The sequence below is a fragment of the Arachis hypogaea genome, chromosome 19 (genome assembly GCF_003086295.3).
Source record: "Arachis hypogaea cultivar Tifrunner chromosome 19, arahy.Tifrunner.gnm2.J5K5, whole genome shotgun sequence".
Taxonomy (NCBI): domain Eukaryota; kingdom Viridiplantae; phylum Streptophyta; class Magnoliopsida; order Fabales; family Fabaceae; genus Arachis; species Arachis hypogaea.
In genome coordinates, this window is record NC_092054.1 from 83,883,233 (window position 1) to 83,955,321 (window position 72,089).

At 36.6% G+C, this 72,089-nt stretch overlaps 3 protein-coding genes and 2 non-coding genes across 5 annotated transcripts; 3 read left to right on the top strand and 2 right to left on the bottom strand.

Annotated features, from left to right (window-relative positions):
* Positions 1-713: 713 nt before the first annotated feature.
* Positions 714-821, bottom strand: LOC112781713 (small nucleolar RNA R71). Its single transcript, XR_003192472.1, has one exon. It is a non-coding gene; the product is annotated as a small nucleolar RNA R71 (small nucleolar RNA).
* A 36,273-nt stretch (positions 822-37,094) lies between these two features.
* Positions 37,095-38,493, top strand: LOC112778493 (uncharacterized). Its single transcript, XM_025822805.2, has 4 exons — positions 37,095-37,110; positions 37,662-37,795; positions 37,986-38,198; positions 38,389-38,493. Exons 1-4 carry the CDS (start codon positions 37,095-37,097, stop codon positions 38,491-38,493), a joined length of 468 nt encoding a protein of 155 aa, XP_025678590.2.
* Positions 38,494-38,659: 166 nt separating this feature from the next.
* LOC140181940 (uncharacterized) lies at positions 38,660-40,068 on the top strand. The gene is made up of 3 exons (XM_072227718.1): positions 38,660-38,759; positions 38,852-39,199; positions 39,864-40,068. The coding sequence occupies exons 1-3, from the start codon at positions 38,667-38,669 to the stop codon at positions 39,942-39,944; spliced, it is 522 nt and encodes a 173-aa protein (XP_072083819.1). The 5' UTR covers positions 38,660-38,666; the 3' UTR covers positions 39,945-40,068.
* A 4,154-nt stretch (positions 40,069-44,222) lies between these two features.
* Positions 44,223-44,330, bottom strand: LOC112782101 (small nucleolar RNA R71). Its single transcript, XR_003192840.1, has one exon. It is a non-coding gene; the product is annotated as a small nucleolar RNA R71 (small nucleolar RNA).
* A 25,339-nt stretch (positions 44,331-69,669) lies between these two features.
* LOC112775106 (uncharacterized protein At2g34160) lies at positions 69,670-72,060 on the top strand. The gene is made up of 5 exons (XM_025818575.3): positions 69,670-70,024; positions 70,964-71,012; positions 71,255-71,317; positions 71,406-71,470; positions 71,652-72,060. Exons 1-5 carry the CDS (start codon positions 69,896-69,898, stop codon positions 71,751-71,753), a joined length of 408 nt encoding a protein of 135 aa, XP_025674360.1. The 5' UTR covers positions 69,670-69,895; the 3' UTR covers positions 71,754-72,060.
* The last annotated feature ends 29 nt before the right edge of the window (positions 72,061-72,089 follow it).

A 72,089-nucleotide genomic window follows, 5' to 3' on the forward strand; every position in this document is an offset into this window, starting at 1 on the left:
TTATGGACTAACACTCCTCCTCAATGTACAATTCGAACTCTATCCCTCTTGATAAGTTCGAATTCTTTCTTCTCTACCTTCTCCTTCTATTCTTCTTTACCTCTGACAACTCAAGGAATCTTTATACTGTGACATAGAGGATTCCGTATTTTCTTCTTCTCTCTTTTCATATGAGCAGGAGCAAGGACAAAGACATTCTTGTTGAGGCTGATCCTGAACCTGAAAGGACCTTGAAGAGAAAGCTAAGAGAAGCTAAAGTACAACTCTCTGTAGAGGACCTAACAAAGCTTTTCAAACAAGAAGAAGCCATGGCAGCCGAAAACAACAACAATGCCAACAATGCAAGGAAGGTGCTTGGTGACTTTACTGCACCTACTCCTGACTTCTATGGGAGAAGCATCTCAATCCCTGCCATTGGAGCAAACAACTTTGAGCTTAAGCCTCAATTAGTTTCTCTAATGCAACATAATTGCAAGTTTCATGGACTTCCATTGGAAGATCCTCATCAGTTCTTAGCTGAATTCTTGCAAATCTGTGACACTGTCAAGACCAATGGGGTTGATCCCGAGATCTACAAGCTTATGCTTTTTCCCTTTGCTGTAAGAGACAGAGCTAGAACATGGTTGGATTCACAATCTAAAGAAAGCCTGAACTCTTGGGAAAAGCTAGTCAATGCCTTCTTGGCAAAATTCTTTCCACCTCAAAAATTGAGCAAGCTTAGAGTGGAAGTCCAAACCTTCAGACAGAAGGAAGGTGAATTCCTCTATGAAGCCTGGGAAAGATACAAGCAATTGATTAGAAGGTGTCCTTCTGACATGCTTTCAGAATGGAGCATCATATGTATTTTCTATGATGGTCTATCTGAACTGTCCAAGATGTCATTGGACAGCTCTGCTGGAGGATCTCTTCATTGAAATGGTTGTAAATAACTAATTTATGTATACTTCTGAAAGGAATCCTGTGAATAATGGGACAAACCAGAAGAAAGGAGTTCTTGAGATTGCTACTCTGAAGGCCATATTGGCTCAGAACAAAATATTGACTCAACAAGTCAATATGATTTCTCAAAGTCTGTCTGGAATGCAAGCAGCAACAGGCAGTACCAAAGAAGCTTCATCTGAAGAAGAAGCTTATGATCCTGAGAACCCAGGAATGGAAGAAGTGAATTACATGGGGAATACTATGGAAACACCTATAATCCTTCATGGAGAAATCATCCAAACCTCTCATGGAAGGATCAACAGAGGCCTCAACAAGGCTTCAACAACAATAATGCTGGAAGAAATAGGTTTAGCAATGGCAAACCTTTTCCATCATCTTCTCGGTAACAAATAGAGAATTCTAAGCAGAACCACTCTGAATTAGCAACTGTAGTCTCTGATTTAATTAAAACCACTCAAAGTTTTATGACTGAAACAAGGCCATCCATTAGAGATTTAGAGGAACAAGTGGGTCAGCTAAGTAAGAAAGTTACTGAACTCCCTCCTAGTACTCTTCCAAGCAATACAGAAGAGAATCCAAAAGGAGAGTGCAAGGCTATCAACATAACCCACACGGCCAAACCTGGAGAGGAGGAAGAGGCAGTGATTTCCACTGAGGAAGACCTAAATGGACGTCCACTGGCCTCCAAGGAGTTCCCTAATGAGGAACCATGGGAATCTGAGGCTCACACTGAGACCATAGAGATTCCATTGAATTTACTTTTGCCATTCATGAGCTCTGATGAGTATTCTTCCTCTGAAGAGGATGAAGATGTTACTGAAGAGCAAGTTGCTAAGTACCTTGGTGCAATCATGAAGTTAAATGCCAAGTTATTTGGTAATGAGACTTGGGAGGATGGACCCCCTTTGCTCACCAAAGAACTGGATGACTTGACTAGGCAGAGATTACCTCAAAAGAGACAGGATCCTGGAAAGTTCTCAATACCTTGTACCATAGGCACCATGACCCTTGAGAAAGCTCTGTGTGACCTAGGGTCAAGCATAAACCTCATGCCTCTCTCTGTAATGGAGAAGCTAGGAATCCTTGAGGTACAAGCTGCAAGAATCTCACTAGAGATGGCAGACAATTCAAGAAAACAGGCTTTTAGACTTGTAGAGGATGTCTTGGTAAAGGTTGAAGGCCACTACATCCCTGCTGATTTCATAATCCTAGACACTGGGAAGTGTATGGATGAATCCATCATCCTTGGCAGACCTTTCCTAGCCAGAGCAAGAGCTGTGATTGATGTTGACAAAGGAGAATTGGTCCTTCAAGTGAATGAGGACTCCCTTGTGTTTAAAGCTCAAGGATCTCCCTCTGTAACTATGGAGAGGAACCATGAAAAGCTTCTCTCAATGCAGAGTCAAACAAAATCCCCATATTCAAACTCTAAGTTTGGTGTCGGGAGGCCACAACTAAACTCTAAGTTTGGTGTTGAGAGACCATCATCATGCTCTGAGTATCTGTGAGGCTCCATGAGAGCCCACTGTCAAGCTATTGACATTAAAGAAGCGCTTGTTAGGAGGCAACCCAATTTTACTTATCTATGTTAAATTTCTATTTTACATTATTATTATATGTTTTCTATAGGTTGATGATCATGTGAAGTCACAAAAACAATTGAAAAAGCAAAAACAAACTGAAAAACAGAATGAAAAATAGCACACCCTGGAGGAGAAGCCTACTGCCGTTTAAACGCCAGTAAGGGTAGCAGAATGGGCGTTAAACGCCCAGTCTGGCACCATTCTGGGCGTTTAACGCCAGAAATGGGCACCAGACTGGCGTTTAACGCCAGAAATGGGCACCAGACTGGCATTTAACGCCAGAAAAGGGCAAGAAGCTGGCGTTAAACGCCAGAAATGGGCAGCAACCTGGCGTTTAACGCCAGGATTGGCAGCAAAGGGCATTTTGCACGCCTAATTGGTGCAGGGATGAGAAATCCTTGACACCTCAAGATCTGTGGACCCCACAGGATCTCCACCAACCTCAACTCACTCTCTCTTTTCTTCACACCTTTTCATAATACTCTTCCCCAAATACCCTTCACCAATCAACTCAATACCTCTTCCCAAAAACCCCTCACCTATCAAATACTACCATCTTCTCCATAAACCCTTCACCAATCCACATTCATCCATAATAAACCCCTCCTACCTCACCATTCAAATTCAAACCACTTTCCCTCCCAAACCCACCCATACATGGCCGAACCTTACCCTCTCCCCACTCCTATATAAACCCACCTTCACCCCTTCATTTTCACACATCTTAAACACTACTTCTCCCCCTTGGCCGAAACACTAACCCCCCCTCCATCTCCTCTATTTCTTCTTCCTCTACTCTCTATATTCTTCTTTTGCTCGAGGACGAGCAAACCTTCTAAGTTTGGTGTGGTAAAAGTATTGCTTTTTGTTTTTCTATAACCATTTATGGCACCAAAGGCCGGAGAAACCTCTAAAAAGAGGAAAGGGAAGGCAAAAGCTTCCGCCTCTGAGTCATGGGAAATAGAGAGACTTATCTCAAGGGTGCATCAAGACCACTTCTATGAAGTTGTGGCCAAGAAGAAAGTGATTCCCGAGGTCCCTTTCAAGCTCAAAAAGGGTGAACATCCAGAGATCCGACATGAGATTCGAAGAAGAGGTTGGAAAGTTCTCACCAACCCCATTCAACAAGTCGGAATCTTAATGGTTCAAGAGTTCTATGCCAATGCATGGATCACCAAGAACCATGATCAAAGTGTGAACCCGGATCCAAAGAATTGGCTTACAATGGTTCGGGGGAAATACTTAGATTTCAGTCCGGAAAATGTAAGGTTGGCATTCAACTTGCCAACGATGCAAGGAGATGCACACCCCTACACTAGAAGGGTCAACTTTGATCAAAGGTTAGACCAAGTCCTCATAGACATTTGTGAAGAGGGTGCTCAATGGAACAGAGATTCAAAAGGGAAGCCGGTTCAACTAAGAAGGCATGACCTCAAGCCCGTGGCTAGGGGCTGGTTGGAGTTCATCCAACGCTCAATCATTCCCACTAGCAACCGGTCTGAAGTTACTATAGACCGGGCTATCATGATCCATAGCATCATGATTGGATAGGAAGTAGAAGTTCATGAGGTTATATCTCTAGAACTTTACAAGGTGGCAGACAAGTCTTCTACTTTGGCAAGGTCAGCCTTCCCTCATCTCATTTGTCACCTCTGCAATTCAGTTGGAATTGACATAGAGGAAGACATCCTCATTAATGAGGACAAGCCCATTACTAAGAAAAGGATGGAGCAAACAAGAGATCCCACTCATGGACAAGAGCATGAGGAAATTCCTCATCATGAAATTCTTGAGATACCTCAAGGGATGCATTTTCCTCCACAAAACTATTGGGAGCAAATTAACACCTCCCTAGGAGAATTAAGTTCCAATATGGGAAAACTAAGGGTGGAGCACCCAGAGCATTCCAACCTCCTCCATGAAATTAGAGAAGACCAAAGAGTCATGAGAGAGGAGCAACAAAGGCAAGGAAGAGACATTGAAGAGCTCAAGCACTCCATAAGATCTTCAAGAGGAAGAACTAGCCGCCATCACTAAGGTGGACCCGTTCTTTAATCTCCTTGTTCTTTATTTTCTGTTTTTCAAATTTTTATGCTTTATGTTTATCTATGTTTGTGTCTTTATTACATGATCACTAGTGTCTAAGTGTCTATGCCTTAAAGCTATGAATATGAATCCATCACCTTTCTTAAATGAAAAATGTTTTTAATTGCAAAAAGAAAAAGAAGTACATGAATTTTGAATTTTAAATAGTTTAATTATTTTGATGTGGTGGCAATACTTTTTGTTCTTCTAAATGAATGCTTGAACAGTGCATATTTTTGAATTTGTTGTTCATGAATGTTAAAACTGTTGGCTCTTGAAAGAATGATGGAAAAGGAGAAATGTTATTTGATAATCTGAAAAATCATAAAATTGATTCTTGAAGCAAGAAAAAGCAGTGAAAAGCTTGCAGAAAAAAATATATATGCGAAAAAAAAGAGAAAAAGAAAGAAAAAGAAAAAGCAAGCAGAAAAAGCCAATAGCCTTTTAAACCAAAAGGCAAGGGTGAAATAAAAAAAAAAAAGATCCAAGCCTTTGAGCATCAGTGGAAAGGAGGGCCCACAGGAATAAAATCCTGGCCTAAGCGGATAAACCAAGCTGTCCCTAACCATGTGCTTGTGGCGTGAAGGTGTTAAGTGAAAACTTGAGACTGAGCGGTTAAAGTCGTGGTCCAAAAGCAAAAAGAGTGTGCTTAAGAGTCTGTGGCATTTATGTATCCGGTGGTATTACTAGAAAACAAAATGTTTAGGGTCACGGCCAAGACTCATAAAGTAGCTGTGTTCAAGAATTAACATACTGAACTAGGAGAATCAATAACACCATCTGAATTCTGAGCTCCTATAGATGCCAATCATTCTGAACTTCAAAAGGATAAAGTGAGATGCCAAAACTGTTCAGAAGCAAAAAGCTAATAGCCCCGCTCATCTAATTAAAAATGATCTTCATAGATGTTTTTGGAATTCATTGTATATCCTATTCTTTCTATCCTATTTGATTTTCAGTTGCTTGGGGACAAGAAACAATTTAAGTTTGGTGTTGTGATGAGCGGATAATTTATACGCTTTTTGGCATTGTTTTTAGTATGCTTTTAGTATATTTTACCTACTTTTTATTATGTTTTTATTAGTTTTTAAATAAAAATCATATTTCTGGACTTTACTATGAGTTTCTGTATTTTTCTGTGATTTCAGGTATTTTCTGGCTGAAATTGAGAGACCTGAGCAAAAATTTGATTTAGAGGCTGAAAAAGGACTGCAGATGCTGTTGGATTCTGATCTCCCTGCACTCGAAGTAGATTTTCTGGAGCTACAAAAGCCTAATTGGCGCGCTCTCAATTGCGTTGGAAAGTAGACATCCTGGGCTTTCCAGCAATATATAATACTCTATACTTTGCCTGAGATTTGATGGCCCAAACCGGCGTTTCAAGTCAGCATAGAAATTCTGGCGTCAAAACGCCAGAACTGGCATAAAAGCTGGAGTTAAACGCCCAAACTGGCACAAAAGCTGGCGTTTAACTCCAAGAAAAGTCTCTACACGTGAAAGTTTCAATGCTCAGCCCAAGCACACACCAAGTGGGCCTGGAAGCGGATTCTGCATCATTTACTCATTTCTGTAAACCCTAGGTTACTAGTTTTCTACAAATAGGACCTTTTACTATTGTATTTTCATCTACCTTTGGACGTGTAGTCCTTAGACCTTTGAGGCTGGCCATTCGGCCATGCTTAGACTATTTTCACTTATGTATTTTCCATGGTGGAGTTTCTACACACCATAGATTAAGGTGTGGAGCTCTGCTATTCTTCATGAATTAATGCAATTACTACTGTTTTCTATTCAATTCACGCCTACTTCTTCTCCAAGATATACTCTCATACTTAATTCAGTTAAGTCAGAATGAACGGGTGACCCGTGACAATCACCCAATCTTTGTTACTCGCTTAGCCAAGGTCGCGTGCTTGACAACCACAAAGCGATCTACATGATGTTCGACGTAATCATTGGACGACAGCTGGAGTATAGTCTCTTGGGTTTCTAATCTAAGATTAGAACCTTCGTGGTATAGGCTAGAATAATTGGCGGTCATTCCTGAGATCCGAAAAGTCTAAACCTTGTCTGTCGTATTTCGAGTAGGATCTGGAAAGGGATGACTGTGAAGAGCTTCAAACTCGCGAGTGTTGGGCTAGTGACAGACGCAAAAGGATCAATGGATCCTATTCCAACATGATCAAGAACCGACAGATGATTAGCCGTGCAGTGACAGCGCATTTGGAACATTTTCACTGAGAGGACGGGAAGTAGCCATTGACAACGGTGATGCCCAACATAAAGCTTGCCATGGAAAGGAGTATGAATGATTGGAAGAAGGCAATAGGAAAGCAGAAGTTTAGGAGGAACAAAGCATCTTCATACGCTTATCTGAAATTCCTACCAATGAATTACATAACTATCTCTATCTTTATTTTATGTTTTATTCATCTTTTAATTATCAATTCTCCATAACCATTTGAATCTGCCTAACTGAGATTTACAAGGTGACCATAGTTTGCTTCAAGCCGAGAATCTCCGTGGGATCGACCCTTACTCACGTAAGGTTTATTACTTGGACGACCCAGTGCACTTGCTGGTTAGTTGTGCGGAGTTGTGATAAAGAGTTGAGATTACAATTGTGCGTACCAAGTTGTTGGTGCCATTGATGATCACAATTTCGTGCACCAGTGTCCAGACACAAATAATTTTCATCTTCCTTATGGGATGATGGGTCCGACCCTAATAAAAATCTCAGCTCTGACTGGTTTATCTCCCGACGGAGATGATGTCTACTGGACAACCCCATGTCTTGAAGATATCTATGACATTAATTTCGACTAGACTGCTGTGTTGGGCTTCATTCAAAATAACATGGGTTTTGAAAGTGACCTTGAGACAGATAGCAAACATGTAGCATTCCTCCTCTTGTGGCTTAATGCTTTTGCCTTTTGCCCAAAATCAATCCAAATCTAGAAAAGCAATTACCTTTCGTTAGCTATGATGCTTCATCATAGAAAATACATCAATCTTCTTTCTCTTATCTTGGGTCAATTGTATGAGACTCTTTCTTTGGTAGTTAGTAAAATTCAACGAGGGGACTCATCGATCAATCCATTTGGTCCCCTCTAGGTTGCCAATCTATGGATCAAGTCTGTGTTTGATCCTTAATTTACTGCCCCTTCTGAATCCCCAAAAAATCTACTTGAAGATATTCAACTTTCTTCTCTTACTTGGTCAAAAACTAAGGATATGTCCTCCATGGATGCTTTTTGCTACTTCATTAAACTCCTTTTTAATGTTAGAAACAATGATGGCTCAACCTATCATCCGAACCCTCTAGCCTGTCAAAAAAGTAAGATAGGCTACCTTAATTCTCTTACAAGTCTCTTGATGAACTGTGGGCGAAAACCCTTACTCCTTAAGTTCTTCCCGTAGGGCTTACTCGTGAGTCGACCATGGCTCTCAAAAAGAAACTCGTCACATATTTTCCACAGTATGTGTCGATGCAATTTGGCCTTGCACAATCACTACCTTCCCTACTTTCTCTTGACGCTGGAGCTCAGATGATTCATTAAGAAGTGTTAGATTTAGAAGAATTCGACCAAATTTTGGACATGAATCATTAAAGAGTAACTACCCAATACCAAAGATTTGATCTCAAATTATGCTTCTTCTTTACCCCTGATTTTCACAAATGGTGGTCGAACTATTATGCCTCTCATTTCCCTTCAGTCAAGCAAGCTCTTTCTAATTTGGTTTTTCCTCCTGCACAGACTGCTGCTGCATCAAAGAAAACCAAAGGTGAGCACATCAAAGAAATTTTTTCCTTTGACAAATATTATAAGGTAAAATAGCATTTTCGGAACGTAACGTATGTTTTCATCGAGGCCAAAAAGGTATGGGAAAAGAAAAAGGAAGCACACTTCTATAGATGTCTCGATCGTTATTTTAAAGCCTTAAGTCGAGACCTCTTTGTGCAAAAAAAAGAATTTTATGACAACATTTAAATTTTCTCCTTTCCCCAATGCCCTTTTGGCCTTGCTGATCAACTACCTGCCCTTTTAAAGCAGGCTTAGGAGTAGATTATTGAGGGTGCTTAAAGAATGGGGGAAGATGGTGAGAAATTTGGACATGAGAGAAACCGAGTATATAAGGCTGCTTCAAAGAAGTAAAGTTGGAGTTGATGATTTTGAGCAATTAATAGTAATTGGCAAAGGTGCTCTTGGTGAGGTACATAATAAATATTTTAGATCATGTTATATTAGATAGTGCTAAACTGAAGCATCTTTAAGGCATTCTAATTGGTAAAATTCATTTGCAGGTGATGAATTTGATAGGTGATGTAAAAGGAAAGGTAGTCGTCATGGTCGATGACATGATTGATATAGCTGGTGAGTTTGTGTCGAACTTGTTTGGCAACTGCAATAATTTTTTGTTGCATATTAAAGATAAAAATAGTTACTTGTCTAATTCTGTACCTAACCACTTAAATTATATTCCTTTATTATAATTATTTTCAAGAGCTTGATATGACACTACAACATTTTCAGGTTAAAGCAACATTTAAAAAGTGTTGCCTAAAGGTTGACAAAAGGTTGCTTTTGATATATGGCAACACTTTTGGACCTAAGGCAATATTTTTGGACGGCGTCGCAGATGCAGCCGTTGCCTTAGATCAAGGCAACACTTTTTTGCTTCAAAACCAATGCTTTTGAGAGTAACAATTGGTAAGTGTTGCCTTTGGTTGAAAAACAACAACACTTCAAAAGTATGTTTGAGACAACACTTTGCCTATTTTGGCCACTACTAAAAAATGTTGCCTATTTACAATAAAATGCAACCCTTTTATGTGTTGCTTATAAGTTTGAATTTGCAATACTTTAAAGCGGTTCCTATTAGTTTTGAATATGCAACCTTTTAAAGCATTGTCTTTTCTTTTGGATATGCAACCTAAACAAGTGTTGTCTTTTCTTTTGGATATGCAACATATACAAGTGTTGCTTTTTCTTTGGATATGTAACCATACAAGTGTTGTCTAATATTCAAAATATGCAACTAATAGAAGGGTTACTTTTTTGGTAAAAATAAAAATAAAAATTTACAATAAAATTTTTTGTTCATACATGTGTAATTATTTTAATTAATAAATAAATTTGTGCACAATAGAAAAAATTTATAAAAAAGACAAAATAACTAATAATAAAGTTCTAATTAAAATAGATATTAAAAAGTTCAATTAGTATTTCAAATGCATGTTCATCAATAATTCTAAACAAAATAATAAAATTCTTGTCTAACAATAATTGTCATAATAAAATAGTAATTAATATTTATAAAAAAGATGTCAATCTACTTGCATATTTTATATCCATGCTTGACTTGTCCCATATGCTAAATCTACAAATAATACACAACAAAAAATAAGCAACTTATCGTTAAAACTGAAAAATTATAATAAAAATTTCTTTATGATATTAAATACTATAGATATAAAAGCAATAAATAGGTCTAAAAAACTCCTTCTAATGTGGCCAAAGTATAGGACGTTGGGATTCCGTTGAAACAAAAAAGATATATTCAGAGACACAATCAATGCAAAAAATGAAAGCTTAGTTAATGTCATGAGGTCACAGTCCAAAATTTAATCAATTTAGCAACAAATTCCACATCTAGCTACATATATATGTTCATTAAGATCTAACAAACATATACTAAAAAGTCTTCTCATTAATGATTTTATTAAATTTAATTCATCTTAAGTAAAGTTAAACGCCTTGAATTTTAGCTCAAGCATTTTGGATCTACCTTCAAACAAAGGATTCTTTCTTCTGATGGACACACATAATGGCATTGAGACTCATATAGAGTAGTAGTAAAAATAGCACTAACCTGTTGCCAAAAAAAGCAAGCAACTTAGTGACGATGGCTTCCTCTTCAATAGAGATGTTTCCTCTTTTGAGATCAGCTCTCAAATAGTTGATCCATCTCAATCTGCAACTCTTGCCACATCTTAGTAACCATTCATGATGAAGAAGAAGAAGAAGAAGAAGAATAAGAGGCTGATAATGAAAGAAATGAAAAGAATAATAGAGATGGAAGCATGCATATATACCAGCATTCTTAGGCAAAGCCCTCCAAGAACCTTCTCCATTGGCTTGAATGTAGTTGATCAAGATTTGATCCTCCTCTTGTGTCCAGCGGCCTTTCTTGAGTCCCACCTTGTCACAACAGGGAGCCCTTCCTATCTTTCTAGCTATGCCTCCTGCAACTACAATAATAATATAATGAAATTGGAATTATACCAATTCAGGACAAGAAGGATTGCAAAGTGGGAAACAAGTAACAACAAATAGTGTGGTGGCTAAGGTCAAGAGCGTGAAAAAGTTGAAAATGTTGGGTTTGTCAGGTAGCCAAGTTAGAACCTTAAGTTATCTTCCTAAGATTTTGTTGCTTTTCCTGAATAGATCTTTCATTTTCAGCACTTGGTTCAAAATCGTCATCTTCCCTTTCTAAATAAATCCCATGTGTCTCCAAAAATCTATCCATACCCATGGTTGGACGCTTTTTAAGATTTTTTGGTTCATCTTCACTAGCTCCAATTTTCTGGTTCGGCTTACTTTTCATTCTTTTGGAAATTGTGACTTCTTTTTTAGCGCTTTGCTTAGAAGGCATATGAATTACTCTCTTTTGTCCATGACCACCAGCCACCATGGGAGAGATAAAATTCTTTTGAGATGTTGACAGTCTATGTAAAACTCTTATTCAACCTTTAAATATGTACAAGCCAAACAGTATTTGCTCTCTACTTTATAGTGACTCAACCTTTTCATATTTTTTCTACCTCCACCAAAGGTGGTTTTGTCCTCGTCCTCGCATAACCTTTTTTTACCTGCAAAATAAAATTTCACCAAAAACTATTTTATAAATCCGAGAAACTATGAGAAAGAATCCTTCTCTCAAATTAATTAAATATTATTTCAAATAATTATAACTCTACTGCTAGCTCTGTTCCTCACTTGCCATTATTCTAAAGCTCCTCTTTTTTATGTCTCAATCTTATATTATTAAATTATTGATTTGGCATAGTAAAAACTTAATCCTCCTTAATTTGAGAATGACATTAATGTTTTTGATAGATTCAATAATTGCAAGATTTTGTCGCATGACATTGTTCAATTATTGCAAGATTTTATAGCTAGTGAAAGACTTCAATTATCATCATCATAAGTTGATGTCTTGATGAAGGTTATTAGAAATGGAACCCTCAAAAAAACTAAAGAATATAATAGAGGATTAAACAGCTTCATCCACTAATTATTTAAATGGTTGAAGGTCAATACTGATGATTCTTGCTTGGGAAACTTGGGTGCAAAATCTCGTGGCAGATCTGCTTGTCTTTGTTTTTTTTTCGATGAATAAATTGAAGTATGCAAAAAACAGAACTATAAAATATTAATCAATTACAATGAAATTCAAGCAGCAAGCTCAACAAAAATCATTTAACTGCAACTCTAAAATTATAACCAAATCACAACAATAACACCTATAATTAAGTTCACATTCGCTGATTCAGTGCCTATACTCAGACACAATATCAAAAGAAAAATATTGAACAAAGTGCTACTTAATTAATTAACAAAAAACTTACACTGTATCCACTTTGCTATTAATAGATGAATGAATTTTATTAATAATTCAAAGGTAGGCAAACATTACATCAAAAGAACAATATGCATAAAAAAAGTGCAAAAGAATAACATAAACATATAAAAGAAAATAAGTATAAGATAGAAATATCTTACGAGGTCATGCCGCAACAATTTGCTATATATGCACAATTTGCACTTAGTGTTCACCAAAGATGCACAAATATTTTTTATCAATCTCCTTCAAGAGAAAAAAAAATAAACACCTATATTAACAATTAATAATACTTAGTTTCAGCAAAGATTAGTGATAACTGGCTAATTGATACCTGCTGAGACAAGATCTTTCATCGAATCCATCGATTAGAAGGCCACCAATCAGTTTATCAATTGGCTTCTCAACAGAATCAGAGGCCAAATATGAGATTATGAGAATATACCTTAATGCAGCATCTCCTCCAATTCTTCCTCTCACATTATCCTCACTTTCTCCATGCCGAGTAAGTAAAATTGGGCGTGATGTAAGATGTGTATTTACCTGCAACAATACAACAAATCGACAAGAAAGTTACGCTTGATCAAGTAGCATCTGCAAGGTGCAATTATCATTAATCTTCTGATATATATATATAAGATGCATATTATTAATATTACCTTATTTTCAAATTTCAACATCTTCCCTAGGTTCCTCAAGTCATTATATGGTGCAATATGTAAGTGAGTAGGGAGCTTCTTAATCTTAAAAGCATAAAAGACCAGAGAGGTCCCCCTACCGTTCCCCAATTCAAGAGTTCTGGAAATGCACCAACATGAAGCAGATGTTGTATTGATTCTTTGTAAAAGTTTGAGACTAATCAAAATATGGTCCAAGATTATAAAGCACAGCAAATGATCCCCCAAAAATAAAATTTCAGACAAAAAGTTTCGTAATGCATTAGCACTGGAAGTCTTATGCATGAAAAGAAACATAAAAGCTCGAGTTTGAACCACAAACACATTATTAATTAACTTAATCAATTGCCTTGATTGCCTGTGTGTAAGAAGCATTGATAATAATCATATACTTTGAAGGAAACATACCAAGAAAAAGACAATTCGAAATTTCTGTCTTTGTCTCAGAGTACCCTAGGGTAACACTAGTGAAGTAAAACAATGCTTATACTAGAAATTAGGAAGAGCATTAAAACCTAAAAATTTAAGTTAGTATGGGAGCCAACTTTTTTAATTAGTATTAATCAACTTTTAATCCTAAATTTTAAATTTCAATTTTGAATCTTAAATCTTCCAAAAACTAAGATAAATTTACAATAACAAATTAACTTTCTATACTTATTCGGTGAAAAAAGAATCTTAGTGTCAATTATATATATTCACTTTTAAGCCACTAATAAACTTTTAAGCCACTAATTCACTTCTTACATACTTACATTAGCAACTAATGAAATCATTAACTCATGAATACAGAGATAGAGAATATAGCTTCATTTGTCCAAACCATTCAAGATAATAACAAGGTCTCAATAATTGAAAGACTTTCCAATTTGCCAACTTACTAAGTATCTCTCTTAATCACTGTACCTTTAATTTGTATATGAAGTATATAGTATTCGGTAATTGCATATATTCGGTAATTGCTCAGTTAATTAAAGCAGGTGCTAAAATAGAATTGAAAAAGAACGGTAGAATCGTCAATACCTCCAGAAGAATGCCAAAAATGAGAATCTCATCAAATACGTGAGTAGTGATAATCTAATAGTGACTAGCAGTGATGAATACGAGTAGAGGATTGAAGCTCGACGAAAAGACAAGCAGAGGATCGAAGCTCAACGAGAAGAGGAGCAGAGGATCAAAGCACATTCATGAGCAAAGAAGATCGAAACTCATTCGTGAGCAGAGATTGAGATCGAAACTCAATAAAAGAATGCGCTCCATCATCGAATAGATTGAAGAACCAAAGAGGAACGAAACATTTGGAATGGATTGGGGATTTTGTGATTTTGTTAATTGAAATATTTTAGGAATTTTGTTAGGATTGGAGTTTTAGAAACCAAACATTTTGGAATGAATTGGCGTTTTTTTCTTTCTTTTTCTCTGCACGATATAGCTTACTTTTATTTTTTAAAAAATATTAAAATTTTAAGCAACACTTGAAAAGTGAAGTTTAAAATAAATTTAAAGACAACTTTTAAAAAAAGTAATATATTATTTTTATAATAGTTGTGTTTGTATATTTAATATAACAACACTTGATAAGTGTGTTTTAATTTATTAAAGACATCACTTATAGTGTGTTGATTATAAACTTGTTGCTATAATTCTATTTTATTACCACTAGTATAAAAGGTTGCTTATATATATATATTAGACAACATTTTTTAAGTGTTATCTTGAACATATGTTGTAATAACTAAAAAATGTTGTAGTGTGAGATTGAATTTCTAAGATTTTTGATTGTTTGTCAGTAATTTCTCTTTATTTTTCCTTTGATAATGGTAGAAAATGTGCTTTAAATGACACTTGTAGTACGTAAACTCTTCCAGGTTCTGTAGTTTTTCTATTGCTTTCTTGCTCTTCTATTTCTTCTTAAGAGTATTTTCGAAGTAATTTTAATATACTGTTCTCATTTAACATTATTGTTTCTGTTACTGGTGGAATTTTCTTGTATATGCATTAGCCAAATAATACATGATTTTTCTGATTCTATATTATTATGCAACTTTTCCTTAATATTGTTTATTTAGTGTTCTTCAATAGTAAAATATCAAGTTTAATAAAAAACTTTTGTAAAGAGAATAGGTTATAGTAAAAAAAAATGGACTAAACTATTGTAATCAGTCTATTTTTTTAAACCCATGTATGAAATTGCGGCGGTTCAAAACCGTCGCATTTTTTAAAAAAAAACCTCACATAGATTTGCGGTAATTTGTTTTAATAGCCATTGACCAAATAGCAGTGGTTTTGAAACCGCCACAAAATCAGTTATCTTATTTGTTGCGGTTGTGCCAGCAGTTCCTTAGAACCGCTAAAAAATCAATTCTCCACCCCTAACCCGCAACGTTTCTAGAAGCGCTGATATGTCGTTTTGCGGCGATTAAAAAGCTACTGCAAATTTTCGTTTCTCTTGTAGTGCCATGACCTTATCTTGACTACGAAAAATTTTGACCCCTAAATTTATTTTGACACCCATGTTTTTCTTAGCCTTTAGGTTCCATGTCTCTTCAACTTGTTTTCTAAAATTTCACACTGATGTCTTTCACTCAATTTAAAAGTGGAATAACAAGTCTTGATGCTCAAAGAATTAAGGTTACTGACTACCTTTCGACTGAAACATTTTTTGTATTTTTTTTTTATTTCAATTTGTCCGTTTCTGCTTCTCGCAGTCGAGGCACCTTCTTGTTGAAACAATCTATTTTTTGTATTAACAGTTAACTAATTTTTGTTACACGTAATATAATGGTTAAAAAATATATTTTTAAATTTTTGTTTTCTACAACAAAGACCAATGTAGATAAAGAATGAGTCTTTATGATTATGAAAGAGTGGACGACGTGAAACGGTGAAAGGAGGTGGTAGCTTGGAAGAAGGATCAACCCGCAATAGGTGGAGATTAGTTTGCTGCTTTATATTATTATCTTATATATTTTATATCTTAATATCTATTATAAAATCTATAAACATAATTAATTAAGTCTATATCATGGGTCTTTATGTCACCACCAAACCATGCGTGTGTGCTTTCTTAATTAATTAACGAGATTAGTTTGCTTTTCTATTGTATATAGTAATCATATTTTGTGCAAATAATTATTCAAATTTAATTTTTACATGCTTTAATTAGTCATATATAATCAATGTTTTTATATCACCCAAATGAATTCACCAAAAATAAATATCACTCAAATGAGATAGACGTGCAATTATATTTTATTTTATACACCCGGCAAATCTTTGTTCGGTGTGAGTATATAATTATATATAGTTTACATACCAACAACAACTAGTTTTCGAAATGAATTTCTTATATGATTCTATCTCAACCAATGGTTAATATCTTTTTCGTTTTACTTTTTCTTTTTTAATTTGTTTTTTGTGGGTTCTCTACGACAATTAGGTATATCAGAACTAGCGCATCACTTATACATTATTGATATATAGCGGAGGTTTCAATTGTATGCCATAATAATTAGTGACATATAAGTCTCACCAAACTCCGACGTGTTATTTTCACTCAATCTTAATATGGCTTAAGACCTAATTGCCTCTCCAATCCTAAGACAGTTTCAGTTTGATTTGAAGCTTGATTCTTTTCATATATATATATATGATAAAATGATATTGCAACTCCTATTTTATAATATCACTTTTCTTAATAAATTTATATAAATATTCAACTCCTATTTTATAAATATTCAGTCTTATCTTTTAATTAGGATTTTAGGTTCCAACGGTAGTCACGCATTATTAACCTTTTTTACACAATTGCATCCTTTCAAGGTGGCAATGGATACAATATGGCAGGGCTCAAACTGTAAGGAAAGAATTGAGTAAAAAACTCTTTTTCGACTCGTATTCTTTTTCAATTTAGATAATTCGTACCTTAATAATTGAAGAATGATAATTCACTTTCTATCTTTTTTTTTATTAGATGTATAAGTTTTTTTTATAAGAATCTCAAACAAAAAATAATAAAAATATTTACATGTGATATTAACTTGTAGGATCTAACTTTTACTTATTTTATATAGATAATAACCATTTGACTGAGACTATTTATCGTCTATATAGTCATCAAAAAAATATTTGTAGCGAGTTGATAATTATTTGATTGGGATATTATTTTGATGATTATGTAAGATCTAAACAGTCACAATCAAATAGTTATCATTCACGTAAGACTAATGAAGACCAAGTCATACAAATTACGTCACATGTAAGTATTTTCCGTCATCTTTTACCCAAACACTACAAAAAAAAAGAGTTTAAAATGGTACTGACATTACGACGATTTTAAAAAACCGCCGTAATATCCGGTTATTATGGCATTTTTGGTTGCTGCCATAATTAACTTTGTGTTTGCTGGCGATTCTGGTGATTATGGCGGTTTTGAACCGCCGTTTTCACACGTATATAAAACAAAAGAATTGCAACCCTAGCCTCATTAAACGAAATATAGTAACGGCGTTCTCGATCTCCCTTCTCTCTCCTTCGTCTCCTCCATGCTCCGACAACGTCGTTCTTCCCACTCGGCTTCTCCTCTCTCCGCCGGTTACGATTTCTCTAAGTACTTCTCCCTCTCCGCCAGTTACTGATTTGTTTCTCTGCAGCTCCCTCTCAAGTTCTCTAGGTACCTCTCCCTCTCCGCCAGTTACTGATTTCTTCGTTTTTGCTCGGGTTATGGTTTCAAAATTATTTTTGTTGCTGATTTTTGGGGGTTTTTGTTTCTCTGCAGCTCCACGATCGGGTCTTGCGTTGAAGCATTCCACTGACGTTGGTGTGGGGGTGATTGACGCCGATCGAGTCTTGTGTTCAACCACTCGACGATCTCAGATCTTGGATTGACGGTAACTTCATTTTCTCTTTCCTTATGTATTTACTTCGATGCATGTGTCAATGGTTCAATTGCTGCCACTCTTATTATTGTTTTGGATTTTGCTAGTTAATTCATCCTGCTATTTCGTGAATTGATAAATGAGTTCAGACTGAATAAGCTTAGTGAAGTAGGGCTCTGTTCTGTAATTCTGTTCATAATATCTATCACTTTAGTTAATCATTTCCGCGGTTAGTAAAGAATTAAGTCACTTTAATCACATGAGCTGATTCCTTGCCTTCTTTTCTTTGGATTTTAATTATAGTACATGTTATTAGTTGTAAGTTATTACCCTGTTAAATTGTTGTAAAACCACTTTGGTTGCTCTATCTGCATTTATAATCATGATTTAGTGTAACCATACTTTTCTTTATTGCACATAAGTGCCTTTTGTTCAAAATCATCCAAGAGATTCTCATCTTAGAAACTGCATCATTGAGAGAATCACACTATTTTGACTGATTCTTAGGCATAATTAGAGGCTTTCTTATTTCGTGTGATAGTAGTCATTAGAATGTGCCCTCATTATTCAAATAATATGAACAACTGTGTAATGTTATTGATGATATCATTATTTGGATTTAATTAGATGTTTTCTTTGCAGTACAGTTTATTTCCGATTCTTAGGAATGATTTCTTCTTTGAATTTACCGGCTGTTGTTGTAGCAGCAGCACGCTTGTGAGACTCAACCTTTATTACACAAATTAAAAGCGTTTAATTAGGTACCTTCATATAATCTTTAATTTACATTGTTTTTTAATTAGTTTAAGATGTATCCAGGGCTAAGGCTATGTATATATGTCAGCAGTAAAGTAATTTTTTTGAAGGTATTCATAGAAAAATTCTAAATTCTATCTTTTTTTTTAATGCAATTAATTACTAAAACATACAGTGTTAAAACTAAAAGCTACCAAGTAATATAAATAGAATAGTAGGAGAGAGCGTATATCCTTTTTGCTAATTATTTGATTATATTCACACATGCACGATTTTAGTGAAGAAAAAAATAAAAAACTAGTTGGTATTGATTTAAATACAATATAAATATAAAAATATTAATCACCTAATATTTCTCTTAAAACTATACTTCATTGTTATTTGTCACATATACTTACAGAAGCTTGGTCTTGCTCCTGCCTTGTGATACCATAACGTTGTGCGAGATTCTCAGAAGTAATTCCCACTGGAAGAAGAAAATCCTGGGCTTGTGCCAAGGTTTCCACCTGTTATTTAAAATGACATGATAAAAAGTTCCAAGATGAATAATGAAAAAAAATGATACAGAAGATTATATGTGAGAACTTCGAAAATTTAATACTACATCATAGATAAATTATATTATTACTTTTGGGTTCCTGTTACGGAGCGTTGTAATGATACTATCTTGAGTCATATACTCCAATCCTACTCCAATGCCTGCATCATATAACAGGAATAAAGTTGAGATCAGATCTAGTCACGGTTAGTTAAGACTTTTAGCATTTTTCAATAGTGTTTTTAATGTTATTGATGATATCATTATACTCTATTCTTGCTTAGTAGATTTGTTTTAACCACACATACTGGTGCGGTAATTTACAACCACACTTACTAACCGGCAAGTGCACCGGTCGTACCAACTAATATCTTACGTGAGTAAGGGTCGATCCCACGAGGATTGATGGATTAAGCAACAATAGTGTTTGATAGGATTAGTTAGACAAACAGAAAAGAGTATTTGAATATTTAATCGTGCAGAAATTAAAATAGTAAAGTAAATAAATTGGGAAGAAAATATGGAGAAAATAGTTAAGGGTTCAGAGTTATCTATTTTTCCTGATTAATTTTTCTTACTAACTATTTTAATCATGTAGGATTTAATTTATGGCAAACTATATGTGACTAGACCCTAATTCCTTAGACCTTCCTAGTCTCCTCTAAAATTCATCAACAGCCAATTCCTTGGTCAATTAATTCCAATTAGAGGGTGATAATCAAATTCCAGTTTATATGCCACAAAAACTCTAATTACCCAAAAATAAAAGGATTATATGTCACATATCCCGTTAAGTCCAAATAATTAAAATTTAGGAGAATATGTTTTCAAGCTGTTGTTCAAGTAAAGAGCTTTTCCAAGTTTTACAAGAACTCAAATAGAAAGAGGGTCATACTTCCGTTCCACCCAAATTCATAAAATAAAGAGCGAAAACAATTCTTAAATATAAATCCATCCATAAATTAAAATAGAAAAAGTAATAAAATCAATCCATACAAATAGATAGAGCTCCTAACCTTAACAGTGGAGGTTTAGTTGCTCATAGAAAAGAGAGAAAATTAGGATTGTCAGTTATGTTCCCCTGATGGGATGAGGTGGAATCTCCCCCCAGGACCTCTCTACCAAGGAAGGAAAGTTTCTCCCTTTTTATAATTAATCCTAATAAATTTAAAATCTAATATCTAAAACTAAAAATTAAAATAATATCTTTTCCTAATTTAAGATTTGAATTTAAATTTGAATTAATTAACAAATCTTCAATTGATGGGTGGAGACCATTTGTTCTGTCCATTCTGCAGCTTCTAATCTGTGTTTTTTGGGCTGAAAATTGAGTCAAAACAGCCCAGAAATCGCCCCCCAGTGTTTTCTGCATTTTTCTGCACGTGGCACATGTGACGCGTCCGCATCGTCCACGCGTTCGCGTCATTTGTGCAGATTCCAGTCCATGCGATCGCGTCAGGCACGCGATCGCGTCATTGCGATTTCCTCCATTCCGCGCGGTCGCGTGAGCCATGCGTCCGCGTCGGTATTCGCTGGTCATCTCCTTGGCTTCTTCTCTTTCTCTGCAGAAACTTCATCAAATCCATCCGAATGCTACCTAAAATAAATAAAATTGCACAAAACTCAAAATAGCATCCATAGTGGCTAAAATATAATTAATTCTTAATTAAACTCAACAAATTAGATGCAAATTCACTAGGAAAAGATAGACAAGATGCTCACGCATCACAACACCAAACTTAAACTGTTGCTTTTCCTCAAGCAACCAACACTAATATAAGCTTAGGATGTGAATATGCATGAGAATGAGAGTTCGATTAAGCTCATGTCTCTTCTTATAGTGGGGTTTACAACTGCAATCCTGAACAGTTTTGGCATCTCACTTTATCCTTTGAAGTTTAGAATGATTGGCATCCATAGGAACTCAGAATTCAGATAGTGTTATTGATTCTCCTAGTTCGGTATGTTGATTCTTGAACACAGCTACTTTATGAGTCTTGGCTGTGACCCTATGATAAACCCATATTTCATGAGTTCTTTTGTGCTTAATTAGAGTGATTTATATAATCCTTCACCTACTTATTCACATTAATTGCATGGTTTTACTTTCCCTTCCTTATTATGTGATGTAAATGAAAAACATGTTTTCTAAGCTTTAAAATTAATTAATTTAATTACCTTTATTTCCATTCGATGCCGTGATTAGTGTGTTGAGTAGTTTCAGATTTTCTAAGGCAGAATGACTTAAAGGATGAAAAAGGAAACATACTAAAATGGAAGGAGGAAGCAAAACGAAGCTTTAAGGAAACTGGTATCCACGCGATCGCATGGATGACGCGATCGCGTGCCAAGCACGAATCAGAAGCGACGCGGCCGCATGACTGACGCTACCGCGTGGCAAGGAAAAGCTCCGAATGACGCGACCGCGTGACCCACGCGGACGCGTGACAGAGGCCACGCACCAGAAATTACAGAATACGCCCCCAGCGAATTCTGAAGCCCTTTTTGGCCTAAATCCAAGTACAGACAGCATAGACCAGATGTTATAAAGTGGAGGAATGCACCTATTCAAAAGAGAGCTCGCCAATTTCTAGTTTTCATGATTTAGATTTAGTTTAGAGAGAGATTCTCTCTCTCTCTTAGGATTTAGGACTTCTTCTTGTTTTGGGAGTAACTCTGGATCCAGGTTTTAATGTTCTTTTATTTTAGTTTTACTTTTATTTTTTTATTCCAACATTTGAATTGATTATTATAATTTGATTTATGAATTATTCCATGTTACAAATCTCTATTTGAATTAATGATATTTGAGGTATTTTCAGTTTATGATTGTTCTCTTTGATTTAAGTTACCATTGCTTCCCATCTAAGGACACTTTTATTATTCCAGCAATTTACTTTTTTCCTTTTTGGTCTTGGTTAAGAATTCAGTAACTCAACAGTTATTAAACTCAACGTAATTGATAATCGTTATCTTACTAATTGAGCTGAACCTAAGTAATCCCAACCTTTTCTTAGGAAATAAATAGGATTCAAAGGTCAATTCAATTAGTCCCTTGACTTTCCTTGCCCTGGTATAGGTTGACCAAGTGGAATTAAGATACAACTTTCATTATTGTTGAGAGGGATAGCTAAGTTGGACTTCTAATTTCCCTTATCTTGCCAAAAGTTATTTTACAGTTATTATTTATTTTTAATTGCCATTTAATTCACTCGTCATTTAAATTACTTGCTTCTCACTTTCTAAACCCCGATTACAACCTTTATAAGCAATAATAAGAACATACTTCCTCGCAGTTCCTTGAGAAGACGACCCGAGGTTTGAATACTCGGTTAACAATTTTTAAGGGGTTTGTTACTTGTGACAACCAAAACGTTTGTACGAAGGGATTTTTGTCGGTTTAGAGACTATATCTACAACACGACTATTTTTATGACATTCTTTACTGACAGAAATCCTGACGTCAAAATGGCGCCGTTGCCGGAGAACTGCTAACGTGTGCCTTATTATTGGTTATTGTAAATATTTTTCTTTTGCTTGTTTATTTATTTTTGTTTTTTTCCTTTTTATCTTTATTTGCTACTATGAACTCTCACCCCCCTCGCTTTGAGTTTGGTTCTAATATTGTTAAAGGAAATAGAAGTTACAGCAGGAATGTGCATCAAGGTCAGACCAATCAAGGATGGATGGAGCCAAGAGGATCTAATCAACCCTTTAGGCAGTAACACCCTCCGAGATATCCTGGACAAAGACCATTCTACAATGCATACCCAGCTGAAAGATATGGTGGACAACCTTGTAACTACCAACAAGTCCCACCCCGTGCATATGAACCATCCTTTCAACATAACCTCGAACCACTGCACTCACAAGCTTCTCTTCACCATTCGCCATCATATGATCCTTCCTTACCCCAATACCAATCCAATCGTTCCCAATCATCACCACTTTCCTTTGTATCATGTCCAAGTCTGGCAAACCGCGAAGCAGAGGATCGCCTAAAAGAAACAGTAATTAAATTTCAAACAACCATTCAACAACTGGAGCAAGCACTAATTCAATGGGCCACTAGACGCTCAAATATACAAGGATCAACCACAGCTCCATGTGGACAGCCCGATGAAGAGCGTAGCATGAAAGAAATACTAGAGACTCCAGTGGACAAGACAGAGAATGAATTCATACTAGAACAAGTGGAAGAAGCTGTCATTGTTTGAGAAGAAGAGTTGGTTGAAGATCTAGGAGATGCTGAACTTCCTTGGGAATCCAGAATTAAGGAAAACTCCGTCCGAGATGCTACAGTTGATGCTAAGGAGGATACCGTACAATCTCCAAGGCAAGTCGTTTACGAAGAATCAGACGGAATAATCCAAGAAGCAAATTTCCTTGATGATGATAGTCACAAGTCTAGTTCTCCTAGTGATGAACTTGCATCCGCAAGTGGATTCTCTGAGATCGAAGAATCTTCCCCAAGTGAATATGAAGATGATGCGGAGGTAGATTTCTCTCAACCTCCAATCTATGACTCGAGTGATGAGGAAGACATAGAAGACTTTGACCAGGATACAGATACAATTGAAGATCTTTGCAAGGAAGTGGAAGAATTCACAGAAGAGCACAAGGAAACGGAACTTGCAGAACCACCAAAAACACCAATTCCAAGGCCATTACCACCTAATACAAGCTTCAAGTGGGTACAATCCTTAACTTATAGCTTTACTTATTCACTTGAATATGGTGTGCTTGAAATAGATGGCCAACTTAGAGCTCTCTGCGGCTTTAAGAGTAAGAGGGAATTGTCTCGTACTCAGAACTGGTGCACCAGGTTCAATAAGGTTCCACGCTTCACCTCGAAGTACACGGATTGATATCATGCTCAATTGCATGGATCACGGAGAACATTTGGTCACCACGGTGAGATTCTACTTTTTAACCCGCCCGAATGAAAACTTGCAAATCAAAACGGAGGCGGATCTAAAAACACAGCTTGGAATCATGGATTATATTCTGACATTCGTCATCCCGGGAGGCTGATTATCTGTTTGAAGCTGCTCAGAAGCTTTACGTGCCTAGTTTGGGACCCCGGAGGCTATTGGCATTCCGAGCACTGGTGAAAATTTTTGGACGAATTTAAACATAAGCCACCATAACAGGATACTCTTCCAATGTCCAACTTAAGGACTTTAACTAAAAGTGCTAGGTGGGAGACAACCCACCATGGTATGGTCGCTTCTTTTTCAATTTATTTCCTGTTAATTGCTTTCATTTTTTCTTTTTCATTTTAATTTATTAAACCTGGAATCATGCATAAGCATTCATGATAGTCATTGCATTCTGCATTTTTCATGCATGTAAAAAAAAAAATGGGTTGCACGACGCGACCGCATGCCCCGTGCGATCGCGTCATATCGCGAAAAACACCACCCATGCGACCGCGTGACCCACGCGGCCGCGTGATATATATATCGGCGTAAGGATCCAACGAACAGAAAGTTAGGCTGGAATCGTGCGGCCCCTGTGCGTTTCGCACAAATTGGCCCACGCGATCGCATGCCCCATGCGACCGTGTCACTTGCACAATACCAATCCCACGCGACCGCGTGAGCGACGCGATCGCGTCACATGGATTGAACATCACCCCAAAAGGAGACAGAGAGTTGCGCTAAAACGGCGCTGGAGTCGTGCGTTTAGCACAAATTCCAGCGACGCGATCGCGCGACCCACGCGATCGCGTCACCCTTCTTTCCCCCCTCTCATGCGATCGCGCATCCCACGTGATCGCGTCACTCCCATTTTCGCCCCAACCACGCGATCGCGTCACCCTTCTTTCCCCCCTCTCATGCGATCGTGCACCCCACGCAATCGCGTCACTCCCATTTTCGCCCCAACCACGCGACCGCGTGCCCCACGCGGCCGCGTGGATTCGAAAATATAACCCCCCCAGCCCGCGAACCCTATCAGTCGCGAGCCCCCCTCCACCCCCAACCCTCTTCTCCCTCTCTACTCCCTCTCCCTCCAACCACCACCCAGCACCACCCAGCCGCCACCGCCGGCCACCCAGACGCCGCCACCACCTCGTACGCCGCTGCCCGAACCCCCTCCCCTCCCTTCTTCTCCTTTCCTCCTCTCTCCTCCCCTCTCCACCACTGCCTCCACGACCACCGCCCCCCCACCGCCGGCCATGCAACTGCGCCCCCTCTCTCTCCGCCACCCAACCACACCCCCCTTCTTCTATCACCAACCCAAAACCCTCGCTGCCACTGCCCCATCAGCAGCCACCGCGACGCCGTGCACCACCACCGCGCCGGACGCCGCTGCAGCCACCTTCTTCCCTGTTCCACCCCTTTCGCTCACCAGGTTCCGCAACCCGCAACCCTTTTTATCCGTTCATCACTTTTCTGTATTTTTTATTCCGTTTATGTTCATGATTAGGATAGCTAGACTTGCATGTTGTAGTGGATTTTTTAGGTTGTTAGGTAGCTTAGGCTGTGGTTAGTGGATCTAGGTCTGTTTACTTGCACTGTTCTTACTTCTGTTTTATCCTATGTGCAAATCTGTTGCTGCTATAATCATGATTCATATGCTGCTTTCTTGTATGTTGCTGCTGTTTACATTGAGTTTTTATGTTTATTTTATATCTATGTAAAATGCAACTTGATTTTTTTTAATTCATATGAACTGATATGATTGCTGTTTATTTTCTGGGACAATCCAATTTTAGCCGGAATGCTGCCCAAATTTTTTTTTAAAATTATTTTCATTCATGTTTTGGTTTGGCATTTCTGAAATCTGTTTTACTCTGCTTTACCCAAACCATTACATGAATGCTATGGCAGACTTTCTTATCCTCTTTGATTTCCTGGTTCATAACCTGCATTTGTGATTCACTGATTCCAATTTCTGATTTCTTTATTTCTATTCGAATCAGCATCACCCTGTTTTCTTTATTCGATTATGAGTACTTCTATTCTTACCTGTGAATCCTTGTTATATGGAATTTTTCTATGCCACTTACTTTCCTAACTCACTAATTTTAATTCATTAATTTCTTTTTGCCATACTAACCCTCTTGATCTCTTTTCTGATTACTTTTACTTCCTCTAACTTTCTCACTATGGCATATTGATTTTTTTTCCATTTAACATAAATTCAATCACATTTCAATTACTCATTTTCCTTTTCTATTTCTCCCTTACCGCTTTGAGTTTCCTTTGTTTAAATTGCCTATTTGCTTTCCTATTTTATCCAATTCCTAGTTTTCTGTTTTTCAGGATGTCTGCCTCACAGAGGAAAGGTAAAGGCAAGCGCAAGAGAGTAGATTCCTCCCAGTCCATCATTGCTCTAATGCACGATTCATCATGGCGGGAGAAGAACTTCACACAGCAGGAGAAAGCTAACCAGCTGCTTCCTGCAAATGATCCTATAAAATTTGCAAACCGGTACTGTAAACTGAAGTACCCGGCTTTTGCGAACTCCAAAAATCTATACCTGGAACGTACCTTGAAGATTCCAGAGGCCCTCCAGTAGTACACTACTGAGCAAATCAAGCAACGGGGCTGGTTCTTTCTAGAGAGACCACTGACAGAGGTCAATGCATCTTGGGTACGGGAATTCTATTGCAACTACTACCTTACTACCCTAGATGCAGTGAACTTAAGGGGAAAGCAAATTCTGGTCATTGAGGAGGCCATAGAGACTATTCTCCAGCTCCCAGCCAAGTCCGATCAGTCAGATGGTTTTGCACAGGCTGAGGAGGACATGGGCCAGATGCGGTTTGATTGGGATGCTGTGAAGGCACGGATAGCTCTCGACCCTGCTGTTCCTTGGGAGATGGGTCAGAACACCACTATGCCTAGAGGGATCAAGAGAGTGTACTTGAATGATGAAGCTCGGCTATGGCATCAGATCTTGAGTAATTTTGTGATGCCGAGTACTCACGAGACGGAGATCCCGGCTACCATGATCACCCTCCTTTGGTGTGTGCTGGAGGGTAAGGACCTTTATCTGTCACGTTTCATTCGGCACTATATGGCCAGGGTCCACGTCCGCGGCACCCTCCCTTTTCCGTATCTGATTACACAGCTAGGCCGTCGAGCTAACGTGCCATGGGAGGATGCCGATGAGAGACCACCAGCAGCGGACTACAGGAAGATCATTCCTCACAGCAGGAACTTCCTTGCTTTGGGCTATAGACCACCACCTGTCACTGCTACTGATGAGACATCCCCTCCGTCTGCTGGACCCTCTTCATCCACAGCTGCCCCAGCTGCCCCTGCTGCCACCACTGCACCTCCACCCGCCTTTGAGCTAGTTTATCGCCTTGTGCACCGTCTATTCCGCCATCTTGATCAGATGGAGCGCCGTAACAGGCGCCGGTATGAGAGATTGGAGCACCGCAGCAGGTGACGCTATTCCCATCTGAAGCTGATGATCAGACAGGGCGCCGACATCCCTCCGAGCCCGACACACCATCGGAGCCATCAGAGAAGGAGGAGGATGAGCACAAGGAGGAGCCTCATTCCCAGGCGGAGACTCATCAGCAGGCAGGCACAGAGCACGCCACACCACAGCAGGAGGCCCCACATCAGCTTGAGGCTGCAGATCCGGCGATCCCGCTCCAGTCAGTCCCTCCTCTACAGCAGCCAGACTCTCAGCCCACCACCGCCACAGAGACCCCAGCTACCATCCCTCCCAGTGATGACACTCCCTCACACCCGGCTTGATTGAGCATCGAGGACGATGCTTCAGTTTAAGTGTGGGGAGGTCGCCATCTCTGGCATTTATTTTGGTAAACTACTACATACTTTTTCTTTTATTTTGGATATTTTTCTGTATTTTTTTCTCTTTTTCTTTTACTATTATTTTCTGAGTACTTATACATTGCTACTTGTGTATTTTACTCTATTTTCTGCATTTTGAATTTTTTGTTCACATTTTAGTTATTTAGTTTAGTTTGCAATTTTGATTTATTAGTGGATCAATTAGTATAGTTTACCCTTTTTACATAAGATAGCTTAATTATAGCTTAGTTTAAATTGACAAATATAAAAAGAGTAAGCTAGGAACTTGAACATAATAGATTTAGATCCATAAAACCTTGTATATATAGCATTACATGATGTAGTTAAACTGACAACATTTCATCAAGAAAAAACATTAAAACTTCAAAGGCTACCCTAAATTACTTTTTAAGAGAATAATGAGAATTTTTAACTAAACCTGCATGACATACATAAGTGATAAATGATTTTTCAGCTAGAGAACACATAGCCTGTGAGTTTTGAGCTTAACTGTATGGTTACATTCAAACCATAATTTTTATTCCTGTGTGTTCCGACCTTCTTTCTTATTCTGGTGTTCTTTACTTTGTTTTAGTCTATATGTCCGATTATAGAATATAGGTACATCTCAAAATAATGATTGAGGCCATCATTTGATTTTAGCTCACTTACCCCAAATTATCCTACCTTTTACATCACCCTTGTTAGCCCCCTTGAGCCTTTTAAAACCCCTTTATTCTATTTAGCCAAATTACTAGCCTTAAGCAGAAAAACAAAAGAAATTCCCAAGTGAATCCTTGGTTAGCTTAAGATAGAAAATCTTTAATAGAGTTAAATGTGGGAAACCTTTTGGGAACATGGATGATAGAAACAAAAGGTAGAAAAGTTAAAAGGAATAAAATAAATTTGGGAAGCATGTTCATGAAAAAATCAAAGTGCTTAAATTACCATGTGTATTCAAAAAAAAAAGTTAAAGTTAGTTTTCAAGCATGTAAATAAGGGGATACAAAAAAGAACTCCCCAATGCAAATTAAAAAGCAATGCACATGGCATAAAAACAAGAATTGAAACATGAGCATGTGACATCAAAAGTGAGAAAATAGGAAAAATAGGTAAAGAAGCATTGTTTTACTAAGTATGTATGTTAGGTGAGATCTTAATCTAATTAAGGATTCACTTATTAGCTCACTTAACCTTATACATATATCCTTACCCTTTGCCTTGACCCCATTACAACCTTAATTAAAGACCTCATGAGTTTTGGTATGACTATGTTCTATAATTGTTGATTGGTTAGACGAAAAACAAAGTTATAGAAAAGAAGAATGAAAAAGAAGAATAGAGTGATTAACCCAATAAATACTGAGTGATTAGAGAGAAAACATAAAATCCAATGAGGGTTCCAAAGCTCATTAACATTTATCTCTGATTGTCTTGCAAGTTTTTTCGCGTCTCATTTGCGTTATTATTTGAGGGTTAGCTATATATGTATATACATCTCCTTGAGAATGTGAAATAATTTGACTACATGTAGGCTTTATATATGAGTGGATGAATTAGAATTGCATGACTCATTAGGTAGATGCATTTAGCATAGGTTGCATTTCATAACATTCCATCACTTTAAACCTTAATTATTTACCTTGGATTTAACATGAGGACATGCTAGTGTTTAAGTATGGGGAGGTTGATAAACCCATATTTCATGAGTTCTTTTGTGCTTAATTAGAGTGATTTATACAATCCTTCACCTACTTATTCACATTAATTGCATGGTTTTACTTTTCCTTCCTTATTATGTGATGTAAATGAAAAACATGTTTTCTAAGCTTTAAAATTAATTAATTTAATTACCTTTATTTCCATTCGATGCCGTGATTAGTGTGTTGAGTAGTTTCAGATTTTCTAAGGCAGAATGACTTAAAGGATGAAAAAGGAAACATACTAAAATGGAAGGAGGAAGCAAAACGGAGCTTTAAGGAAACTGGTATCCACGCGATCGCATGGATGACGCGATCGCGTGCCAAGCACGAATCAGAAGCGATGCGGCCGCATGACTGACGCGACCGCGTGCCTTAAGCAGAACACACATGACACGGTCGAATGACTGACGCGACCGCGTGGCAAGGAAAAGCTCCGAATGACGCAACCGCATGACCCACGCGGACACGTGACAGAGGCCACGCACCAGAAATTACAGAATACGCCCTCAGCGAATTCTGAAGCCCTTTTTGGCCCAGATCCAAGTACAGACAGCATAGACCAGAGGTTATAAAGTGGAGAAATGCACCCATTCAAAAGAGAGCTCGCCAATTTCTAGTTTTCATGATTTAGATTTAGTTTAGAGAGAGATTCTCTCTCTCTCTTAGGATTTAGGACTTCTTCTTGTTTTGGGAGTAACTCTGGATCCAGGTTTTAATGTTCTTTTATTTTAGTTTTACTTTTATTTATTTATTCCAACATTTGAATTGATTATTATAATTTGATTTATGAATTATTCCATGTTACAAATCTCTATTTGAATTAATGATATTTGAGGTATTTTCAGTTTATGATTGTTCTCTTTGATTTAAGTTACCATTGCTTCCCATCTAAGGACACTTTTATTATTCCAGCAATTTACCTTTTTCCCTTTTGGTCTTGGTTAAGAATTCAGTAACTCAACAGTTATTAAACTCAACGTAATTGATAATCGTTATTTTACTAATTGAGCTGAACCTAAGTAATCCCAACCTTTTCTTAGGAAATAAATAGGATTCAAAGGTCAATTCAATTAGTCCCTTGACTTTCCTTGCCCTGGTACAGGTTGACCAAGTGGAATTAAGATACAACTTTCATTATTGTTGAGAGGGATAGCTAAGTTGGACTTCTAATTTCCCTTATCTTGCCAAAAGTTGTTTTACAGTTATTATTTATTTTTGATTGCCATTTAATTCACTCGTCATTTAAATTACTTGCTTCTCACTTTCTAAACCCCGATTACAACCTTTATAACCAATAATAAGAACATACTTCCTCACAGTTCCTTGAGAAGATGACCCGAAGTTTGAATACTCGGTTAACAATTTTTAAGGGGTTTGTTACTTGTGACAACCAAAACGTTTGTACGAAGGGATTTTTGTCGGTTTAGAGACTATATCTACAACACGACTGTTTTTATGACATTCTTTACTGGCAGAAATCCTGACGTCACCCTAAGCACTTTGTTTTCCAGTATTACCACCGGATACATAAATGCCACAGACACATAACTGGGTGAACCTTTTTAGATTGTGACTCAGCTTTGCTAGAGTCCCCAGTTAGAGGTGCCCAGAGTTCTTAAGCACACTCTTTTTGCTTTGGATCACGACTTTAACCGCTCAGTCTCAAGCTTTTCACTTGACACCTTCACGCCACAAGCACATGGTTAGGGACAGCTTGATTTAGCCGGTTAGGCCAGGATTTTATTCCTTTGGGCCCTCCTATCCATTAATGCTCAAAGTCTTGGATCCTTTTTTTCCCCTTTGCCTTTTAGTTTAAAGGGTTATTGGCTTTTTCTACTTGCCTTTTTTTTTTGTTTTTTTTTTTTCGCAAGCTTTGTGTTTTTCACTGCTTTTTCTTGCTTCAAGAATCAATTTTATGATTTTTCAGATTATCAATAACATTTTTCTTTTTCATCATTCTTTCAAGAGCCAACAATTTTAACATTCATAAACTTCACTATCAAAAAAATATGCACTATTCATGTCATGCATTCAGAATCACAGAAAATACCACCACATTTAAGTAAATAAGACTATTATTCAATATAGACCCACTCTCTCATGCAATATATCACTCCTATATTTTTTTTTTATTATTTAAGCTCAGTGAGTAATACATAAGACATCTTTTCAGAATTAAAGCAATAGGAAAACTAAACTAATCCTAGGATTCTAACTAATAAAGGATCATGCAACAAACAAAGCAAAATAACAGAAAACCGGAACATAACATAGAAAAAGAGGGGAGGAATAAAAAATGAAAGGAACTCAACCACCTTAATTATCCTAGCGGTCACTTTATTCTTCAGGTTGTGCTCCTTCGCGAAGATGATTCACCTCCTTTTTGTACTAGAAAACCTATAAGCGCAGCGTCAACACCAAACTTAAAGGTTTGCTTGTCCTCAAGAAAATAAGAACTGAAAATAGAAGAGACAAATATTAAAATGAAAGAAAAAAAATAAAAGGATAAGAAAATAAGAGAGAATTAGGATTGGGAGAGAGAGAGAAAGAAAACTGGGCGGCGCAAGCGACGCGTTCGCATGCAGCACGCGATCGCGTACGTCGCGCATTCTTCATAATGATGCGATAGCGTCAGGCACGCGTTCGCGTGGATGGCCATTTATGCAATTGATGCGGACGCGTCGGGCACGCGTCCGCGTGACCAAATTTGTGCTTTTAGCACACTTCTTGCCTCAAGCTGGCACAACTCTCTGCCCAAACGCTCTTTTACGTTGAATTTGCAGGTCACGCGATCGCGTCGGTGACGCGACCGCGTGAATGACGAAAATCACAAACGACGCGAACGCGTGGGGCACGCGTCCGCGTGGGATTGTTTGTGCAAAAGACTTCATTCTGGCACCACTCCCGCGCAACTCTCTGTAACTTTTTATTTTCTTGCACCCCTAGATGACGCGTACGCGTCAGCGACGCTTTCGCGTCGGGTGCTTTTTTTTTTTTTTTTAGCCTGAGGTGTTCGGTTCCTGTGATAAAATAGCTGCATGATCAGAAAATTAGTAAGAATTTAATAAAAATCAACTAAGTAAAAACTACTACTACGAAAAACAACTAAGAATGAAAAAGAATGATCATACCACGGTGGGTTGTCTCCCACCAAGCACTTTTAGTTAAAGTCCTTAAGTTGGACATGTGGTGAGCTCCTTGTCATGGTGGCTTGTGCTTGTACTGATCCAGGAATCTCCACCAATGTTTGTAATTCCAATGGCTACCGGGATCCCAAACGAGGCGCATCACGCCTTTGAGCAAGTGGAAACAAGTGACAGGGCCCCAAGAGTGTTGATTGTGGGAATGAATTCCAGGGTCCCAAACCTTGCTTTTACACCCGTCTTCTTGTGTATCACCATTGTTTCCACCGGGTGGCAAGCAATCTGCATTCTCACAGAGACATCCAAACAACCTTCTAGACCCATTCAAATTAGCTCTACACTAATTCTTGCACTTCAATTCGGAGCATGCAACCATGTTGAACCTTGCTTGACAACTCTTACCACTAACCATCTTCCTCTTACTCTTAATACCACAGAGAGCTCTAAGTTGACCATCCGTCTCCAGTAGCCCATATTCAAGTGGGAAAGTAAGGATTAAAGATAGAAATTTTACCCACTTGAATGTTGTATTAGATGGTGATGGCTTTGGGAGAGGTCTTGCAAGCTCCACTCCCTTGTGTTCTTCTTTGAATTCTTCCACTTCTTTGCAAGCTTCCTCAATTTCAACCTCTTCCTCTTGGTGGCTTTCTTTTTCGACTGACTCTTCATTGACCTTGATCTCAGAGCCAGCTACTTTACCACTTCTCAGTTGAATAGCCTTGCAGTCTTCTCTTGGGTTAACCACTGTATCACTTGGAAATGTACTTGCAGACTTCTCAGGTAATTGCGTGCTCATTTGGCCCATTTGCACTTCCAAGTTTCTAATGGAGGCTCTGGTTTCCTGCATAAAACTCATCATCATCTCCCAAATAGAATCTTCTTGGGATTTAGAGTTTGCCTGCTGAGTTGATTGAAACTGGTGGTTATTAAAATTATTCTGTTGAGAACCATCTTGAGAATTATGATTAAAATCTTGTGGCCTCTGAGGTTGCTCTCTCCACCCAAAATTTGGGTGATTTCTCCACCCCTGATTGTAAGTCTTAGAATAGGGATCATTGTTGGAGTTTCTAGGAGCACTCCCCATGTAATTGACTTCTTGAAAAAGATTTTGGGTGTTGATAGCTGGGACTTGCATGCTACCCATCTGTTGAGTAAGTAGATTTAATTGCTGAGTCATAAGCTTGTTTTGGGCAAGAGTGGCATTAAAAATTTCTACTTCCATAACACCCTTCTTCTAAAGAGCTTCAATATCTGAAGGTGGCTCTTGATATGGGTAGAAATATGATGGTTCTTGGTAGTTGGGACATGGAGCATTGAAGTTTCTTTGGTTTTGACTTTGCCAACCAAAATTTGAGTCGTTCCTCCATCCACCATAATATGGATCACTACTTGGGTGTGAGTAGTAACCCATGTGATCTCTCTCCATTATTTTTCCTTAGCACAATACACCAGACAGAATTAAACGCACCATGTCGTAAACAGGAAAGTAAAGAAGAAAGAACAAAATTCTAAAAATTAAAATAAAAAAAATTAAAATAAAACTAACTAGGAAACACCAAACTTAATTTCAGAAATAAAAAAATTACTAGTATTAAATTATTATTAAATTTTTTTTAATTGAAAATTAAAGACAAAATTAAAACAAAACTAATAAAAAATATTTATGGAAAAAAAATGAAAATAAAAATAAAATGAAAATAAAATAAAAAAAGGATAAAATAAAAATTAAAAACGGACAAAACAAAAAAACAAAACAAAAAATAAAAAAAAATAAAAATAAAAATAGAACGAAACAATAAGGGGAAAACAGAAAAAAACAAGGAAAATTAAAGTTTTTTATTTTTTTTTAATTTTTTTTATAATAAAAGAAAAAAAATTAAAGAGAATGAAACAGGGGGATTGCTTAACGCGAAAGAAAGGAATTTTTTTTTTCGAAAAATAATAAAACAGTTTTTTTTAATAAAATTAAAATTTAAATACCTAATCTAAACAATCAAACAACTAATAGTTGTTAATCACAGTCAATCCCCGGTAACGGCGCCAAAAATTTGGTGCGGTAATTTACAACCACACTTACTAACCGGCAAGTGCACCGGGTCGTACCAAGTAATACCTTACGTGAGTAAGGGTCAATCCCACGAGAATTGATGGATTAAGCAACAATAGTGTTTGATAGGATTAGTTAGACAAACAGAAAAGAGTATTTGAATATTCAATCGTGCAAAAATTAAAATAGTAAAGTAAATAAATTGGGAAGAAAATATGGAGAAAATAGTTAAGGGTTCAGAGTTATCTATTTTTCCTGATTAATTTTTCTTACTAACTATTTTAATCATGTAGGATTTAATTTATGGCAAACTATATGTGACTAGACCCTAATTTCTTAGACCTTCCTAGTCTCCTCTAAAATTCATCAACAGCCAATTCCTTGGTCAATTAATTTCAATTAGAGGGTGATAATCAAATTCCAGTTTATATGCCACAAAAACTCTAATTACCCAAAAATAAAAGGATTATATGTCACATATCCCGTTAAGTCCAAATAATTAAAATTTAGGAGAATATGTTTTCAAGCTGTTGTTCAAGTAAAGAGCTTTTCCAAGTTTTACAAGAACTCAAATAGAAAGAGGGTCATACTTCCGTTCCACCCAAATTCATAAAATAAAGAGCGAAAACAATTCTTAAATATAAATCCATCCATAAATTAAAATAGAAAAAGTAATAAAATCAATCCATACAAATAGACAGAGCTCCTAACCTTAACAGTGGAGGTTTAGTTGCTCATAGAAAAGAGAGAAAATTAGGATTGTCAGTTATGTTCCCCTGATGGGATGAGGTGGAATCTCCCCCAGGACCTCTCTACCAAGGAAGGAAAGTTTCTCCCTTTTTATAACTAATCCTAATAAATTTAAAATCTAATATCTAAAACTAAAAATTAAAATAATATCTTTTCCTAATTTAATATTTGAATTTAAATTTGAATTAATTAACAGATCTTCAGTTGATGGGCGGGGACCACTTGTTTTGTCCATTCTGCAGCTTCTAATCTGTGTTTTCTGGGCTGAAAATTGAGTCAAAACAGCCCAGAAATCGCCCCCCAGCGTTTTCTGCATTTTTCTGCACGTGGCACATGTGACGCGTCCGCATCGTCCACGCGTTCGTGTTATTTGTGCAGATTCCAGTCCATGCGATCGCGTCAGGCACGTGATCGCGTCATTGCGATTTCCTCCATTCCACGCGGTCGCGTGAGCCATGCGTCCGCGTCGGTATTCGCTGGTCATCTCCTTGACTTTTTCTCTTTCTCTGCAGAAACTTCATCAAATCCATCCGAATGCTACCTAAAATAAATAAAATTGCACAAAACTCAAAATAGCATCCATAGTGGCTAAAATATAATTAATTCTTAATTAAACTCAACAAATTAGATGCAAATTCAATAAGAAAAAATAGACAAGATGCTCACACATCACATACTTTCTTAAATCATTGATTCATCCCTTCATAATTTAAATTTGCATCTTTTTTTATTTCTTTGCCATAGATTTGAATCTAATCCAGACTGATAAATAGTACCTCTCATTTCAAATAACTAGAAATGAGACAAGACACTAATATTTCAGTTCCCATATATAAATAAGGAGCAAGAAAGGGATAAATAACAAGCAAAAAATGTGACATGAAAAATAATAAGCAAGGAAGGGATAAATAACAAGACCACTTCTTATCTGAACTGGTTCTGTTATGTTAATTCAAGTATCTAGTGTTCTAGCTTGTTTAAATTTGCATTTGTATCAGTTTCTGATTTAGACAAGTTTGGGTTCGTTCTTTAAAGAAGTGAATCTCATTCAGGTTAGTGAAAATTAGTGAAGTATTTAAAATTTGAATTCTATATTTTGTTCCTACTTCTTTTCTTCCAGTTAGATTAGATTAGATGCTCTTCCAGTTTGAAATTTGAATCCTATGTTTTGGATCTATATTTCTGTGAGAAGGAAAGACAACAAAATTTGCTCAACTTGTGTGAAAAAATAAAAGAAAAAAATGTGTTACATGGTCTTAACTCGCGTTTTGCTTTTGTTTTTTCTTGTTTGCTGGTTCAATTTTTAAGGCACAGTTTCTGGATTAAAATAGTTCTCAAAGCACTCCATTTTATTCTTTATTCACATATTAGGCCTCTTTTTAAATGTTCTCAATGACCAGTCAGATTTTTAGTATCTTCTATTCCTTATTCACATGTTAGGCCTCTTTTTAATTCACATAGCTTATTTTTGCTGACTCCTTTTTATATTTTAACTTTCAGTTTCAATTTTACATGCCTAAATAAGTATACATAGAGTTAAGTATAAAAAGCAGAAGCTAAGAGCCTTCTTTTAAAGCTTTTTATTCAATGAAATGTGGGATAGGTTACATCATATAATATTTTTTCGGTTTTTACTTACCTAATTAGATTAGAGGAAGGAAAAACTAGACAAAATTATCCTATAAAATTTGAAATTAGTCAAATATTTCTCCACCTCTGATGATGATCACATCAATCTAACTCCTTAATGCATGAAACTGAATGTGATCATGAAAAATTACTTCAAATAAATTAGTTTTATTTCAGACATTGACTAATGTTTGATTATTTAGATAACTAGCTAACTTGCTTTAACTAACATAAATTTGTTAGTGATAATTTTTCATGTAAAACAGGTGATTTTCTTCAATTCTTGCAGCTAGCTACTTTACTTTGAAAGCTTCAAGTTTTAATATTTGCTGGGAAAGAAAAAAGAAGGAAAATTATCATTTGAAAGAGGTAATTATAATTTTTTTATATTTTTCTTTAGAATACTATTTAAGTTTTTAATATCTAATTTTTGTATACAAGAATAAATTTCTTGCCTTTATATATATATATATATAATGAATAGATTTTTTAAAATCTCTATTTATACTCATTTGTCTATTTTAGATGAATACGAAGCTAGTACACGCCTTCATTTATTAGTGAAGGATGTGCATAATTTGCCAGAAGGTTTGCGCATAGTTGTCAATTTTGATAAACATCATGCAGTAATAGGAGAAGCAGCTAGACTCCTTGCAGGAGTTTGTGGGCAATTGGCCTAGCATTTCCAATCAGTTTTGATAAGTGGTCAGACATTCCAGCAAGCTTTTTTGAAAATCAGTGGAATATTTTTTCCTAGTAAGAAGATTACTCAAACTCTAAAGCTTATTTCTTTGCCATTATTTAGTTATATTTGCTGGTTAATATATATTCTTTGTTATAATATTGAAGGCTCGAATTTTCTTCAAAGTGAGTGATAACTTGGCCAAACGATTTTTGCTCCAATCGCTTGGCAAAAAATGGAGGGAACATAGGATAAAGCTTTGGAATGATTTTTATGATCCGAGGTTGAGTAAAACCGAGATCATAAATAATGCACCAGAAGATATTGCTCCTGATCAGTGGGCTTTATTTGTAGAATATCGTTTGAAGCTTGAAACTCAGGTAAGTACTTACTCTCCTAGTTAAATGTTGTCCTTTTTTACAGCCTTTGGAATATATATAATTATTAGGCATACTCACTAAAAAGCCTTATATGAAGCAGATATTGCTGCTGCCTGCTCTTGTATTTTATTTTATGTAAAGTTGAATGCATGTTTGCCTCTATTTAATTGTATCTAAATTTAACTTGCAGAAACTTTGTAAGAGGAATCAAGAAATTCGGCAAAAACAAATAATTCCTCATACTTCAGGTGCTAAATCAATTGCAAGAAGAATGGCTGAATTGGTAATCAATTAATGCATACATATCTAATCTATCTCAAATATAATGCATGCATCATCTCTTAATTTTCTGCATATCTAATCTATTTCAAATAATAATTAGATGAATGATATATACATGATTGAAGTTAGTAGGCTGCTATTTTTTGATCGAGTCTTTCTACTTTTCTTAAATTTTAGACGGAAGAGATGGGAAAAGAAGTTAGTAGGGTTCAAATGTGGGACATCACTCACAAGAAAATAGATGGAAGTTATGTTAATGAAAAGGCTAAAGAAATAGCGGTAAGACTAAAGTTATGTTTGTATTTCTTTTTCTTTCTTTTTTATAAGATAATTCTATTTTTTATTCTTTTTCCTTCTTTTTATATATGTAGGAGAAGATTGAAGTACATAGTAGCCAACAACCGATGGAATCAACTGTTAATTCTCCTCTTGATGCTCTTGGAGTAGTTTTTGGGAAAGAGCACCCTGGTCGTGTTCGAGGTTTAGGTATGGGAGCTGTTCCAACAATTGCTTTCAAGAACAACACTACAAGGATTAGTCAAATAAATTTAGGTTCTTCAAATGATGCTGACACATCATCTACTTGTGGTCCAAATGTGCAAGAGTTGGATACCGTTAAAGCGCAATTGCAAGTGCTAGTCTCCTATATTGCTTCCAAGAAAGGAGGTAAAATTCCAATACAATTGGTTAGAATGTTCCCTACTCAACAAATCTCACAGGTACAAATACAATTATCCTCTATTTTTTCTTTTGCTTTATCTCCTTCAGTTTTTTTTCTTAGGTTCATAGTTTCTTGTTGAATACAAATATGTTGAATATTGATATAGTTTCTTGTTTCTGCTTATGATTCCTATTATTAATATAATTAGTAGTAGTGCTAGCTTATGCTAGAGTGATAGTAAACCTTGTCTTGTGTGTACAGTATTTTGCATCTTCCTCTATGATGAGATGGGGGCTGAACTGTATTTTTCTCTTAGAGCCTAATCTAAATTAAGGATTTTGACTTTCTAACAAACTCGTGCAATTAAAGGTGTAATTAAGAATGTGATGGGCCCTTCCAATTGGGCTACCTAGGCACTAGGTAGAGTAGTTAGAGTGTTACGTTCTTAATTGAACCCACATTCATTTTTAATACCATAGATCCATTATATGAAATTATACTTAATTAAACAACACTTTTTTTAGGATAATTAGTTTTCATGTGTAGTTGGCTCTATAATCTTAAATTGTTTTCATTATTGTATCAATGTTATGTAATTAGACATGATAAATGTGTTAAGTTTCACTTTATTTTTAAGATATGGTTAGAATATTTTTTTTATAGTCAATATATGCCTTTTTCTTGCATTTCTTGTGCTCATAATAATTATATTTTTGTTATAGGGATTGGATCAGGAGAGTGAGATTCCATCACCAAAAGAGTTAGGAAGTAGGTCTTCTGGAGCAAGTAATAAGGAAGCATGACCTTGCTTAATATGTTAAGACGTATATTAAGAATTATATGTTAAGACGTATTATTGAAAAATGTTACTTTGACCTTTCTTTTTGGATTATGACATTTCAATTATGACTTGGATTATGACTTTTGGATCATGTATAAATTAAAATCATCATCTTATGATGTTTGATTTATGGCTATGCCTTTTGGTTATTACAAGATTTTTAAGTGAGTTTCGAAAATATCACTTTAAATTCGTGGTTTCAATCTTATTTTAAAAAGCATAAAATTGTCATCATAATTAGGTACAAACGGCGGTTAGAAACTCCCATTTTAAATGAAAATGACGCCATTATACGCTGGTAGAAACGGTGGTTAAAAACTGCCATTTTAAACGAAAATGATGCCATTATATTTTGGTAAAAATAGCAGATAAAAACTGCCATTTTAAACACAAAAGATGCAATTATAACCTGGTAAAAATGGTGGTTATAATGGTAAAAATAGCATTTTCTAACCGCCATTTTAAACAGAAGTGATGCCTGATGAGCGGATAATTTATACGCTTTTTGGCATTGTTTTTAATATGTTTTTAGTATATTTTAATTAGTTTTTATTATATTTTTATTAGTTTTTAATTAAAAATCACTCTTCTAGACTTTACTATGAGTTTGTGTATTTTTCTGTAATTTCATGTATTTTCTGGCTGAAATTGAGGGACTTGAGCAAAAATCTGATTCAGAGGCTGAAAAAGGACTGCAGATGCTGTTGGATTCTGACCTCCCTGCACTCAAAGTGGATTTTCTGGAGCTACATAAACCCAATTGGTGTGCTCTTAATTGCGTTGGAAAGTAAACATCCTGGGTTTTCCAGCAATATATAATAGTCTATACTTTGCCCGAGATTTGATGGCCCAAATAGGCGTTTCAAATCAGCTCAAGAATTCTGGCGTTTAACTCCAAAACTGGCACAAAAGCTGGAGTTAAACGCCCAAACTGGCACAAAAGCTGGCGTTTAACTCCAAGAAAAGTCTCTACACATGGAAGCTTCAATGCTCAGCCAAAGCACACACCAAGTGGGCCCGGAAGAAGATTTCTTCATTAATTACTAATTTCTGAAACCCTAGGCTACTAGTTTCCTATAAATAGGACCTTTTGCTATTGTATTTTCATACTTTTGATACACTTGATATACTTTGAATCTTTGATAAGTCTTATGCTATCTTAGACACGTTTAGAGGCTGGCCTAACGGCCATGCCTGGACCTTGTTCTTATGTATTCTCAACGGTGGAGTTTCTACACACCATAGATTAAGGTGTGGAGCTCTATTGTTTTTCTATTCAATTCACGCCTACTTCTTCTCTAAGATATCACTTGTTCTTCAACTTGATGAATGTGATGATCCGTGACACTCATCATCATTCTCACCTATGAACGTGTGCCTGACAACCACCTCCGTTCTACTTTCGATTGAGTGTGTATCTCTTGGGTTTCTAATCTAAGATTGGAACCTTCGTGGTATAGGCTAGAATTAATGGCAGCCATTCCTGAGATCCGGAAAGTCTAAACCTTGTCTGTGGTATTCCGAGTAGGATCTGGGAAGGGATGACTGTGACGAGCTTCAAACTCGCGATTGTGGGGCGTGTGACAGACGCAAAAGGATCAATGGATCCTATTCCGACATGATCGAGAACCGACAGCTGATTAGCCGATGTTGTGACAGAGCATCAGGACCATTTTCACTGACAGGACGAGATGTAGCCATTGATAACGGTGATGCCCAACATAAAGCTTGCCATGGAAAAGAGTATGAATGATTGGAAGAAGGCAATAGGAAAGCAGAGGTTCAAGGGGAACAAAGCATCTTCATACGCTTATCTGAAATCCACCAATGAATTACATAAGTATCTCTATCTTTATTTTATGTTTATTTTCATCACCTTAAACTCCATAATCATTTGAATCCGCCTAACTGAGATTTACAAGATGACCATAGCTTGCTTCAAGCCGACAATCTCCGTGGGATCGACCCTTACTCACGTAAGGTTTATTACTTGGACGACCCAGTGCACTTGCTGGTTAGTTGTGCGGAATTGTGACAAAGTGTGATTCACATTTGAGAGCTCCAAGTCCTTTGGCGCCATTGTTGATGATCACAATTTCGTGCACCAAGTTTTTGGCGCCGTTGCTGGGGATTGTTCGAGTTTGGACAACTGACGGTTCATCTTGTTGCTTAGATTAGGTATCTTTTCTTCAGAATTTTTAAGAATGAATTCTAGAGTTTCAAGGTGATGTTCCCACCATCACAAAAGCTGATTGATTCTCATCAATTTAGCTATTGAATGTAATGTCCTGCTGAAGCTTGGCTAATCATGTCTAATCTTTTTTAGACTGAAGCTTTAGACTAACATTGCATGATTCCTAGAATTCTTATTAAAAGTTTTGATTCTCTTTATTTTCTTTTCTATATAATTTTCGAAAAAATACAAAAAAAATTTAAAATCATAAAACCAAAAATATTTTATGTTTCTTGTTTGAGTCTAGTATCAATTTTTAAGTTTGGTGTCAATTGCATATTTTTATTCTTGCATTTTTTTCGAATACATGCATTATGTTCTTCATTGATCTTCAAGTTGTTCTTGATGATTTCATTGCTTTGATCTCCAAATTCTCTTGCTTTGTATGTTTTGTTGTTTCTTACATGCATTTTTACATTGTTATAGTCCTTAGTATACAAACTTTTAAGTTTAGTGTCTTACATGTATTATTTATTTGATCTTAGTTGCATTTTTATTGTTTCTCATCATCAAAAATTCAAAAATATTTTCAAAACTGTCTTTTTAAGTCAATAATACAAAGAATTGAAGATTCAGAACATTCAGCAGAGGAATCAAACAGAAAAAGCTGGGCGTTCAAAACGCCCAGTGAAGAAGGAAAACTGGCGTTTAAACGCCAGCCAGAGTACCTGGCTGGGCGTTTAACGCCCAAAAAGGTAGAGTTTTGGGCGTTAAACGCCAGAATGGGCACCATTCTGGGCGTTTAACGCCAGGATGACACTAGAGGGAAGATTTTGTTTTTAATTCACATTTTTTTCAAGTTTTTATAATTTTTCAAAATCAAATCTTTTTCAAATCATATCTTTTCAATCATATCTCTTTCAAAAACAATTTCTTTCCATTTTATATTTATTTTTACTATTTTCAAAAATCCTTGCTTCAATTAAAGATTTACTTCAAAATTTTCAAGTTGTTACTTGCCTATTAAGAAAGGATCAAACTTTAAATTTTAAAATCATATCTTCTAATTTCTTGATAGTCAAGTAATCAACTTTAATTTTAAAAATTTTCTTTTTCTAAATTGATTTTCAATCATATCTTTTCAAACATATCTTTTCAATCACATCTTTTTCAAAATTAATTTTTTCAATCAAATCTTTTTCTAATTTCAAAATCTTTTTCAAAAATCACTTTATTTCTTTCCCAATCTTAGTTTTCAAAAATCTCAATCAAATTTTCAAATTTCTTTTTAATTATTTCAAAATCTTTTTAATTTATTTTTGAAAATTCTTCCCCTCTTTTCACATCCTTCTATTTAAGGGACTAACACTCCTCTTCAAGGTGCAATTCGAACTCTATCCTTCTTTATATGTTCGAATTCTCCTCCATCTACCTCCTCCTTCTATTCTTCTTTTCCTCTGACACCTCAAGAAATCTCTATACTGTGACATCGAGGATTCCCTACTTTCTTGTTCTCTTCTCTTTCATATGAGCAGGAACAAAGATAAAGGCATACTTGTTCAAGCTGATCCTGAACCTGAAAGGACCTTGAAGAGAAAGCTAAGAGAAGCTAAAGAACAATTCTCTTTAGAGGGCCTAACAGAGCTCTTCAAAGAAGAAGAAACCATGGCAGCCGAAAACAACAATGCCAACAATGCAAGGAAGGTGCTTGGTGACTTTACTACACCTACTCCTAATTTCTATGGGAGAAGCATCTCTATCCCTGCCATTGGAGCAAACAACTTTGAGCTTAAGCCTCAATTAGTTTCTCTAATACAACAGAATTGCAAGTTTCATGGACTTTCATTGGAAGATCCTCATCAGTTCTTAGCTGAATTCCTGCAAAGCTGTGACACTGTCAAGACCAATGGGGTTGACCCTGAAGTCTATAGACTTATGCTCTTTTCTTTTGCTGTAAGAGACAGAGCTAGAACATGGTTGGATTCACAACCTAAGAAAAGCCTGAACTCTTGGGAAAAGCTAGTCAATGCCTTCTTGGCAAAGTTCTTTCCACCTCAAAAATTGAGTAAGCTTAGAGTGGAAGTCCAAACCTTTAGACAGAAGGATGGTGAGTCCCTCTATGAAGCTTGGGAGAGATACAAGCAATTGATCAGAAGGTGCCCTTCTGACATGCTTTCAGAATGGAGCATCATAGGAATCTTCTATGATGGTCTATCTGAACTATCTAAGATATCATTGGATAGCTCTGCTGGAGGATTTCTTCATCTGAAGAAGACGCCTGCAGAAGCTCAAGAACTCATTGAAATGGTTGCAAATAACCAATTCATGTACACTTCTGAAAGGAATCCTGTGAATAATGGGACAAATCAGAAGAAAGGAGTTCTTGAGATTGATACTCTGAATGCCATATTGGCTCAGAATAAAATATTGACTCAGCAAGTCAATATAATTTCTCAGAGTCTGTCTAGAATGCAAGCAGCAACAGGCAGTACTAAGGAAGCTTCCTCTGAAGAAGAAGCTTATGATCCTGAGAACCCAGCAATGGAAGAGGTGAATTACATGGGAGAATCCTATGGAAACACCTATAATCCTTCATGGAGAAATCATCCAAATCTCTCATGGAAGGATCAACAGAGACCTCAACAAAGTTTCAACAACAATAATGGTGGAAGAAACAGGTTTAGCAATAGCAAGCCTTTTCCATCATCTTCTCAGCAACAGACAGATAATTCTAAGCAAAATCTCTCTGACTTAACAACCATTGTCTCTGATCTAATCAAAACCACTCAAAGTTTCATGACTGAAACAAGGTCCTCCATTAGAAATTTGGAGGCACAATTGGGTCAGCTGAGTAAGAAAATTACTGAACTCCCTCCTAGCACTCTTCCAAGCAATACAGAAGAGAATCCAAAAAGAGAGTGCAAGGCCATAACCACATCTCACATGGCCGAACTTAGAGAGGAGGAAGAGGCAGTGATCTCCACTGAGGAAGACCTCAATGGAAGTCCACTGACCTCTAAGGAGTTCCCTAATGAGGAACCATGGGAATCTGAGGCTCATTCCGAGACCATAGAGATTCTATTGAATTTACTTCTGCCTTTCATAAGCTCTGATGAGTATTCTTCCTCTGAAGAGGATGAAGATGTCACTGAAGAGCAAGTTGCTAAGTACCTTGGAGCAATCATGAAGCTAAATGCCAAGTTATTTGGTAATGAGATTTGGGAGAATGAACCTCCATTGCTCATCAAAAAACTGGATGACTTGACTAGGCAGAGATTACCTCAAAAGAGACAGGACCCTGGAAAGTTCTCAATCTCTTGTACCATAGGCACCATGACCTTTGAGAAGGCTCTGTGTGACCTAGGGTCAAGCATAAACCTTATGCCTCTCTCTACTGTTTTTCTATTCAATTCACGCCTACTTCTTCTCTAAGATATCACTTGTTCTTCAACTTGATGAATGTGATGATCCGTGACACTCATCATCATTCTCACCTATGAACGTGTGCCTGACAACCACCTCCGTTCTACCATCGATTGAGTGTGTATCACTTGGGTTTCTAATCTAAGATTGGAACCTTCGTGGTATAGGCTAGAATGAATGGCAGCCATTCCTGTGATCCGGAAAGTCTAAACCTTGTCTGTGGTATTCTGAGTAGGATCTGGGAAGGGATAACTGTGACGAGCTTCAAACTTGCGATTGTGGGGCATGTGACAGACGCAGAAGGATCAATGGATCCTATTCCAACATGATCGAGAACTGACAGCTGATTAGCCGATGTTGTGACAGAGCATCAGGAACATTTTCACTGAGAGGACGGGATGTAGCCATTGACAACGGTGATGCCCAACATAAATCTTGCCATGGAAAGGAGTATGAATGATTGGAAGAAGGCAATAGGAAAGCAGAGGTTCAAGGGAAACAAAGCATCTTCATACGCTTATCTAAAATCCACCAATGAATTACATAAGTATCTCTATCTTTATTTTATGTTTATTTTCATCACCTTAAACTCCATAATCATTTGAATCCGCCTGACTGAGATTTACAAGATGACCATAGCTTGCTTCAAGCCGACAATCTCCGTGGGATCGACCCTCACTCACGTAAGGTTTATTCCAGTGCACTTGCTGGTTAGTTGTGCGGAATTGTGACAAAGTGTGATTCACACTTGAGAGCTCCAAGTCCTTTGGCGCCATTGTTGATGATCACAATTTCGTGCACCAATGCCACAACATCCTGGTAAAAACGGCGACTGTTAAAAAACTGCCATTTTATCCAGAAATAATGGCGGTTACAAACCGCCATTTTAACCCTCAAAAAACTGTCGTATCATCCACAGGTTATGACAGTTTTCTGAAAACCATCGTAATAACCAGAATGGTGCCCAGAATAACGGCGTTTCTTGGAGGCGCCAGTTTTGGTCATAATGGCGGTTCTAACCGTCGTAATTCCCCAAAATAACCGCTGTTTTAACCCTTTTTTGTAGTGAAAATTCCCATAAAGGAGCTCATGGGTTTAATGAAAAGGAATGATAAGTGGCAGATTGTCATTTTTTAATCATTAAGGTGTGAGTTTTCTAAATTGAAAAAAGATAAAAGCCAAAAAGGGGTTTTACTTGAGAAAATTTGTTGATTTGTGCATTATGAAAGTACCAAATTGTTTTTTATCGAGAATTAATTTCATCGACAGAAAAAATAAATTTCACGAAAAAATGTATTTGTAAATAGTTCCCATATAAGTTAATAGTACTGTATGTGTATATAGTATAATTTTAATGACCTAACTTTTTGGCATATCTAGGCAACTACTGCCAATCGTCAGGCATCACCATTATAGACTTTGTATTACGTATATAAATATGAGCCTGTCGCACTATTGGAATCTCATAAGTTAGCCAAGTTTTATAACATTGTATTTGCGATTAAGAACATATATAAATAAATGCATACATTTATATAGCAGAATATATAATAAAATAGATATCATACATAGATGCCTCAAGCGCTTAGTTTATATATCAATAAAGAATAGATAAGTCATAACAGATAATCAAAATCAGATATGTAATCTAGAAGTTAGTACCTAATAGACTTATACACACACACACACACACACACACACACACACACAATACATATGATACCTAAAACCTAACCTACATGGCAATCTCTAGTCTGGTGCCCAAACTAACCTAAGGACAGTGAAATCCTACCCCTCAAAAAATATTACAAAAGGGAGCGGAACAAAATTTAGCATCCAAACATGCTCCCATCCATGGTTATCTTCAACGAAAAACACAGTCTACTACCATTATCACAAGGTCATCGAGCACAGCATCTGAGTAATCTCATGTAGCTCCACCACTCGGGAAGAATCGGAAACCTCCTCTACTGCAGTCTAAGTCTCACATATAGAGTCGTCCTCAAAATCCTCCTCCTCAGATGAACTAGTCAAAAGTCTGACGGCCCTCGCCAGAGCAAGTACCTTTCTCAAGGGGTCGAACTGTGCTGCCAATGAATCAACAGGAAGGGAATATGGTTGAGGCTCTGGTGGTGCATCAAGCTGAGGACCGAAATGAGGTCCCACTAGATGGAATTCCTCTTGATAGTAGTGATGAAGAGGATTTATGCCGATTCAGAATTCACAAAAATAACTTCCGTTGCAAGTATAGTCCAAACGGCAATGGATCCTTACATCAAAGTTTAAAATAAGAATTTGTCACAATTCAAATCAAATAATCAGAAGTGTGAAATCCCGGGTCGTTCTCATTAGGAATTAGAATTGAGTGTTCAATTATTGGCTATGAGATAAGGGGGTCTGATAGAAAGAGGCAAGTAATGTAAATAGTAAGGAATTAAAGAAATGAACATTAACTGAATATCAAAAGGAATCAAACTCAAGGCAATTAATCAAAAGAAAGAAAAATTCAAGTGCTAAGAAACCTCTTGGCAAGGAGTGAGAGTTAAGGTTACCTGTCTTAGCCATTGACCACAAACATAGATGATTATGAAGAGTTAATCCTACTTAGTCAACCCTAACATCGAGGATAAGTCAAATAGGCATAATTGATCTCAATCCACAAGTCTTAGCTAACTCACTAATTAACTTAGTGAAAGACTAGCGTTAATGGAAACCAAATCAACTAAGTACCCTAATATATCAATCAAGAATGGACATCAATGACTCAAGGATACTTAAGTCCTCAATTCTAAGTCAAGAGTGAGAAAAACTATACTAAAACTAACCCAAGCATTTTATCAAACACTTGGTTTGCATGAAAATAAAAGCATATTTAATTACAATAATAATAAAATCTAAAGCTACCAAATGCAAGAAAATAATAATAACAGCTCAATTAAACATCAATAAACATAAAAATATCACATTGCATCAAATAGAAATTGAAATTAACAAAAGTGTTCATAAACTAAAAAGTGACATAAAAGAGAAATTAACAAGAAGAACTAAGAGTATTAAGGCAATTAAACAAGGAAAAGTAAATGAAACTACACTAAAACAAGAATTAAAGAGAGAAATTAAAGAGAAATTAAACTAACAACCCTAAATTCTAGAGAGAATGGGGAGCATCTCTCTCTAGAAAATATCCTAAAGCATGATACTAAACTATCCTAATTGCTCTCCCCTTTGTTCCCTCTTGAATTAGGCTTGAAATAGCTTCAGAAATGAGTTAGATTGGGTTTTGGAAGCCCAGAAATCACCCCCAGCGTATTGCATTAAATGAAGGCACGTGTTGAGTGTCACGTATACGTGTGGGTCATGCGTACGCATCGCTTGACAAAATCTCTGGTCACGCGTACGCAGAACTGGGCAGATTTTCAAACTTCATTTCTTCGTGAATTCTCCACTTTTACATACTTTTTCTTCACTTCTTCAATCCAATCTTTACCTTATAAACCTGAAATCGCTCAACAAACACATCAAGGCATTGAATGGAATTAAAGTGAATTAAATTTAGCAAATTAAAGGCCTAAAAAGCATGTTTTCATTCTTAAGTGCAAATTAGGAAGAATTCACAAAACTATGCTATTTCATTGAATAAATGCAGAAAAAGTTGATAAAATTCACCCAATTAAAGCGAATAAATACCATGAAATGTGGATTTATCACATCCCCACGCTTAAACAATAGCATGTACTCATGCTAAACTCAAGAAAGAAACAAGAAAGGGGTACCAATATTTATTCAATGCAAGTAAACTACCTATATGCAATCTATCTAAATGGATGTGACTACTTGGTCAAAATAAATCAATTTCCAAGAATACATATATGAACATAAGGGCTAAGGCAATCACAACCAAGTCAAATCCAAAATTGAATTGAGTTATTGAAAAAAATTTAATAACTTGCAAGAAGGGAAATAATAACCATGTGAAACATAGAATTGAGCAATCGAACCCCTCATCGGATGTGTATACGCTCTATTCGCTCAAGTGTTTGGGGTTGATCCACTCATTTCTCCTCTAATAATGCTTTCCAAGATTTGTTTTTCATCTAACAATCAACAATTATTCAATGAATGCATACAAGTATCATGAGGACTTATCCATAGGTTGTAATGAGGTTAGGGTCAAGGTAAGGATGCATATGGTCAAGTGAGCTTGAAATTTGAATCCTTAATTAAGTTAAACTCTCACCTAATACATATAACAACCTATACAATTCAATTTCAAACCTAACTACCCATTCCTCACTTTTTCACACACACTCGTGCATTCTCTTTTTAATCACAAGTCATATGCATTATTTTTATTACTTGGGGTTAACATTTGTCCCCTTTTAATTGCTTTCTTTTTCTTTATTTTTCACTTTTTTTCAATAAAAAATATATACAAAAGTGTCAATGCATATGGTTTAAGCATTTAATGCATGAGTATGTACCCAATTCCCAAGATCTTCAACAAAAATACAAAAATATATTTTGTCTCAACCAATGTTCCCAAACTTCCTCCACACTTAGATGATACACACTCTCACTAGCCTAAGCTAATCAAAGATCCAAATTAAAGACATTTATTGTTTTTCACTTAGGAATAGTGACGTGCTAAAATTAGGAATAAAAAGGGATTAGTATAGTGATGACTTGCATCATCTACCCCTTTTTCTTATCTAAAAGGACAATAAAAAAAGCATAATCTCATTGAATCAATGCAATTTCAAGAACCAAATGATAAATATTATGGTACATTTCTTTGAAATGAGTTTGTGTTGAATTTCAGGTGAAAAGAGCAACAAAAAGGGAAGAAAACAACAAAAAAAAGGCTGGGCGTGTGTAGTTGGGCGTGCCACTTGGAACGAATGCCATGAAAGTATATGGGTGTGGCACGCCAAGAGTCAGGCATGGCACGCCAGTTACATTCTCTAGAGAGCAAAGTTGAAGGCCACAAAAGGGGGCGTGGCATGCCAGGCTGAGCGTGGCACGCCAACCCCATCATACACCAAGGGCGTGCAACTTGAACACTTGGGCGTGGCACGCCAGAAGGGGACAAACACTTGGGCGTGCAACTTGGTATCGAAGGCGTGGCACGCCAACTCTAAATCAAAACTTGGAAGTGCCACTTGAGGACCTAGGCGTGGCACGCCAGGCTTGAAGGAGTCACACCATTATGGGCGTGCCACTTGAACACCAAAGCGTGGCACCCTAGTACAAGTTTCCAGAAAAGGAGGTGAAGGTCCAAACATTTGGGCGTGCCACTTGGTATCAACGGCGTGGCACGCCAGCTATCATCCTTGACTTGGGCGTGCCACTTGAATCTCAGGCGTAGCATGCCAGTGCTTAATCACTCACTTGGGCGTGCCACTTGGTGTCGAAGGCGTGGCACGCCAGCCTCATCACTCAACAAGAAGAAGACCATAGGAATGCCACTTGAATTCTGGGCGTGGCACACCAACCAAGGAACCAAGCACGCACACAGAGCGTGGCACGCCAGACCCTGGGCGTCCCACGCTAGTTCAAAGTTCCAAAGAGGAAAATGGTGCACACACAATGGGCGTGGCACGCCAGACCCTGGGCGTCCCACGCCAGTTCAAAGTTTCAGAGAGGAAGATGAAGCACCCAATGGGCGTGCCACACCAGTTTAAATTTCCAGAAGGGGAGGAGTAAGAAGAAGACCCTGGGCGTGCCACTTAGGCTCGAAGGCGTGGCACGCCAGGCTAACTAATTGTTGAAAAGACCCTGGGCGTGCCACTTGGGCTCCAAGGCATGGCACGCCAAGGAGGGTGATTCAAAGGGCGTGCCACTTGAGGAGCTGGGCGTGGCGCGCCAAGCCAAACTTAGCAGCTAGGCGTGGCACGCCACTCAAACGCCAGCCACACGCCAAGCCTGGGGAGTCACGTTTATTGAGTTTTCCTTCCCTCCAGCTGTAATTTTCTTTTCTCTTTTGTATTTTCTTAATTTTAGTGATAGGAGTAGTATAAATAACCCCTGAAAGTACTGAGAAAGGGGTTGCTGAGTAGTTGGTTAGTTGGCATTGACAAGTTTAGTTTTACTTTACACTTTATCTCTTTCATCTCTTGTACTTTTCTCTGAGCTATGAGTAGCTGAATTCCCTCTCATTGGGAGAGAGAGCTCTGTTATACTTGATGGATTAATGATAGTGAATCTCTTCTTCTCTTCATCTTCTCTTTGATTTGCTAGAAGGAATTTCGTTTTAATGCTAGTGTTCAATCATCTTGGAAAAGAGGTTGAATGCAAAATGGGTTTCATGGGAACCTTGAAAAAGGAAACATGAAACTATGCTTGAAATCCCTTCTCACAATTGAGTAGATCTGGGTTTTGGTGATTGGATAGGTGACATATAATCCACCCACTATTTGGATCTATGAGAATGTGTGGTATAATTAGGGACCAAACATATCTCTCTTCATGAGCAATTAGACCAAGGAATTGGCTGATTATTAGGATTTGAGAGATTGAATCACTAAGGGATTGGGATTCAATCAATCATGATTGCCAAGAGGTCAATGAGTTGCATGATTGAAGATGAGATGAGCTGGATTTAATCCAAAGAGAGCAACATCTCCTAATCCCAATGAATTTCCCCTATTCTTATCTTCCACATTCTTTATAGCTTTCTTTACATTCTATTATTTCCCATTCCCATTTATAATTCAGTCATTTATGATTCAGCACTTTACATTCTTACCATTTACTTTTCTGGACTTTACTGCTTCTCTTTATTTTTGAGTCATTTACAATTCTGCTCATTTAAAATTCTGCAATCACAATCTATATTACTCAGCTTGACTAATTCACCCATTGATTAAAATTGCTCAAATCTACCAATCTCTATGGATTCGACCCCACTCCTAGTGGGTTATTACTTGATGATATTTTTGGTGCGCTTACCAAAGAACAGATTCATTTTATATGGGGAGTGAATTCTGGACATCATATAGGCTCAAAAATAGTTAACAAAGGAAGACAAAAGGGTAGGCTATTTGGTTAAGTGAGCTTAATGAAATGATGGCCTCAATCATATAAATGCATATATACATTAAACAATTGACATAAAGAATCAAACAAATCAAATATTGCAATCATAAAAAGAGAATAACACACACAAGAATGAAAATAGTGATTAATATAGTGTAACCACACAATTAGGCTCAAAACTCACATTCTTATGTGTTCTTAGCTCAAAAATATATTCCACAATATATAATTCAAGAAAGTTTCAATAAAACAAATATCAACTCAAATTAATTAGGATATCAATGCCCTATTAAAAATACTTTTCTTGGAAAATTTTATTATTTTAACTAAGCTTATTATATATGTATATATAAGTGAAAATGCAATAAACTAGGAAAAATGCAAATAGATCTCTAAAATATATACAAACTAAGAAAGAAAATGCAACTAAGAATTCAAAAAAATATGTGAAAGTGTTTGGGATTAGAATTTGTCACCCAAGATTGCCGATCGGTGACAATCTCCCCACACTTAAAGGTTTTCATGGTCCTCCGTACATTCAAAGGTGAGCAAGGGGGTATGGTGATGATATGGATTGCCACCTTCAGCTGGTGGATCAACCGGCTGCTACATGTTCTTTCTTCCGCTTCCCTTATTGCTTATGATGAATCATCTATGAGAAATAGAAAATAACACCGTAAGATGAGAAAATACAAAATTAAGGAAGCGTAGATTGTTGTAATGTGGTAAGAAGCACTAAAATGAAGTGAGTGAATCAGTTTGTGACATTGATAAAAATAAGTGTGTGAATTCTAAGTTGCGCGCGGTTTAGAACACACACACTAGCATAGAAAGGTATGTCACAATCACACTAAAGAAGCATGCACTTCACTCATTCTATTGTGCTTGAGATACTTAAAAAGAAACTTGTAGGTTAAGATAAACAAACAAGTAATAAAGGAGCAAAAAAGTATTCAACCAAGAATCAAGCAATTGTAAAACGGATAAAGAATGGAAATTGGTTGATGTGCAAGAGACTTTAATGAACTAAATGAAATATGGAACTCGCACATCAAAAAATGACACACCTTGAAGTTTGTTTGTAATGCTTAATTGACATGAAGTGGGAGACATGGTTGCTATGCAACTTAGAAAAAGAGAGATCAATCACATAGCAAGCATGGTCCGCAAAGCTTAAAAAGCTCAAAAAATATCACTAGGTAAGCTTGTGATCCAATTTCACAATTCCTCAATTTCAATGCATCAACTTGGTGACATAAATAAAAATCAACCATAATCATGCAGCACCTAACAAAAAATGCATCAACTACATACAATTGCCTAATAATAGATAATGGAATCAAATCACATGGTGGCCAAAACATGCAATTTTTAAGTCCAAAGACATTCTCAAAGGCAATGTTATGAGCACTTGGTATGTACAAATATTCAACATTCAAAATTCAATAGCAAGTAATAAAGTATAGCCTCAATAAAGGAATTCAACAATGAATAATTTCAGCATCAAGAGAAAGTATATCAAACCAATAATCCAACACTTATCACCTAAAACAGAAAATTAAGCTTACTAACTACTAACTAATTAACTAACTAACTAATGGAAATGGTAGTGGTGGATGATGGTGGAAAGAAGGAAAGGGGAGAAGAGAAGAGAAAAGAAGAAAAGAAATGGAGAGAAGAGAAGAAAATGAGAGTATGTGAAACAGGGGAGGTCACGCGTACGTGAGACTTATGCAAATGGAGAGTGACGCATACGCGTCTGGCAGGCGTACGCATGATTGGGTGAAAATAGAAGGTGACGCGTATGCGTGACAAGCAAATTTAAAAAGAAATGTGTGTACTCACTTATGTGTTCTCACCCACTAGGCAGGGAGGTAAATTGAAAGTGTGCGTATGCACAGGCATGTGCCTATGCACAAAAAGGCAATTTTTTTTAACAAAAGGATCATGTGTGCGTGCACACATAGGCGTGCGGATGCACAGAGAGGGTAAAAAGCTGGGGTTCGACGCACAAGTGTGTGAGAGCGCTCCCGCAGAGTGGGTGCAAATGAGTGTGTGTACGCACAGCTGGGTGCATCCACACAAGGTGCAGAAATTGGGGTTGTATGCGTACGCATAGGTGGGTGCGCCCACACATGCTCTATTTCCAAAAAAAAAAATCAACTCTAAGGTACCAAACTTAATCTAAACAAAGGGTTCAACCCCAAAACACTCGGAATTTCCCAAAAACATGATCCACACAAAAAATTAATCTAACTAAGCTCAAAACTAAACTAATCATAAGGTAGCTAAAAGAAACAAAATGCAATGAATTAAAGCTATACACAAAGGGAGGATAGAAAGATGTTACCATGGTGGGGTGTCTCCCACCTAACACTTTTGTTTATTGTCCTTATGTTGGACAATTAGGGATGCCCTTGCTATGGTGTCTTGTGCTTGAATTCTTCTTTGAATCCCTACCAATGTTTGCATTTCCAATAGCCTCCGGGATCCCAAATCTTATTGGTCGACACCCTTCCTTGTTGATCTTCAAGCTTCCAATGGTGTGACCAAACTCTTGAATTCTCACCAAGGCTCCAAATCCTCCTTTGAAATTTGTTCAATTGTGCCTTGTACCGCCATTTGGACTCAAATCTTGAGGGTTCAACCCTAGTTAGCCTTAATCCACCATGCCACCCAACATTGATCTCTTTCTCACTTAGCATTCCACAAAGGATCCTAAGTTGACCATCCGTTTCCAACAAAGCATATTCATGTGGGCTAATAAAGTTAATGGATGAGATTGTTACCCACTTAAATGGTGTATCGGATGGTTGCTTAGGAAGGGAGACTTCCCACAGCCTTGAAATTTCCACTCCCTTATGCTCCTCTTTGATCACCTCCACTTCTTGTTTAATCCTCCCCAATTCTTCAACCACTTCTTCAACTTCAATAATCTTAACTTCTTTCACTTGTGGCGAATCATGCTTCAACTCTTCATCTTCCACTTGAGGTTCCAAACCTTTCCTTATTCCGCACTCTTCAATTGCGGTTGGTTTTCACATTCATCCACGAAATTGCTTTGGTTGTCGCATGAATGTGGCGAGTCTAAGCGGGCTAAGACTTCAGCCAAGCTAGCCATGATGGATTCATGACACTTTATCGATTCTTGTTACTCATTATCATCCAAGGGAGGTCGTGGTGTAATAGAAGGCTCATCATATGGAAGAAAGTCTTCATAAATAGGGGTTGGTTCATAAGGGTGAGGATATTGAGGTGGTGTATATAGAAGTAGTTGGTCAAGGTGATTATGAGAGTAGTGATGTTGGAGTGATGGTGGTTCATAAGGTAGATTGTGAGATAGATATGGAAGTGGATCCCGTGGAGGTATTTGGTGATGTAGTGAGGCTTGAGGGTGTTGTGGTTAAGGATAATGTTGAGGGTAGTCTTCATAGGACTATGTTGGTTGGTATGTACTATAGCATGAAGTATGATCATAGTGGTATAGAGGAGGAGATTGCCATATGAAGGGTATATCTTTTTGGGAGTCTCTTGGCCCAATTTTGGAGTTTCTGAAGCAGATGGGAAGGCTATATCAAAGGGGAAATATTCCATATCAAGGAGAGCACATTACACACTATAGTAGATAGTTTTAGTTAGTTTTAGGTTAGTTTTCTTAGGTATTCTCTCAATTCTCTCTTAGTTTTTATTAGGGTTTATAGTAGAAATTGCCACTTTACAATTTTGATCTTAGATATTTACTTGTCTCATTGTAAGTACTTATTAATTCTCTCTTTAATTACACTACTCTTGCTATATTTTCTTATAGTTGTAGTTACTTTGTTAATATATCTAATTTTTTATTTTTTGAGTCTTTTGTTGATGATTTTGTTACGTTATGATATATATATGCTTGATTGAGTTTCTATGGTTGATTTTGAGCAAAGATTGGTTATAGTTTTCATTATCTTTTGCAATTTGCTTTATTGCCCACCAAGTGTTTGCAAGTATAGATAATGAGTAGATTTTCACTCCTTGGCTTAGGAAATAAATCCCTAAGATACTAGAGTCATAATGTTTGACATTTAGTGGTAATTTTTGGGTTGTTAGTTGCTCTTGTTTTCACTAACGCTAGCTTTTTACTAAGTTAATTAGTAAGTTAGCTAGGATTTGTGGATTAAGGTCAATTATGCTTGCTTGACTTAATCCTTGATGTTAGGGGTTGACGAAGTGAGATTAACTCATTGTAATTGCCATAGTTGTGGTTATGACAAAGATAGAATTCCTTAATTCTCATTTAAGGCTCTTTTATACATTGCACTCCATTTTCACTAGTTTTGTTCTTGTTTTTTTCTCATTGGCATTAATTATCTTTTGATCCATTATTAGTTCATTTATTCTTTAGTTCTTTTAAATTCCATTTCCATGCTTGAAAACTCCACCTATTTCACAATCAACAGTGTGCACACCTAATTGCTAGTCTGAGGGAAGACGATACGGGGTTTAGAACTCCCGGTTATTTTGTTTTAGATTGTGACAATCTTTATTCTAAACTTTGATTGTCGGCCGTAATTGTCAGTTGGGGCTATACTTACAACGCAATTCTTGTTAAGGAAATTCCTAACTAGCAGTTTGGTCACCATCATAGCACTAACGAGATATCGTAGGCGAAATAGAACTAATAGGTAACACATATCATGGGGATTAGGAAATATTAGAAGTTAAAGTTTGGAAATTTGAAGCTCTGAAGTTGGTGTGAATTAGTGTGCGGATGTTAAGTATGTCATTTTAACCCCATCCTGTTTTATAACCTTTTGCTGCCTTGCTTTATCATCGCATGTTTGAACCATGTTATCTTTTGCATTAAGCCTGCCTTGTAACTTTTACTTTGCAATCACACTTCTACGCTTGTATCTCTATGCCATACGACAATCCAAGTATTTAAAAATTGTATATATGTATATATACTGAGATATTTTTGCTTCTTCCTTAAATGTGTTTAAAAAGTGAAGTTAATATGAACCTCTTTGATTTTGAAGCAATTTTCGAAGACGAAAATTTTTATAAGTGGGGTAAGATGTAAGACTCCGGATTTTTACAAAAAAAAATAAATAATAAATTTACTTATGATTTAAAACTTTAGTAATTGAATAATAATAAGAATTTTATATGATTTAAGTTGAATAATTAGATTTTTAACTTTATTCTATAATTATAAAAGAAATCGATTTTTATTATCTCTAATTATTGAATTAGAGTATTTATTTGAAAATAAATTTTAAGTTGATAATTAAATAGTATTCTCATAGATATTATTATTGGATTAAATTTTGTTTTAAATTAATACTCTACCCAAACCCTAATTCCCAAATCAACACCCTAATTTTACCTTAAACATCACCGCCACTCAGCTTCACTACCACTCAACCCATCCCTCACCCAATGAATATACACAGATACACAATCACACCACTAACAAACACAGACACACCCAAAGCAGCGCTCACACATGCACGGAAAAGATAATCGCAAAGGAAGGGACAGACAGCTCACCGCCGAGCCTAACTTACTGTTGTGCTACTGCCGATCTATCTTGGAGCTGCCGTCGAGCCGTCCCGCCGCTGCTGCCAACGCCGATGATGAGAGAGAGAGAGAGATCGGGCAGAGAGAGTGTGACTTCGTGAGGGAGCTGCTGAGGACACGAGCCAGGGGCTAAGGGAAGGGAGACGCCGCCGCCATCATGTCCTGCCTGTGCCACCGTTCAAGCCCATCGCCATCCATGAAGTCGCGAGGAGCGCCACTGTTGTTGTCACAGTGTATGGGCTTCACGAAGAGAGAGAGAGAAATGCGAAGGAGGAGTTTGGTTCGCGCTGCCGTGCCTACACCGCCACCGTTTCATTACCACTGCGGCTAGGCTGTCGTCGCCGTCGCCTTTGGGTGGGCTGGGAGGAAAGGTTGAATGTGGTGAATGCTGGTGATGTTGCATGTGAGAAGCAGGGCTGGCCCCGCCACCCTTGCTGCTGTTAAACCGCTGCTGGGGGCTGCTCGTCATGCCTAGTCACCGGAAAAATGACACGGACGTCATCAGAGTCAACCGTTGGAGTAAATTGTTCTTGTCTTGAAGCTCTCGCTGTTAGCGTTTTGTTATAGTTTATTGAGGATTTTGCGATGTTAATGTTTTAGGGTTGAGTTACTATTGTGTATGGTGCTTGATGGCTGTCACTATTACGGAAAATGGTCAGATTCGATGCCATTGAATTTGGGCCAAGAGAAAAGAATTTTTAGACCCTTTTGGCTTTGTGGGTTTCGTCTAACTGAGATAGGAGTTTTTTTTTAAACTTATTTTATATTACAGGATTGTTATAAACAGATATTGAAGTGGAATATATATACTTTTATGATTTCGTGAGTCTTATGGATTGGATGGAGTTGCTCTAGATAACTATAATTGTTTGTCTAGTTGAAATTATTAGTTATTTGAGAAATTCGAATATTTTGAGTTATTGATTAATTTTGTTAAATCGGTGGTTGCCAAATCAGTTTTCTTGAGATTTAAAATTGTTTTGATATTGAAAATGAGTTTGATTTATTGGAAATAAATTGAAATAGAGAAATAAATTGACTTTGAAATGGTTCGACATCGAGCCTGATCTGATATCGAAATTGGTTAAAAATTAGAAAGGGTTTGGTATTTGATAATTGTTTCATATTGAAGCTGGTTGAGAACGGGTTGGAAAATATAGTTTTGATGGGCCCCGTAAGGGTGGCATAGTCCGAATTTTAGAGGAGTTGCTGCCCTAATTTTTATAAAAATTAGAGACTTCGTTTAAAGTGGTTATTTAGAAAGATTGAGATTTAAGAATTTTATGACTTATTTCTGAGTTATTAAGAAAAAGATTATGTTTTGAGTTTGAATTATTAGTGAACGAAATATGAGGAATGATGAGGATTGAATTTGAATGAAGAATGATGAGATTTGATTTTAAAAGTATGATTTTTTGAATGAATTGAATGATATTGAGAAATGAATTTGAAAATAAAATTAAATTTGATTAAGAATTGAGACCCCAGGTAAGAGGTAGTGGCGTTGTCCACTTGCTCTGATAAAGAGATGAGGATGAAGAATGAAGAAAACCGAGTTTGATTATAAAATTGAATGAATATGATAAATGAAACATGGTTGAGGATGATTGATGACAAGTATGTCTGTGTTTTCTCTCTGGATGTAAGGGTGATAGGGCACCTAATCCCTCTAATGGTGACAGGGCACATAATCCCTCTAAAGGTGACAGAGCACGTATTCCCTCTAATAGTATTAATGCACAACAGAGAGATAGTGTTCAGATTAGCTACCGGACAAGTCGGGTTTGGCTATATAACCAACAAATGACCTCATCAGCTATAGAGCAGACATGCATCATATGCATTTGCATGCTTTGTTTGAGTTTGAATTTGTTTTGGTTTGCCTGATTGCTTAACTGGCATTAACTGCTATCTGAGCTACTTGCTGTAACTGCTATCTATACTTATGTTTTCTTGCCTGTATTGCCTGTGTTTGCTCTGGTGTGGTACTTCTGAGATTGAGTTTTGGTGCTGAATTGATGATAAGTGTTGATTGATTGCATGAATGGGCATGAGGTAGTGATTGGTTCCTGATTGAGGTTTAGTTAAGTACGAGAAATCAAGCTGATTCAGCATAGACTTAATGAACCTATACTTGGAACAGATTAGTCATTCATACAGTCTAGAAAACTTTTTAAGATTTTCTTATACAAAAAGAAAGGTTTTGCACTTGCATAGTTAACTGACTTCTTTTTAAAAGGTTTTGAATTTTAGGATGGTTAAACCGTCCGTTTTCAAAAGATTCATAAGACAACGATAATCACTGAGTTTGAAAATAGTTTTCTCTTTAATTATCTTATGACAATTCTGAATCTCTGTGGTGAGATCGTGTGGTTAGGTTCTCACTCCCCTACAGCTTTATCTTTTCAGGAAACGAATGATGAAGCTTACGAAGAGTTTTATTGCATTTTACTTATTTGATGTTTTAGTTTAGATATTATTTTTCCCTCGCCATTAACATTATATTGTTGTAAGAGGGGTAGGAATCCTGTTTTTTAATGAAATGCATGTATGTATAATTGTAAGTACTTGTATAAGAAGTCTCGTGTGTGTGTGTGTGTGTGTGTGTGTGTGTGTGTGTGTGTGTGTGTGTGTGTGTGTGTGTGTGTGTGTGTGTGTGTGTGTGTGTTCCTGTTTTTTAATGAAATGCATGTATGTATAATTGTAAGTACTTGTATAAGAAGTCTCGTGTGTGTGTGTGTGCGCGCGCGCGCGCGCGCGTGCGCGTGCGCGTGCGCGTGCGCGTGCGTGTGCGTGTGCGTGTGTGTGTGTGTGAGAGTAATGTGATTAAGTTTTGGTTATAAATGCATGTTTGTTTTAAAAAAGTATCTTCGGTTTTTCAAAGAAATCAACGATACGGTTTCGAGTCAAAGGCTCCAATTTTATTATTAAGTATATGTAGTCGTCGTAAAGCATCTTGCTATCAGAGTGGCGCAGCTGGAAGCATGACATTCTGATAGTGACAGTATTACAGTAACTACTTCTTGGAAGTGTGACAATGGCACATTCAAATCTGGTTATGAAAAATATTTGAAAAAAATGCTTCATGAAAAGATCCCTGGATGTAATCTTAAGGTACAATTTTTTATATAATACTTGTTTTTTCGTTTATAATTGTATAATTGTATTATAATTGTATAGTTTGTTAATTAGATGTTCTTATTCTATTTACTATTAGCCTAAACAAACTATTGTTTTGTATATATCGATGTTACTAACTTACTGCATCATGTTATGGTTAATAGGGTAACTAGTGACTGCTACTGTATCATGGGGCAGATTTTTTGGTATTGGTAGATTAATTAATGTCTACATTTTGGGTCTGACAACATAGTAGCTAGAGTTTGCCCTGCAATGGTTTCTACAGAAACTTTAAAATTTTAGCATAATCTGATCGACATGGTGTTCCAACTTTAACAGGAAAATTTTTGCCATTTCTAAAGAAATTGATTTAAATCTTGCTATTTTTGAATTTTTATGGATTATATTAGATTGTCGTTTTTAAGTTTTGAATACATGTATTTAGAAATGTTGAGATTTGTTTTGTATAAGTTCAATTATGAATTATGTGACGAATTATGTATTATGGAATTTTTAAAAATTTAGATAAGTATTTTGTGTTAATTTAATTGTGATAATTGTTATTAAAGATATTTTGGTAAATTTAATTGTGATCATGTTAATTTTAATTGAACATATTTGTTATTAGGGGTATTTTTATAAATTTATTATTAGAGATATTTTTGTAAATTCAAAAAAATTTCAATGTAAAAAAAGTAATAATATATTTATATTTAATTTTTTAAGAAAATTAAAAAATTTGATATTAGGGGTATTTTTGGAAAAAATAAATATTTTTATCTAAAAATGATTATATTGAATTTATCTTGAAATATATTTATATGTAAATTTTTTTATGTATTTATTAAGTTTAGTCATTAATCTTTTAATTTGAATAAGTAAGGATAATTTTGATATATTATATAATATGACCAAAAAATTTAGATCCAACCAAACAAAAAATTATTCATTTTCAGGAATATTATACAAGATTCTAAAGTATTAGACTTTGTAAACCAAACATAGAAATGTTATATGTCAAATAATCTCATTCCTAGAGATATTGTATTCCTGAAATGATATTCTTAGGAATGAAAACTAATATTTGAACCAAACGCACCCTAAAAGAGTTACACTTTTCTGGGAGGTTGCTTCCTTTTTTGGTTTCCTAGGTTGCTTCCTTTTGCATGCCATTGTCTTTGGTTTTCTCAGGGGCTTATTTGGTTATCTTTCTCCTCCTTTATTTTTGTCAAAAATCTTTCAACAACTTCTTAAATATATCAAAGCTCAAAGCACCTCCAAAAAATATTGATTAAAACACAAACATCTCAATTAAAATAAAGAAATTACTAATTTTATTTAAAAAATAATGAAATAACAATTAAAGATACTCATACATCAATTGATCATTTCAATTTGTATTACTTACAAATTTTTTAACGCTCAAGTATTTTTTTTATCTATTGTTATATAAAATGATCAATAAAAATACGATTTAACAAACACTCAACTATTTCAATTTGTATGTTTTACAAATTTTTTTACATTAAACTATAAATTTTTTTATTTATTGTATTATATAAAAATTAATATATAAAAATACGATTTGATGAACATTTCTTACTCAATAAACGTTAGTAGATAATAATAATAATATTATTATTATTCCCGCATGAGAGAACGAGAGAACAAGAGGGGGGGAACACTTGGGGGTAGGAATAGGGTTCTCCAATCACACATAAAGGATCCAAGGGTTTGAAATCGAGAAGAGTATCATCATTTGGAATATGAATCGTTCTCTGTGTTTGTGGATAATCTACTGGAGAATATATCGAAGAGGAAATTATATCACTTTTTCTGTTGGACGGGACAAATTAACGTATCTTTCCCCAAAATAGAAAAATAGAGTGATTTATCTATTTGCTTTTGTAAGATACATAACGAAAAGGGGCGCTCTGAAGGCTATTACGGAGATGAATCAGATGAGATGCGAGGTAAGTTAATATCCGTAGGATAAGCTAAATTTAAAAGGAAACTACAAGCGAGGGAATGAATGGTGCATGTGAGTCCAAGTGGTGAGCATGAGGGGGGCGTATCGAATTTGTTCGTGGGAAAGAGGTGGTTAACGCACAAAAGGAGGAAGGGACGAAGATGAGTGCGCAAGCCGCGAACCAACATGGGAGTGGGTGCGCGAAGAAGTATGAAGTGTCAATAGTGGGGGAGAATATGGAGTGGTTGGTGCGGAGTTTAGTAGGGAGCACATCAAAACCCTATGAAGTTTTATTAATGTTTGATATGGCGAAGCATGCAGACGAGACCTATACTTTCAAACTGGATAGATTGCTGCAATTTTTTCATAGGGTTTGGAAATGGGAAGAGTCTGAATGCTGTGATACTCGTAGAGTTTGGTTGGAATGCTATGGGGTGCCTTTATATGTTTGGTCACTAGAAACTTTTAAAACTATAGATAGACAATGAGAAAACGTGATTAGGTATGACGTAGCAACAGAGGCATGTTCATCTTTTAGAGTTGGATGGTTTCAAGTGGATATTTGCGTTTTTGACGTTATTAGAGATTAGGTCTATATCACTGTTGGAAATAGTGGTTTTGATGTTTTTGTGAAAAAGTTAGATATTGAGGTATGTGGTGAAGAAAGTATAGTGGGGAGCCAAGTTGAATGTACTGTGATTGGAAATTATGGTTTTTGTGCCAGTATCCTGACAAAGGGGGTGGTGCCATGGGATCCGGGGGCTGATCTGATGGACGTTGGGGCAAAGGTGATTATTGGCGAGGAGGATAGATTGGTAAATTAGGATGTGTTTTTGAATGATTCAAATTTTGTTTATTTAAATTTGAATAATGCAAATAGTATAACTGCTTCTGGTAGTTGTACCAAGGATACTGGAAAGGCAGATTATAGAGGATCTGAGTTGAATGATGAGGTAGGGTCTGAAAGAACGGTTACCCAGGAATTTGGGCCGTGTGAAGGTGGGGTCCTTTTTGGGGATACAAGGAGTGGGGGCTGTCATCATTTGGGCTTCCCTTATAACTGCCTACCTAAGTGTTGTTTGGCTGATGGGTGTGGTTTGGGCTTAGCTACAAGTGGCCCAACTATTAAAGGAAGGGAAGGTGGGCCTTGGGATGATAGGGGCATGCAGGGGGGTGAGTAGGATTAATGAAGGGGCTGAACTAGGTGGGAATTCGGTCCAACAGGCTCAAGGGTTACATAATGTGGACGGGGGTTGATAGGAGAGAAGACGCGGGTCGGGTAGGAGGAGCTCGGGTCAGAGGGATATCGGGTGTGGGAGCCACACAGAACAAGGGGATTTGTTCTCTAGCATTGCGAGGCTGCCCAGCAACCCATGATGTCAGTGATGGCGTCGTGGAGAGGGTCGTGCTGCTTGAACAGGGACCTTGGGAGGCTGGGGATCGTCGTTCCATGGAGGCTATGGAGAGAAACGAACCCGTCTGTGGTGCTGCCGTTAATGGAGCACCTGTGGCGTCGTGGCAGACCACAATGTGACGACGAGGATGCAGGAACTGAGGGAACAGGGTAGTGAGGGAGAGGACCATCTCTCTTATGGGACTTGTTCACAGATCTTGCTAAGAGTGGAAGGGAATTAAAGAGCTTCGGACCCTGACTTATGGGCAGATGCAATGGAACAAGAAGTGGCCAATAGTGAAAGAAGGTTGGTGGCTGATGTTGGGTCAAACACAGAGGCTGAGCAATGAAATGGGGCTGATGAGGTGAGAGTAACGAAGGAAGAACAGATGAAGGAAAATGAGGATATTGGGCTTTGGCAGTGGAGTCGGGTGCTATTTTGTATGATGATGAAGAGGATATTATGGCTATTTTGCAAGCTCAGAATGAAGAAATAGCCGCGAAGAAAAAGATGGCAAAACAAAAAGATAAAGGAAGACGGAGTCGGCCTAAGAATCTCAATAAGTTAAGTAATATTATGGTCAAATGATTTTTAGCTGCTGGAATATTAGGGGGTTGAGGGGAGATGAAAATTTGAGCATGGTAAAATCTTTGAAGAAAAATAATAAATTAAATATGTTAGGTTTTCTTGAAACTAAGAGGGAGGTGATCACTAAATTTGAAGTTGCACGAATTTGGGGATATAGTTCTGTGGGATGGGAGTTTGTAGAGTCTACAGGCACTTCTGGGGGTCTGCTGTTAATGTGGGATGATGAAATTTTTAAATCTAGTAATTGCTATAAAGGGGAGAGATGGTTGTGCATTAAAAGAGTGTTGGCCAAAAACAATTTTAATTGTGCTTTTTGTTTGGTGTATGGGGTGCATGGGAGAGAGGAGAAGCGGTTAGTGTGGGAAGAGGTTAGCTATATTGTGGGTTTGTGTTAGGTTCCATTATGCTTTTTGGGGAATTTTAATGAGATATTGCAGGTCGACGATTGCAAAGGGGTGAGTAGTTTACCGTCATCTGCGGAAGAGTTTAAGAGTTGGGTACATGATATGCAGTTGGTGGACTTTTCTCTCAATGATAGGGAGTTCACATGGTTCAAGGGTCGATCTTGCAATCGGATTGATAGGGTTTTGATGAATTTCCTGATATTCGACTGAAAGGGGGACCCAAAGGGCTGCCAGATCACAACTCGCTGATTGTGGACTAGAGCAAGCGGGGGGCCATAACCTTTCAGAAGTTTGGATTCCTGGTTTACCCATGAGGGTTTTCTGAGGATGGTGAAAAATGAATGGAGAAATTTGGGAGATGCTCAGTTCACATGTAAGTTGAAGGCCATGACGGTACCTCTGCGACAATGGCACAAGGATAATTTTAGCAATATGGATAAGAGATTGATGATGTTTGAGGAGGAGATTAAGAGGCTTGACAATCTGGTTAGTGAGGGCATTTATAATGGCACGACGGAGGCTAGAAGGAAAGTGTTGGTGATCTTTTATGAGAAGTGGTTTGTTAGGAAGGAGATCCACTAGAAGCATATGTCTAGGTCTCAGCATGCTAAGAACATGGATAAGAATACTAGATACTTTCATACCATTGCCTTGGCTAGAAGAAGGAATAACAGAATTAACACTCTGAGGACACATGGACGGCTAGTGCGGAATTAGGCAAGAATAAAGGTTGTAATTAGAGGGTTCTATAAGGATCTGTATCAGTAGGAATATGCTCCAAGGATTGGTTTTTGAGACGGTTTGGTGAAGCAGATTGATGAAGATAAGACTTTAGCATTGGAGGTTATGCTGTCTGTGAAGGAAATTAGGAACGTAGTTTGGGACTGTGAATCTTCTAAGGCCCCAGGTAATGATGGGTACAATATGAACTTCATTTAACAATGCTAGAAGGAGAATGGGTAGGAGTTCACTGCAGTGGTGATGGGTTTTTCCAAAGTGCTAAGCTACCAACTGATGCCACTACAAGAAAATAGAATATTTGTAACAAAAAATTTGTATCAAATTTAAAATTGTTACAAATTATGATTTTTTGGTAACAATGATTAGTTATTGTTACAAAATAAGAATATTTTGTAACAACAAGAAAATTTGTTACAAAACATTTCAATATTTTTGTAACAACGTGATTTCTTTTGTTACAAATTATGTTGGCTTTCGTATCGAATTGTTGTTTTGTTGCAAAATATTATAATATTTTGTAACAAAAGATTATATTGTTGCAAAAATTCAAAATATTTTGTAACAAAAAATTAATTTATCACAAAATAAAATATTTTTGTAACAAGTTATTTATTTGTCACAAAATTCAAAAAAATTAATTTGTCACAAAATACAATATGCGAATGTCACGTGGGTAATGCTAGCGGTGCCAAGGAGATCAAGGACTGTTGGTCGATTAACAAGGTAGGGTGTGTGTATAAGGTGATTTCGGAGGTTCTGGTGAGAAGAATGAGATCAATTATGTCGGGATTCGTAGGAGACACACAGAGTGCTTTTGTGAAGAGTAGAAAAATTCATGATGGCGCCCTCATTGCCTATGAAACGGTACAATGGCTCAAGGCGTGAAGAAAGAAGGCGGCAATTATCAAGCTATATTTTCAGAAAGCATATGATAGAGTCAGATGGATTTTTGTGGATATTGTGCTACAGAAGATGGATTTTGGACAAAGATGGAGGAATTGGATTAAGGAGTGTGTCAGTACAGCCACCATGTCAGTCCTGGTTAATGGGTCACCATCCAAGCCGTTCAAAATGGAGAGGGGCCTAAGACAAGGTGATCCACTATCTCCTCTTTTGTTTGTTATTATGGTCGATGTATTGCATAGGATGTTGGCGGAAGCCGTAAGGAATGGTCGCATTGTTCCGTTACTGGTTGGGAGATATCATATTAAACTGTCACATCTTCAATTCGCGGATGATACTATTTTGTTTTGTCCTCTGGAGACAGAGACAATTGTGAATTATAATAGGCTATTGCATGGTTTTGAGCTGATGTCTGGTCATCAATTTTGATAAGTCAAATTTGATCTCGATAAATTGTGAGCAGGAGTGGGTGGTGCATGTGTGTGGCCTTCTGGGGTGTAAGCAAGCTGTATTACCTGTTAGATATCTCAGGATTTTTTTAGGAGAAAATCCGCGGTTGGTGAAGACTTGGAAACGGATCATAGATAAGGTGGAAGAGAAGCTCAGGTTATGGAAAGCGAATGTTCTAAACAAAGCAGGTAAGCTAGTGCTTATCAAATCGGTGCTGAATAGCCTACCGATCTATTACCTTAGTCTGTACCAGATGTCGAAGGCAGTCGTTGACAAGTTGATTACATTACAGAGGAGGTTTATGTGGTGTAAGGAGGATGGTAGCTATGTATACCTCTAGTTAAGTGGGAGGTGGTTCAGGCACCGAAAAAAGGCTGGGGGTGTGGGGGTTAGGGATGCAGAAATCATGAACACAGCACTTTTGTTTAAGTGGTGGCGGCGATTTTCAAAGGAGGATTGTCCTTTGTGGAAGAAGATTGTCTGTTCTTGTAACAATATGAACTCGAATGCGATGATAACAAATCAGACTGTACTGGTAACGGGGGACCCGTGGAAAGACATCTGTTAGTTGAATATAAAAGAACAACAGGTGAAAAATAATTATTAGTGGGATGGCAATGGAAGAAGAACTCTTTTTTGGAAAGATAACTGGGTTCAAGGTGGTCCTCTGAAAGCGAGTTTTCCAAGACTCTTATCTATTTCAAACCAACAAGGATCTGTGATAGGAGACTGTGGGTTTTGGGATGGGTTAGAGTGGATATGGAATTTCCATTGGAGGAGAGAGTTGTTTCAATGGGAGTTGGAACTTGTTCATCAACTTCATGATAGGTTAAGGCCAGTGAGGCTATCAACTGATAGAGAGGATAATGTTGTTTGGAAATTTGATACTAAAGGTGTTTTTTCTACTAACTCTTTTTGCAGGTGTTGCAATTAGAGACTCTTTTGGAAGAGGTTACAAGTTACAGTTTCACAAGTTCAATTTGGAGAGGGTTGGTACCTCCTAGAATTGAACTTTTTGGATGGTTTGTTCTAGTTGGTAGAGTGAATACTAAAGAGAGGTTGACTAGATTAGGCATTATTAATTAGAATGACAGTAAATGTGTGTTGTGTAAAAAGGAGATGGAATTTGTCCATCATTTATTTCTCTTTTGTGAGTTTACTTGGCAGGTGTGGTGCACATGGTTGAGGTGTTTTGATAGAGCTTGGACTATCCCTGGAACCGTTAAAGAATTTCTTGAGAGTTGGACTATCATGCCTCATAGAGAAGCGGAGCAGAAGATGTGGCTGATTGGGTTCTTTTCAGTAATTTGAAACATATAGTTGAAACGCAATGACAGAATTTTCAACAATAAAAAAGCAGGTGTTGAGATCATCCAAAGAAGGACATTTTTGAGTTACAAAGAGTGGACTGGTATTGATCCATTTGGTTGTTGATGGCAATGCCGAAGATGACAGGGGATTGATCTTTGGTGTTGGGTTTGACTTTTGTTGTGTTTGGATTGTTTGTTGCTCCACTTTAGTGTGTTGAGCTTTCTTTGTTTCAAAAAAAAATATTATTATTAATCAATTATATCAAATTTTTTTTTTGATAAATGAAAATATTCAATTTAATTTAGTCTTTGATAACTGAATCAAATTGGGCTTTGAATATACTTGTTTTCTTCATTGAATTGATGCCCACATCTTTTTGCGTGAATCCTATAGGCTGTGTGACTGACTGAGCATTTCAATTGCAACTTTATCGAATATGATCGACCGAAAAAAAAATCGAATATGTGACCCGCAACCACATGCAAATAGTATGGATTGACTAAAATGAAAAAGAGTATGGATTGACCACTGACGTGGCACGGTTTCCAGGCTCTGAAGAATTGGTCCACTACTAGGGTTGAGAGTATAGGGCATTTCCGTCAACACGGTCCAAAAAAATAACGACCATGCAAACCCCCAGAGTTTCTCTGTTCCTCGTAACTGACTCCCCAATTAACTAACAAAGCTTAATTACTGAGTCCACAACCTCTCACGGGTTGCCACGTGGCTAGAGTGATGCCTTTATATATAAACGAGGCAGTAACCTGATTCGCTAGTTTTACAGTTACCATCAAAACATATATTACATACATATACGTATACGTACATATATACGATACGATGGCGACCGTAGCTGCTACTCCTCCCGTTCCTACTACTACCAACAATAACACCGAAACCCACAAGAAGAACAGGATTCAGGTTTCCAACACAAAGAAACCTCTTTTCTTTTACGTTAATCTCGCTAAGGTACACAATTTCTTCTTTGGTTAATTACTTTCACTTTAATTAATTAATTACTTACTACTTAATTATTGAAATTTTACTTTTCTCATTTTGTTTTATATGCTATGATCGATGATGGGATGGGATAGGTGAGTCTGCTCGAAATAAGAAAAAAAAAAAAAAGAAACCAAACATTTACCCTTCAAGAGAATTGGGGCATATTCTAATTATAATTAATGGGTTGATTGATGTCGAACCACCTAAATTTTGTCTAGTGAACTCTTTTAATACATTATATATCAATTTATTTAAGATTTAATTTGTACGTATGGCTGTGCTCAAAACGGCTTGTATTTATATTCATTCGTATTTAAAAAATGTGTTAATACATAATAATTAAATGTGATTACTCACATAAAGATACTTTCACGTAAAAATGATATCTAAAATATTAACACATGTTATGTTAAATAATTTAATTAAATATGTCAAATCATCTAACAATTCTCAATTATTATTTTTACTTTAAAACATCTCCATGTGAATAGTCACCATTAATTTTTTGTTAGTTTAAAATAATTAAGTATATATATACTATGTGCATACTAAAAATTATTCATCAAATTAATTATTATATTATTATATATATTATTTGACTTATTTTTAATATATATTTTATATTTCACTATATATTTTCACATGGATGAAGATGTATCTGTGTCGCCCCACTTATCTACGTGCGTATAAGAATGTCACGTTGTTCTAAACTTTTGATTGAACCATCTTCACTAATTTGAATTATCCATTTAGCTAAATCTATCAAATTCTTGGTTAAAATGGTGCTATGAATAAATCTCGCACACTGTCTAGAAAAACAATGTTTAATCTAGATAGCCTTATTAGTCAGTTAATTTTAATGATTAATTAAGGTGCAATTATTATAAATATTGTTGTTTGATGCAGAGGTACATACAGCAGCACGATGAGGTTGAGCTCTCTGCTCTTGGAATGGGTACCGCTGTTCACTCAAAATTATTATATTTTTTTCATTCATTATTACTTAGTTATTAATTAACTAGTTTCTGACATCCTTTAACTAATTATAGCGCTGGCAGCTTTTGTTATCTCTTAAGTGTTGTTATTGCGTATTATTAGTTTGAAGTAGTAACACTTGAATTCATGGGAATAATTAACATTGGTGATATAGCATCCAAATATTTCTCAATCTATTAAAAAAATGTTATGTTTGCACAGCTATAACTACAGTTGTCACAATAGCTGAGATTTTGAAGAACAATGGACTTGCCACTGAAAAGAGTAAGTCTCATAATTTATTATTACATTTTAATTTTGGTTACATACATGTAGTTGTGCTAATCAATTTAATAATCTTGGGATGATTCAGAAGTTTTGACCTCAACAGTTGGCATGAAAGATGAGAACAAAGGTCGTCTGGTCCAGAAGGCAAAGGTTAGTTTCAAAATCTCTTTTAGGGTAGCCAAATAAGTTATCAATTTTGTCAATTACATAAAATAATCAAGTTGCAAAATTTTTTTTTTCTTTCGAAGAATCAAAGAATCGAAAACAAACACACCCATATTAAGTTCAAAATTTTCCTCGGTGATTTATATATTCTTGTTGGTATTTGTAGATTGAGATTGTGCTGGGGAAATCTGAGAAATTTGATAACCTGATGGTTGCTGCCAACACAAGTGAATCACATCAACCAGCTGGTAATGATGACAAGAAATGACAAATAGAGAGAGAGAGAGAGAAAGAGAAGAGAAAGAGAGGAGAAGAGCCATGTCAATGTGCAACTACTTGTAGCCAAATATATGTCTGATTCTTTTTGTACTGGGTATTATTATTTTTCTTTTTTCTGCATCCATAGTAGAAGTAAATAGGGGGAGTAGATTTTATAGATAACTATTGCTTCAATTAAAAAGGGTCGTGAAGCTGCATATTTTCCATTATCACCTTTAAATTTATTTTCCCTTCACTGCACATATATGACGATAATGATCATTATTACATGATTCTTTTAATGATTTGTTATCTCAGATTCTTTGTTAGTCTCGTTTATATATTC

Coding starts and splice junctions, on each gene's coding strand:
- LOC112775106 (XM_025818575.3), top strand. CDS start 69,896: ATGGCGACCGTAGCTGCTACTCCTCCCGTTCCTACTACTACCAACAAT. Junction 71,013..71,254: donor GCTCTCTGCTCTTGGAATGG/GTACCGCTGTTC, acceptor ATGTTTGCACAG/CTATAACTACAGTTGTCACA. Junction 71,318..71,405: donor TGGACTTGCCACTGAAAAGA/GTAAGTCTCATA, acceptor GGGATGATTCAG/AAGTTTTGACCTCAACAGTT.
- LOC140181940 (XM_072227718.1), top strand. CDS start 38,667: ATGGGAAAAGAAGTTAGTAGGGTTCAAATGTGGGACATCACTCACAAG. Junction 38,760..38,851: donor AAAAGGCTAAAGAAATAGCG/GTAAGACTAAAG, acceptor TTATATATGTAG/GAGAAGATTGAAGTACATAG. Junction 39,200..39,863: donor CTACTCAACAAATCTCACAG/GTACAAATACAA, acceptor TTTTTGTTATAG/GGATTGGATCAGGAGAGTGA.
- LOC112778493 (XM_025822805.2), top strand. Junction 37,796..37,985: donor CAGCTAGACTCCTTGCAGGA/GTTTGTGGGCAA, acceptor ATAATATTGAAG/GCTCGAATTTTCTTCAAAGT. Junction 38,199..38,388: donor GTTTGAAGCTTGAAACTCAG/GTAAGTACTTAC, acceptor TTTAACTTGCAG/AAACTTTGTAAGAGGAATCA.